Source organism: Gastrolobium bilobum, unplaced genomic scaffold (genome assembly GCF_033153095.1).
Source record: "Gastrolobium bilobum isolate Gb01-03AN ecotype WA unplaced genomic scaffold, APGP_CSIRO_Gbil_v1 utg9312, whole genome shotgun sequence".
Lineage (NCBI taxonomy): Eukaryota > Viridiplantae > Streptophyta > Magnoliopsida > Fabales > Fabaceae > Gastrolobium > Gastrolobium bilobum.
In genome coordinates, this window is record NW_026898497.1 from 229,406 (window position 1) to 298,470 (window position 69,065).

Below are 69,065 nucleotides of genomic sequence, written 5' to 3' on the forward strand. Positions count from 1 at the left end.
CTTATGGGTGTTAGACTTGCAGGATTTGAGTATCGTTCTGGGTATGACATGGTTGGCAGGTTTGGGTAGAGTGACCCATGATTATGTCACTCAATCCATGGAATTTTTCAAGGAGGGTACATGGATTAAGCTGCAAGGTGGCAATGCTCCCAGGGAGTTTTCCATTGATGTTAGTGTGGATCAAGCCTCTTGTTGCCTGCTGTCAACAACCATTCTTGCTTCACAGGAAGAGAAGCTGCAATCTGAATTGGAAGCTATTAGACAAACACTTAATCCAGTATTATGGAGTGTTTTGCTGGAATGCAGGGCTGTTTTCCAATCCCCTCAAATCCTGCCTCCTTTTCGAGGAATGGAGCACTCAATTCACATAATGGATGAAGCTAAACCAGTTAATGTGAAACCTTATAGATTTCCTCACCATCAAAAATCTGAATTGGAGAGCCAAGTTTCTGATCTTCTTTCTGCAGGTTTTATACAGCATAGCAAGAGCCCGTTCTCTTCTCCTGTTTTGTTAGTAAAGAAGCAAGATGGTACCTGGCGCATGTGCATAGATTACAGAGCTTTGAATGCTTTGACAATTCCAGACAGATTTCCTATCCCCACCATTGATGAATTGCTAGATGAGTTATTGGGTGCTGCAGTGTTTAGCAAATTGGATCTTCGGGCTGGTTACCACCAAATACGGATGTCTCCTCAAGATGTTTCCAAAACAGCTTTTCGAACTCACGAAGGGCATTATGAGTTCCTTGTGATGCCTTTTGGGCTCACAAATGCTCCTGCAACTTTTCAATCAGCTATGAACCACATCTTTCGACCTTATTTGAGGAAATTTGTCATAGTATTTTTTGACGACATTCTTATATACAGTCCTTCATTTTCTGATCATGTCCAGCATTTAAGAATTGCTCTTCAATGTCTGCAGCAACATAATTTCTTGGTCAAGTTAGGTAAGTGTGCCTTTGGAGTGGTTGAGATTTCATATTTGGGGCATATTGTTTGTGTTGATGGTGTTAAGGCAGACCCCAAGAAGGTAGCTGCAATGGTTGACTGGCCACAACCCAATTCTATTAAACAACTTCGGGCTTTCCTTGGGTTAACTGGCTATTATAGAAAGTTTGTCAATCACTATGCTGTCATTGCATCTCCACTTACTGATATCTTGAAATCGGATAAAGTGAATTGGACCCCTGCAGCAAATGAGGCTTTTTGCAAATTGAAATTGGCTATGAGCTCCACTCCTGTTTTAGCCTTACCAGATTTTTCTTCTCCATTCATTGTTGAGACCGATGCTTCTTGTGTAGGCATTGGAGCTGTGCTCCTTCAGCATAACAAGCCTATATCTTTTTTTAGCAAGAAGTTAGGCCTCCGATTGTCCAAAGCTTCTACATATGTTCGAGAATTATATGCCATCACTGAGGCAGTCAAAAAATGGCGGCACTATTTGCTTGGAGCTCATTTTCTGGTACGGACAGATCATCAAAGTATTAGGGAGTTGTTGTCCCAAACCATACAAACACCAGAACAACATAGGTATGTGCATAAACTCCTTGGTTATTCCTTTTCTATTGAGTATAAACCTGGTTCGTCCAATATAGTTGCTGATGCATTGTCAAGGCAGTTTGAGCCTACTGATGTTGGTTCTTTGTTGCCTTTGTATTCGGAGCCACAATTTGGAGTTCTCGATAGTATTAAATCTGAGAATCTGACAGATCCAGAGTTAATTAGCTTACACCAACAGTTGGCTAGTGGTGTTTTGGTTGATCCCTCCTTCTCTACAAAAGATGGCATTCTGTATCATAAAGGACGATTTTTTGTTGGATCCAAATCCAAATTGAAGGCTGAATTGATTGAGGAAGCTCATTCCACTCCTTTGGGGGGGCATGCTGGTTCCCTACGAACTTTCCTTCGCTTATCTGCTTCTTTCCATTGGCAGCATATGAGGAAGGATGTTACAAAATTTGTGCAACAATGCATCATTTGTCAACAAATAAAGACAAGTACTGCATCACCCTTGGGATTACTCCATCCATTACCTATACCCGAAGCCATATTTGAAGACCTTTCTTTAGACTTCATCACTGGCTTGCCTCCATCTCATGGTCTTTCTGTTGTTTTAGTTGTTGTGGATAGGTTATCAAAATATGCTCATTTCATTGGCTTGGGCCATTCCTTTACAGCAGCAATTGTAGCTAAGGCATTTTGTGAAAACATTGTCAAGCTTCATGGGTTCCCTCGTTCCTTGGTATCTGATAGGGACCCAATATTCATGAGCTCATTTTGGCAGAAGTTGTTTTCCCTGAGTGGCACCAAACTCAAGCACAGTTCTAGTTATCATCCACAGACGGATGGACAATCGGAGGTGACCAATCGCTACTTGGAACAATACTTACGGGCTTTTTGTGCAGAACAACATCACAGCTGGTCTTCTTTCCTCTGTTGGGCTGAACTTCATTATAACTCTTCAGTTCATTCTTCAATCGGAATGTCCCCATTCCAAGCGGTTTATAGGAGGGTACCTACCTCTATTCCTTTTTACCCTCGAGGACTAGTCAAGGTTGAAGCCTTAGACACACTCTTATGCCAAAGGAATGACATCATATCCCATCTTAAAGACAATCTGTTGCGGGCTCAAAACCGGATGAAAAATCAAGCTGATAGGCACCGTCGTGATTTACTCCTTGCTGAGGGTGATCAAGTCTTAGTCAAACTGCAGCCTTATCGTCAGCTTTCTGTTGTTCGCCGTTCACACCAGAAATTAGCCAAACGATTTTATGGTCCATTCAGTATTAAAAAGGTGATCAGCCCTGTTGCTTATCAACTCGATTTGCCAGCCACATCCAAAATCCACCCTACCTTCCATATCTCTTGTTTGAAGCCATTTCGTGGAACACCAGGTGTGTATTTCACTCCACTTCCACCACATAGTCTTGGCAACAAACCAGTTCAACAACCCCTTGCCATTTTGGCTTCACGATCGGTTGATGTACAGGGAAAATCTCAGTTGCAGCACTTAGTCCAATGGGCTGATACCGTACCTGAAGATGCCACCTGGGAATCAGCTAAAGATTTAAAGGCTGCCTACCCAGACTTAGACCTTGAGGACAAGGTCTCTCTAAGGGAGGGTGTAGTTGTTACAGGCCCAGCGAATAAAGACGCAAGCCCAATCATGGGAAGCCCAATTGCAGACACCAACAAATCCAGTAGACCAGTTAGAAGGAAGGAGACTCCAATCTGGATGAAAGATTACGCTTGTAAATCACAAGGAAACCGGGGAAGCTAGTTAAGCGGTGGATTAGTTATAAGTTGACACGTAGGAGGGACGGTTGATTGTTGTACAGATACGTGTAACAGAATTGTGATTTGTGTAAAACCATTCATATAAATAGACATTGAATGTAAATGAAGAGGCATTGATAATAATACTTGAAGTTTTCCTTTTCCAATTTCCTTCTAGCTCTCTTCTTCTCCTTCTTTCGATACAACTGTATCAACTTAATTAATGTATCAACCAAAATTAATGTATCAATCACCAATCACAATTAGTATACCAATAGGATTAACTTTTGATTGTATCAATCACAATTAATTTACCAATTACTTCGGAGGGCCATAACTTTTGATTCGGAAAATCAGATTTTTTTATTTGATTTCACATAACTTTTCGAGATCTACGCAATGACATTTCATTTGACCTATTTTATCTCTCACAAACATCATTTGAATTTGTAACAATGGTATCACAAATAATTAATGTACCAATCATCAATAGTAATTAATGTATCAATCAAAATTAATTGTGATCAAAATTAATTATGATTGGTGATTGATACATTAATTGTTATTGATGATTGATAGATTAATTGTGATTAGTACATTAAAAAAAATAGTCATTTTCCTTCATTTTCTTTTTTTGATTGTGATTGGTACATTAATTCTGATCGGGCAACGAGATTGGACCACGTAGCGCACTAAGTTCGGTACCCTTCCTATCAACTTTTTCTGGGAAAATATGACAGTGTCACGAAATCATTGGATACTAATTTCATTACTAGTAATAGCGAACTTGGACACGTGACACTCAGCTTTTCCTGCGAAGGTGTGTCACGTGTCAAAAAATCATTGACTATCAAGTTCGTTATCGGTCGTAGCGAACTTCAACGCGTGAAAGTCTGATTAATTTTACTGTTTGCATGACAATTTTGTATATAAATACCAAAAACGTAGTACATTGGTCACTATTTCGTTTTATAATGAGTTTTTTTAAAACCTTTACAGCGTATGTTACATTATATATCATGTACCATAAAATTGTTAAGCGAATTTAAAGAGATTAGCATAGTTTAAGGATTAATTGATATATGATTATATACAATCACGGTATATAAGAATATACTTCAGAGTCGTTGGTTTAATGGATACTTTGCTAGACCAAGATTAAATTTTCCCAAATGGTAGTGCATGGGTTCTATTTTCGAGATTGTGAAGAGGTTCAAACCCAAAATCATATTAATCGGATCCTTAGAAATTTAGACATCTACAAATATCGATTGATAAAATAATAATAATAAATAAGAAAATAAAACAAACAAATGAAAATTTTTCATTCCAACACAAATATATAACTTATTAACGTAAGTGTATAATTACAATTATATAAAAGGAGAAGCATAAATTTTTTGTTTCTGTCAACTTTATATTTGTTTCTCATTTATTTTCCAATAATATAGAGCAAAGAAGTCAGTCTTATCCAATTATTTTATGGTTAATATTTTCAAACTAACATCCGATATACAGTCATAATTTTCTAATTATTTTCATTTGAATATTCATCTCTGTTTTTAGTAATAATCCAAAAGATCATATGCAAAACCGAATTACATAGTACATAATTTCATATAGACACTAGACTTTTATCCTTAAAAAATATTTCCACCCCATCGTTAATAAAAGAAAGTATATAACAATATAAAAAGAAAGTATATATATATATATATATATATATATATATATATATATATATATATATATAGAGAGACAAGCGCAATTTCCAAGCGCCCCTCACCATTCCCAGAATTTTTTATTTTATTTTTTTTTATTTTTCATGTAACTGAAGGGCCGGCCTGGCTCAGCGGTAAACTTGCTTACCGTGGTGTTCCAGGTCAGGGGTTCGACTCGGCCCCTTGCAAAGCAGGGGTGAGGCTTGACTCAAATTTCCCTTCCTCAGACACTCATGGAGTGGATCTTGAACTGGGTCGGCCTTTTTTTTTATTTTTCATGTAACTAACCATCAACATTATACGAAGGTGTCTTATACAAAAAAATAAAAAATAAACATTATACGAAGGTGTTATAGATCATATTATGAAACTAGCATGAATATACCGATGTTTTTGACATTATTATATAAAATATATGGAAATGGATCCTCTCACGTGGAAAAAAAACATGATATAATCATATGAGAAGATCACAACCATACAAAGGTAAATCAACGGTTATGATCTTGTAATTACCTATTTTATGATTTTTTCTCTCTCCTCCTTTAGTACCATTGATCCACTTTTGTATGGTTATGATTTCTCACATGACATGATCATGTGAATTTTCACAGAGGATCCATATCCAAAATATGAGGTAGGATCCTTTGACACCGGTGTCAAATTTAAAGTTTGACACCTTATCTGAGAGCCGTTAGATCAAAAAAGATCAATTGTGTCACATGCTTGCAAATCAGAGTCGTGGATCTTTTTTGATCTAACAGCTCTCAAATGAGGTATCAAACTTCAAATTTGACACCGGTATCAAAGGATCCTGCCTCCCAAAATATATATCCTTTCCCAGGTTGAGTAGTTACCGTTGTCTCATTCCACTATTCACATCCATAGACCAAGTCCTTCGAGAACGTGGACCTGCGTTGGAACGAGATGCACTATTACTCCTTCTAACGGATCCAGAATATTATTATAAATTAGCGTGAAGAGGTGGTTGGAAGCAACTAAACAAACTGCTAAACATTCTGCGCAACCCACCACGACTTCTCCTCCTCCGCGATATCATCACATCGAAACCTCCAATTTGTTCAACAAATGTACCATCCGAATCTATGTAATACACCAGAGTACGCCTTCTTCCTCTTCTTCCTCCGGAAAACCATCCCACCGGAACTGCTGCTGCTGCTGCTGATGATGATGCTGCTGCTGAAACACCACCTGGTATCCTCCAATTTCTCAACCCCACATTCTCTTGCCGTGCTGCTGCTGCTGCTGCTGCTAGTGTTGCTGCTACTGCTGCTGAAATACCACGTCTATTCGGCTGTTGATAAAAAGGTAATTCATGGCGACAAACGGGGCAAGAATTCCGAATTGCAAGCCATGGTAAGATGCATTCAGGGTGGTATATGTGCTTGCAAGGCATTTCCCTTGCTCCGGTTCCAAGTTCAAAAGGTTCCTTGCAAACGGCACAGTGTGCTTCCATGGCCATGTGTCTCTCCTCAATCTCAATCGCCGGCAACGAATTCATGGCTGCTTTTCACGCTGGAGGGTGCTGGTCGTGTCTCCAAAACCGCCGATGGTCTCAATATTTCGAAGCCACAACCTTGCAAGGTTATTAAGAAAATACACAAAACCTTACTTGTTCTGTTGTATCTCCTAAGTTAGATGCAGTTGACTCCACGTACATATAGGTTTTACCTCTTATTTATAGAATGGATTCTGGACCTTCCCTGCTTTCTTAAGGGCCCAAACTCATATATTATGTTGTCGTATTAGGATTGATATCTTGATGTATATCTAATTTATACTTGAATTGTCCCTTATTGAGCTAAGCAATTAATGGGCCTCATAGATGGGTCATAACATTACTATCAAGTGTGGAATGAAGGCAGCGAATAGAATGAAGATTAAGAAAAAATGTGTTTGGCAAGTAAAAAGAAGAAAGATTACGAAAAAAAATTATAAGATATTATTCTTTTAAAAAATAACAAGATATTATTTTATTAAAAAAGGAAAATATTATTTATTAGAAAATAGGAATTGGGCTTGGAGACTTAGAGGTATGCATGCTAAAATAGACTTGTGGCTCATTTACATAAGGAGATATAACTTTCTTTTTGGGGATTTTATTTTTTAATTCGAGGGAATTAATTTTTAAAATAAACAATCTACTAATATTACCAAAATGATATTATATATATATATGTATATTTCAAATTTTAGAGATGAGTGGGGGCCAAACCTAGCCCCCCAAGGTCCACCCATGAGCACAATTGAAAGTTGTGTGGGCTTTTGAGTATTTTGAGAAATTGATAAAAAAATCAGAAATAAAAAAGTTCAGTCTAAAGTAATATAAACTAGTTTGAGTTCATTTATATTTTGAATTAAATTGAGAGTAAATATCATTTTTTCCCCTAACAAAAAATACGGTACCCACATTAGTCGCTTACAAAAAAAAAAATTAGTCTCTAGGTCCCTAAAAAATTCAAAGTGGACCCATTTAGTTGAAATCGTGGTCCTTCACAAATTCAAAAAAGACCCATATTAGTCTCTCAAAAGGACTAAAATAAGTCCACTTTGAATTTCATAGGGACCCACTGACTAATTTTTTTTTTTTGTAAAGGACTAAAGTGGAGACCATATTTTTTGTTAGGGACCCAAAAAGGTATTTACTCTTAAATTGATTAAATATAAGAAAACTAATTGATAACGATCAATTAGTGGGCTTTTGTGTATTAAATTAATTTCAATTTGAAAGAATAAAAAACTTAAAAACTGCAATATGTATTAAAAAAACAGTTTTAGAAATTGCTTTTGTGTCTTTTGAGAAATTGATAAAAAACTAGAAATAAAAAAGTTCAATCTAAAGTAATTTAAAATATTTTGAATTAATTTAAATTTTGAATTAAATTGATTAAATATAAGAAAACTATTTAGCGGGTGTATTGGATTGAGATTTCAAAGAATTTTAATGGATTATGTTTGGACAAAAAAATCCCTTGGTATTCGATTAGGATTTTAATGGATTGAAAAAAAGTCACGTGGTATTCGATTAGGATTTTAAAAGATTATTTTAGAATCCGTCCAAATTCATTGGTATTCAGTCAGGATTTTAAACAATGAAATCACAATTTCGTGGTATTTTAATGGATTTTCTATTTGTGTGGATTTCGTGAGACTTTTTAGTAAAGAATATAAATAGGATGTCTCTCTCACAATCTCACACTTCTTCCTTTGACAGGTTGACGGCTTGAAATTGGGTTCCGTCATGGGAGCTTCGTCAAAACTAAAAAAAAGCAGATTTTTGAGCGATTTTTACCACAAAATAATCCAGAAACAACAAACCAATGAGATTTTAATATAATCTATCTCAAAAATAACATATTTTTGAGCCATTTTTGAGAAATTTTGGAAGTTTAAAAAGTGATTTTTCAAGCTATGGTTGCGACTTTTCTTGGCACAAAAACATGTGATTTTTATATTAAAATCAACATAAAACAGTGAAAAATAACAACCAATTTTCGTTTTACATCAATGAAACAATATCAATTTAAAGTAAGATTGAAACTTTCGTAATATGAACCCTATATTTCGTAACTAATAGCATGTGTTCGAACCTCCCTAGTACCACCCTTGGGAGGGGTTTAAAGCCTTAGTCCTGGACCCGTCCCGAATCGGACTAGTCGCGAATCGATGAACCGATGGAATATTTTCAAAAAAAATATATATCATTTCAATATTTATATATTAAAATAGATTTTTTTAATATATTAATTTTTAAAATATTGGAGGATATTCTCTTATACAATATCATACCAAACACTGGATAGTATTAAAATTTAATCAAGTCTTATACAATCAGGTCTTATACCAACAGGTCTTATACTATCAGGCCTTATCCTATACTATGCACCAAACATGCCCTTAGGCTTTTTAACCAATGTAGCCCTTATTTAATAATTAATTACCAAATTGACCTTACTTATAAACTATTGCAAAAATTTAACCTTTTCAACAAACATAACATCAATCTGTCCATGTTTGACCGTTGACCATTAAGATACCCGAGTATATTTCGCGAAATAAATTTGTTTTTACACATGTTGAATATTTACCCGGGTAAGAAAGGGGATACCCGGGTACGCGCAGTTATTTACCCGAGTAGGGAGGAGGATACTTGGGTATTTGTCGGCCAGAAACCTCAATATCAATGGGTTTCGGCCATTGTTACGAAACTTTCAATATATGAATCCTATATTTTCGTTTTTCAAGCTATTAGTTCTTGAGAATTGTACTTGTAATTAATATTAATACATCAACCCCTTATCAGGCCTAATCCACTACTCCTAGGCCGGATTAAGTTATACATCATTTTGATGTATAAAGGGGTCCTGCTGTATAAGCTTATACTATACGATGGTCACACCAAACAACTGAAAATGTCATAACATATAGTATAAGCTTATACTATCAGGCCTTATACATCACACCAAACAGGCCCTAAAAGGATATATTATAAAATCGGTATCTTAAAATATTATTGTTAGATTAAAATTAAATCAACGGCTATAAAATGATATCAAGTGAGAACTATTGATTTGATTTTAATTCAGCGATAATAACATTAAATGTAAGAGGTGGTAAAAAAAATAAATTGATAAGTATAACTTGTCCTCATTAATTATATAATTGCTGAAACAATAATTGTGTAACTAATACGTGATTATATTTGAGTATGACAATACGTGATTATAATTACAAAAGGATTGGATTGAATTGGATCGTTGTTCTGGGACATATCTACCTTGAGGCTTAACCGCTGTGTGGACCCCTTGGCAAACCTTGGCATTAGAAGCATGTTTGAGTGCCACTTCTAGCAAATAGTAAAAAAGGCTTTAATGTTTTTATAGTAAATGTAAATAAGTTATCTATATTTGCTCTCAAAAGAATATCGTTTTGGATTGAAAAATAAAAAAATTATAATGAACAAGACAATTATAACCCTGAAATAAATTATAATTACAAAAATTCCTTGATTTCTGTCTTAAAACGACGTTGTTTTGGGTTTAATGTAAATAAAATATTTACATTAACGGTAGAAAAAGAAAACTCATAATAAAAATGCATTATGTATTTTGACTTAATTATTTACGTTTTTACTTCTTTTTTTCTTACTGAAATACATAATGCATTTAGTTCTAAAAAATGCATTAACCGATTATTGACTACAAATGATCATAAATAAGATAAGTGATAAAATAAATAATTAAATAATTACAAATGATTTTTGAACTTTTTCTTTAAAATTTAGTTTTAAAAAATAATTATATCTCTTAGTTTATTTTTTTTTGAAACTGAAACATATCATTTTTTTGTTTTAAAAATTATTAAAATTAATTATTTAGTTCTAAAATATTTTTCTGTTTTGATTTATATTTTTCAAAATTTTCCTTTAATTCAAAAAAATTATTGTAACATACTAAATAATAGCTACTAGTTAAGTAATACCATTCCTTTTCATACATGTTCCAGTTAATCATTTCTCAATTATGCATATTTTATGATAAAAAATAAAGAAATAAATACCACAATTTTTTTTGTAATATAAATACCACAATTTTAGCTTGGGATAATAATTGCTTAAAAATATTAATTCGACATTTTTCTTTTTTTTAATGTAAATAATTAAATATAAAGAATAATATTCTTCATATTTTAGGAGATAAATTTTATCTCCTACATATATTATAAAAATGGGATAGATTATTCTACCTACCATTTTGTCTTCCTACCTTTGTCTACCATCCTAAAACACTGTTAGATCAGAATCTCAAGAAGAGAGAGAAAGATAAATGTTAATTAAAATTCTGATCTAACGGTGATTTAAGATAGTAGGCAAAAGTAGGTAGAAAAATGATAGGTAAAATAACTTATCCCTATAAAAATATATGAAGCTCATATTTTTTTTTCTCTTTTCTTCTTGTAGCCTCATACACTTATATATATATAAAATAAAATTATCTCGTACAAATTAATGAACATTTATCCCTTTAATATATGGGCGGTGTTATTAATTTTATGTCAAAAGAAGATAAATTAATGTAACATAATTTTACATCCATTAAAACACAACTGACAAGTTTACATCCATTTAAAACGATATAGAATATTCCCTTCCTTAATATATATAGTTGAACGGTTTCGTTATCACACAATTCTGAACCCTCTGTGATACCTCGTTGTCTCTCGTGTGTTCCCGAACATTCAGAAAATGGAGAACGCGTTCATAGGTCAAAACTTCGTCCACAATGAACAAGAAGAAATCTTTGATTCCTTTGTTTGCTGCATTTGTCTGTAAGTCTCTTTTATCGCGTTTCAATTACATAAGCTTCTTTTTCCTTGAAGAAAAGAGGAAAGAAAATGCTAAGAAAAAACACAGTGTTTCAAATTCCAAAAGGGTATACCTTTACTCTTTTTTCTTAAAAATGAAATTTATTTATGAATTAAGTTGATGTTGATGTGAACAATTCAAAAAAAAATTTCCGGATCTGAAATTGCTAAGCATGCATTGTATATCTGAAATTTCAATTAAATACTCAATTCATTGAACATGACGTAGATGTAATTAGAAGAGAAAAAACTCAGTCTGGGTTTTATCAAGTCAGAGTGGTGATTGATAATTTTTATTTTTTAGTTTTTTTAAATGTAAAGATTTGACTCCAAACCCACGTGACTCTTTCTTGCTGCTTGATACAGATTCATGAGCTTTAAAGTTTTTATTATATTGTTTAAAGTTAAAGGATGAAGCTGGGTTTGGACCTTTTGGTTATTGTGTTATTTTAAGTTGTTCTGTGAGCTGCCTTATTTTCTTTAGCTGATTTTGACTTTACTTTCGTTATGCAGGGATGTATTATACAAGCCTATTGTGCTATGTAAGGCATCATTATTTTCTAGAAAATATATGAATATGTTGTCAGTGTGATAAGTTCTCAGCCTCCCCCCTATTTGCAGCTTTTGGTCACATATGCTGTTACTGGTGTGAATATGTATTGTACAACCCGTTTGTGATGCAAACCAACAGCGTCACTTACCCTAATGCCCAAAATGCTCAGACGGATGACACGAGGGGTGGACCAGTGATGAAGGGTTCGTCGTCGGCCACTAGTAACCGTATGTAGGGAGATAACGTCATCCATGGATGACGACTGTCACAAGCTGAGCTACGTGATCGTCAACAGCATGGCCTCTGTTCTAAGTGCTATGAGTGCTGGAGTCCCAACCACCAGGTCCGTCAACTGCATCCTTTGGTGGTGGACATGGACGACGAGGAAGAGAGAGAAGGGAACGACGAAGGAGAAGGGTCGAATGCGGTTCTAGAAGAGACAGATTCTAAAAGAGCGTTGCAACTCTCCATGAACAGCTTGTTAAGGCTCACCTCAAGCCAAACTCTGAAGGTTTGGGGCAAAATTTTAGGACGAAGGTTAGTTGTGATGGTGGGTTGTGAAGCATCTAACAACTTTGTGCCAACAGCAAAAGTGGAACAACTTGGATTGGCAGTGACCGAGACCCCTGCGTTTCAGATGGAGATGGGGAATGGCGACAAGATAAAATGTCAGGGTGTGTGTAAGGGAGTGGAGATCAACCTTCAAAATACCCAAATCAAAGAGGATTGGTATTTGTTCGAACTAGTTAGCGCAGATAGAGTTCTGGGATTGGAATGGCTCATTCAATTGGGCAAAATCAAAACAAATTTTGTAGAGATGATCCTCAAGCATGGCGAGAAAGGTAGTGAGGCGGTGATTAAAGGAGATCTTTCTTTGTTCAGGTTTGAAACCTCTATCGCGTCTATTACTACATCCTCTATAACAGTTGCAAAATTGAAGTTTGGGCAAGTTATTCGGGATGGATTGATTAGTGGGAAGGTTGAATGCAATTCGTTAATGTGTGGTAGACTTGCTGGAGTTTTTTTTGTTGCGCCTTTCATTTTAGCAAGTTTCCCCTCAATTTCATGTATTGATTTTCGTAAAGCCCAATGGGATATAGGTGGTAGTTACCGTGTTTCATGCATAAGTTGGTCATTGAATTTCAAGCAATGGGATTCTGGAGGACTGATCTTCTTCACCTTGAGGACAAGGTGAAAGTTTTAGGGGGGAGTATTGATAAGATCCTATTATATACCCGTCAAAAAATGAGTCCGCACCGTTTTTGAGATCGGTTGAAAAACTCAATTCGCCCCACCTCGTTTAGCGGATGGGGCAGGTTGAGCCGCTGAGTCGAGTCCGTTTTACCAGCTCTAATCCTCATCCACGTTCTTGGTGTGGTTTGTAATGGGTATGTGTCATTAGGTCTCACTTATCAATGCCTAACGGCTAAAAAGGCCCCACAGTTTTGTGTTTTGGGTTCCTTTATTAAGTAATCATGCACCTGTCACAAAAGATTCATTATTAAGAGTCACTTTCATCTGTGGATCGTCTTAGTCAATAAATGTTAGAAAGAGAATTTTTTTTATTAAATTTCATTGAAATAATCTGTTTTTTTGTGTGTGAATATAATCTATGATTTATTAAAGGGTTAAGTGACTCTCCAGTTATACAAGAGTCATTGTTCTAGCCACATAGATAAAAAAACATGTGGAGCCCCCATGTAAAAAGAAAAAAAATATTAGAGCAAAAATTAAAGGTTTAGCAAGAGAAAAAACTTTTCTCGTGCTACAGAAGAGTCACTTAAGTCTTTATTAAAATCATAAATATACGAAGAAAGTTATATTTACAAATTAAATTATTTACAAATTCTTATAATTAAATTTTAGCTTTTGATTTTCGTCAATCTAATGGTTATAATTTATTGGGTCACATTTATTAATTAAATATTAATTTTTAATAAATTATAACCATTAGATTGACAAAAATTAACGATTAAATTTTAGTTATAAGAGTTTGTAAACAATTTAGTTTAAAAATATAAACCTTCCTTTGCTATATACCCAAATCATATAAAAGTAGAATAGAGGCATCATACTCCTTTTTTTTTTTTTTTTTGATAACAGCATCATACTCCTTTTTACATATGTTGAGCAGTTAAGTTTAAAATATTTTTTAGTGGGTCTGAAGTATGGGAATTCCTTCCCAAAATAAATAAATAAAAAGGATTGAGAGGAAAAAACTAAAAAGAAAAGGATTAAAATAAAAAAAAAATTTATTTATAAAAAAAAGATATCACTAAATAAATAATGAGAAAAAGAATTCTTATGTTGTAGGAGAGCTCTCTTCTCATGTTAGTAAGAACTCGTTTTGCGTGCAATAATTTTTTTTATTTTCTTTATTTTTTATGTGTGAGCCCTACCATAAATTTAAGTGTGTAGAAAATTTCTTCCTCTCCAACAATACGAGAACCCATAAATAATATGGCTGGATCACAATAAATTTTTCGGTTAAGTTGTCAAAGCTTAGATATATGCAACAACATCCGTAATAGCAAGGACAATTGTGACTATAATAATGTCAGTATCGGTCACATATGCAGTGATGTTTTTCTTCTTACGATGAGTAATTTTTCGTGCGACTTTTGACTTTTGGCATTGAATACTTTAGGGACGTTTGAGAAAGGATATATTCTTTTTATCATATAAATACAATTATCTGAAATATGGTTGAAAAATAAGTTTAGTAGAAAAGTTAAAAAAAAAAATAGTTTGGTTAGCTAAAATTTTATCAGGAAAATTGAGTTAAATTTTGTGAGTCTTTATTTGATTGGAGTTAATATATTGATGAAAAAATAAAATGAAATGACAAAAATAACCTTATAATTACACGGATGTTCTCTAATTAGAAGGGTATTATTGTCAAGTTGCATGTTCACTTTTCCTCATTTATCCAGTTTTATTGAAGGGGCTATATTTTCTTCTGCTGCAATGGATATGAATTTTTCCTGCACACCCATGGAGAATAGTGTCAACAGTTTTTTTTATTTTATTTTATTAAATAATGGGACCCACTTTAAAAAAATGTATCTAGTGCATGAGAAATCCATTTGCCTGTGTTGCTGAAGAATATGATTTCTCTTTATTGAAATACCACATTGCAAGTGATAAACTTGAACCAAACTCTTACGGACCTTGAGATCACCATCCTAAAAGCTAACTCAAAGGGTGAGAGTGTTTAAGACCTTATAAACCTCATATTAGTTATATAGGCAACCAATATGAGACTCATAACATTGACATCCTTTTAAGGGCCGACGTCCGCATAAACTTTTACCTTATCACATTGATCCGATAATAGCCCTTTCTCTTTAACACAAACATTATCTTAAAGTTTGTACACACGATAAAAAAACAAAAAAACAAAAGTTGAGCCTACACATTTCTCGGTGATCATGAACCGAAAAACTGAAAAGGTGTTGTCAATATAGGAGAATTTATAATCTGTGGTTAAGATGAACTCAACTGCAAAATGAAAAATAAAAAATACAAAAACTTGGGAATATTTTCAGAAGAATCTTTTCCTTACTATTACAGTAGAATATGTTCCTTATTTTTGCAGTACATTTTGGAGAAAACAGACAGCGCTTGTAAACCGCCCAATGAAGAAGATTCTGTGAATTATGAAACAGTAGGCATCAAGCTATACATACATTGTAGATGAAAATAAACCCTCAACGACGGTTTGGTTGATGAGAAATTTTTTGAATACTAAAAAAATATAATTAATAAAAAAATAGTTGGAAAGTGAGTTTGGTAGGAAAATATAAAAAAAGTTGTTTGGTTAGAAAAAATTTTACCGGACAAATTAGGTAAGATTTATAAAGTCTATGTTTTGTTTGAGGTAAAATATAGATGAGAAAATAACTTCAAAATACAAATATAACCCCATAAAAAAGTGAAACCTTAGCACTTTAGATGAGGATATTTAAGTCTACTAGTGAGTTGCTCTTTTGTCATTTAGCTAGCTAAATGTAAAATACCACCTTCAAGTTGTCTTTCTAAATAGTAACTTTGTCTTGCTTTCTATGAACAAATAAAGAATGCTATGCAAATACAATACCTACGAAAATTTTGTAAAACCTTCTACCAAATATTACTTTTTTACTTTGCCAATTTGATTTGCATAGATAAATTTTAAAAAATCTTGAACCAAACACCACCTAAAACTAAAGCCTGCCATTACTAGAGTGGCACCAGATACCTAACGTTATAGGAGAGATGCTTAAGGTGAAACATCACACATATAGTGCCATTTGATGCTTTCAATATATTCTCCAAGATAAGTACGTACCAAAAGTGTTATAACATACATGGATTGCGATTCGAGTCATCCTAGCACTTTGTATCTATATCAGAAAACCAAACTAGGTTTCTTTTCTATCTAGCAAAAAAGTGGATTTGGCTGTTTATTATATGTAGTGATCAATTAATGACTTAAGAGATGAGTAGACAATGAGCCAATGCGATGCTCTGCTTCTATATGTTCTTGGTGTCATTCTCTATGTTGACCTATGAAACAAGAACTGATCGAAACCACAACTTAAAAGTTTGTACATTTACGCAACCAATCCTACAAAATTGGCTGCATTTTATTTCTCTAGAAAATAATGTGGAAACTTGGTGCGTAGGGGTCATTTTCAAAAAAGGCAAAAAGCCAAATATTGAAAAGGCATATTTGAGTGTTGGGGTGGCTTATAGAAGATTTTCTTCATAAGGATAAGTTGGAATGCCAAAGTGGGAGAAGGGTGGTTCACTTCATGTAAAAGATTTGAAGTCATGGATCAATGCATTAATTCTGTATCTAGAACTTTAAGAATATGTAGGACCGAGATTAGAACGGCGCTCCTCTTAGAATATTTTGCATGCGTGATTACTGGTTTGAAGTTTGAACATTGAAAGCTGACAATTTTACATGAAACTAAATGACATATAAAGACACGCTTGGATGGAGAGAGAAATAGGGGGCGATATAAATCAAACTAAGAAAAGTATGAGAAGCCAAAGGTGAGAAAACTTCGCTTGATTAATGAACTTTAGAAAAGAACAAGAAAATAGGGGAGAAAAGCCACATGGTCCCCTCGGAAGGCTCCTTTTCTTTTTCCATGACGAGAGATGCTTATGAACTATATGATTAGTATATTATACGTACATTTACAGATTTAATGTGAATTTTGTTTTAAATATTTTAAATTTAATATAATTGCATGTATGATATTATATCTAGAGGATTGGTCAATGCTTTCAGGAGAAGTCTTGTGTTTTGAGAATAGTATATTTTTTTCTTGTGTAATGGACCATTAAATATACCAATATTTAATTAAAAGAAACTAAAAAATATCTGAGCCAAGCCGATAACGATTATACCAATAATAATGAAAAGAAACTGAAAAAAATAATATATATTTAAAAAAGAGGATTAAAAGTTTCGCACTCAATTTTTGTAATAAGGCCTTTTTTCTTTTAAAATTTTCAGAAACGGAAGTAATATTTCAAAGGGATAGGATATTGTTAATATCAATGAGTGTTATTACCAATGTTACTACAAATTTATTTAATCTTTAGATTGATTATGTTCATCTAACAGTTATATTTATTTTCACTTTTATATAGTTATGATTTTCCATATTTAATGTGGAAGCATTCGTAACTATAGAAAGATAAAAATAAATATAAAATATCCTTATTTTAAATTAGTTTTTTTTTTTTTTTTTTTGTAATTCTAACATGAACAGGCTATAAAAAGCACACAACCTCGTGGAAGGTCGAACAAAGGAAGAGATCGAGAGAAAGATAAGATAAATTCTCGCTCTGAATAGTCTCTGCTCCAAGCTTTGGTTTTTTGAAGATGTCAGTACTCTCAGATCTAATCAACCTTAACCTCTCCGACACCACCGAGAAGGTGATCGCCGAGTACATATGGTTAGTCTCTATCTGTTTGTATGTGCATGGATTTACGTGTGAACGAACGTCTCCTCGGATCCTGTTAATGGGTTTAATTTATTTTTGTTCATCTCCCATTCCATTTGATCGATCACACTGCGCTCTTCTAGTCCCTGTATCGCTCTGATTCCCCTTGTTTTTTTTTTGTTTTTTTATTTACGTGAATGTGGATGTGTTTGCAGTGATATCTTACATTTCTTCATGTTTGTTTTTTCGGTGAATAGGTTTCAATAATATTGTTTTGGTTTCGTTCTGTTTGTTGGGCCATAAAATCTAACAAAGTTTCCCCTGCCCTTCTATGATCGTGCATGATTTTAGACTTTTGGCTTTAACTTTTTGATCTCCTAGAATAAGGAGGAGAAGGCAATGAAAACACCAATAACAATGTTGTGGTTAATTGAAATGATGAATCGAAAGATAAGAAGGGAGGGTTTAGCGACGAGGGAGGAAATGAGGAGAGGAATTTGGAAAATTTTCAGCTTAGCTCTCCACTCACACTGTATGAGTTTGTTACAACCGAGAGATAACAACAAATTACTGAAAGATAATAACAATTTTTAATAAAATTATAAGATAAAAATGAGAATTGATATCTAAATGCCAATATGATAGTACTTTGCTGATGGGGTTGTCTGCCACGCTAAGTTAACCGGAGTCTTGTAGTCCACTAGGTATTGGGGCTGCGTTCTATTTCTTTTGGGCCTGGTTATCTTATCTTGGCCCACAACATCCTAAGTATCTAACTTGCTTTTTCCAAAAAATAAAAATAAAATTTTCTATACTTTATCAACTTACCCCCTTTTATTTTCGTTATGATAGGATCGGTGGATCTGGCATGGACATGAGGAGCAAAGCAAAGGTAATTTACTTCACCTGTTTTAATCAAAAGTAACAAAAGAAAATTTTACTTTTTTGGTCCGGTAAATGTATATGGGTTAAGTATGTATCTTTTTAAAGTATATATCTTTTTAAAGGATATAAATTGTGTCTTTTAATTTTTAACACTATGTATTACGGGTAATATATATTTATAATATAAAGTCATTTTTTTCTCTCTAAGTGATCTAAAGTGACTGATAAAAGAGAAAAAAATTACTTTTCATATTATAATTATGTACCATCCGTAGTACATAGTGTTCAAAATTAAAAGGACACAAGGTTGTGTCTTTTAAAAAAATAAATTTTTTCCCCAATATATATATATATAGAAAATGATTAACTTACATTACTGTAATTTTAAACTTATTATAAACCGTTAATTACATTTGCATCTAATATCACTAAATTATTAGTCAACATGAACCGTTAGATGAAATACGGGTTAAGATAATAAGATTAATATAAGACGTGCTTTTAATTTATATGTATATATAATAACTTATTTATAGTTTTAAAATTATAAGTAACTTATTCAAAAATCCTAAAAAAAGTGGGGAACAGTAGGAGTGTTCGCAGTTTGGATTGGGTCGATTTTGGAAGTAAAAATCATCTGATCCAATCCCTTTGGTTTAATCATGTAATTATCCATTCGGTTTGAATTTTTTTTCAAATCCGATCCGATCCAATCCAATTTTATTCAGTTTGGATTGGATCGATTTTCGGTTTTTTTGAAAAGCCTAATATTTGTATGATGATTATTGTGCAAATAACATATTTTTTGTATGTATGTATCAGCTTTGTAAAGTTTGTATAATGATCATTGTGCAATCTAGAAGTATTGTACAACAAGAAGTTAAATTATCATCTTTTACTTTCAACAAAAAAAATTATAATATGGTTGTTTGAGATACGAACTAACCCAATTTTTTATCCTAGGAGCTGTTGTACAACAATAACCTATGTAATAAAAATATATCATAGATCAAGCACAATCCACTTTCTCCAACATGATGGGTTAACGGGGGTTGGATTTAGAATTTTGCTATATGATTTTTGGGCTATAATTGGAGAAAGGCCTAAGTAGGTAGATGCTAAGAATGGGGAATTATTGGATCGGTTTGGATTGGATCGATTTTCACCCACTCATCCAAAAATCAATCCAATCCAAATAAATTTTGCGATTCTTTTTTTGGTTTTCGATTTTTCGATTTTCGGTTAATTCAATTTTTAATTTTTTTGGTCGGTCACCATAATTTGGATCGGTCGACGAAGAGTCTAGGGAAGAGTATAGATTAATTTGAACTCTATTTATTTGGCCGGTAACTGACGCATGTACAAAATGATTTTCGATAGACACTATCAGGACCGGTTACAGACCCTTCGAAGCTTCCGAAATGGAACTACGATGGTTCCAGCACTGGTCAAGCTCCTGGACAAGATAGTGAAGTGATCTTATAGTAAGCATCTTTTCTTTTTGTTAAAATTAGACTTTGTACCTGATCATTTCTTCTCATATTATACACTTCAAATATTGTTTCTTATTAATGTTGTCTATCTTTGATCAAATACAACAGTCCACAAGCAATTTTCAAAGATCCATTCAGGAGGGGCAACAATATCCTGGTCTGTTTCTTCTTCTCTACAATGTTATCTGTATTCAATACAACTTTCTTCAGTTAAAAGTTAAACTTGTTTCCATGGTGTAATCATCTCATGTCTTTCAATTGTAATTGACTTTAGGTTATGTGTGATGCTTACACTCCTGCTGGGGAACCCATTCCCACGAACAAGAGACATGCTGCTGAAAAGATATTCAGCAATCCTGATGTTGTTGCTGAAGAACCCTGGTATCTATTGTTGATGCTAATGACCTATTGCCATGATTTCATTCTTTTCCTCGATTTTAACATTGCTGTATGATATCCAAATAGGTATGGTATTGAGCAGGAATACACCTTGTTGCAGAAAGATATCAATTGGCCTCTTGGATGGCCTGTTGGTGGTTTTCCAGGGCCACAGGTGAAAATTCGTTTTCTTCAACCGGGTTTGGAATCTTTAAAATGAAAGAATTGATGTAAATAATTCTGGTCCTAGAATGAAATTTGTTTAGGATGAATTCATTCAATAATTCAGTTTATTTACAAAATTATTTCTAATGATGTGTTAATTTAGTTTATGAAGGGTGATTAACAAATTTAAACTTCTAGTCTTTTATGGCTAACTTGTCAGTCTTGTAACTTCTAGTCTTTTCCCCTTGCTCAACAGGGACCGTACTATTGTGGTGCTGGTGCTGACAAGGCTTTTGGGCGTGACATTGTTGACTCACATTACAAAGCCTGTCTTTATGCCGGCATTAACATCAGTGGAATTAATGGAGAAGTGATGCCCGGTCAGGTAATTTGGAGCATGTTATGTTATAATTTTCATATTCATCATTCTTCACCCTTATATTTCATTTCTTTTTTTCTTTTTTTTAATATGTTGTTGTCTTTCTACTTTAACTGCTTTTAATTTAGTCCGCTCTTCATGTTATGTAGTGGGAATTCCAAGTTGGTCCAGCTGTTGGGATCTCTGCTGGTGACGAGTTGTGGATTGCTCGTTACATTTTGGAGGTTGGAAGCACATGAATACTCTCCCAGTCACCCTCACCATCAATTTTCTCTCTTTTGAGAGAAAGCAAGCATTTTTTTTAACGGTGGACTGTCTTTTGACACCCGTGTCAAATCAAATTGTTGATTTCTGCTAATTTACTGTTATTATTTATTGGGAATCAAAATTATTAAATAATATTACTTTCAAAAAATGATAACTGTTAATTGGCGAAAATCAAAGTTTAAGACTTAGTGTCAATTTTCAAAATTTGGTGTCAAAGGATCCTATCCCTCTTTTTATTTTACTTTTTTGTAAATACAGCAATTAACATCTCTGTTTATGTGTTAACAGAGGATCACTGAGATTGCTGGGGTGGTGCTTTCCTTGGACCCTAAACCAATTCAGGTTTACAATCCTATCCTCATCCAGTTTCAACTTATTTTCTCCTAACTAGACTTTTGTTCCATTCCCATTCAAAAATTGAGGCCATTTGATATATGTAATATTGTTATTGAATTTGGTGTGATGATATTGACTCACTGTCATTTGGATTTGGGTTCTTACAAAACCAGGGTGATTGGAATGGTGCTGGTGCTCACACCAATTACAGGTAATCATGTTAACTTTAAAGAGTGGATTAATTAACTTAATTATCACTTTGCTTTGGTGCGTTGCGTGACAAGTGGATGATAAATGTTCCAGTACCAAGTCCATGAGAAATGATGGTGGCTATGAAGTCATCAAAAAAGCAATTGAGAAGTTGGAGAAGAAACATAAGGAGCACATTGCTGCTTATGGAGACGGCAATGAGCGTCGTTTGACAGGAAAACATGAGACAGCTGATATTAAAACCTTCTTATGGGTAAGCAACAAAATGACCCTACTAAAACTAAAACATGTTCTTTAAAACATTTTGATTTTTTATAGTTGAGACTATTGTTATCAAAAACTAAGTATAAAAATGTAAAATCTTACGTTTTTATGCTATTACTAGAGTGGTGCGTGTTAAAACTCAAGTAAAAATGGTCATCGACAAAAATTGATAGAAATGCTGCGTAAAAATGATAAAAACTTACGTTTTTTACCGTTTTTACTTAAAACTAAAAATTTAATAAATAAAAAAAATACCGTTTTTACTTAAAACTAACAATTTATTAAATAAAAAAATTTACAAAAAAAAACCTAATTTTCGTTTTCCCCAAATCATATTGACAGTATCTTAATATCTTTTGGTTTGGATATATATTTTCTATAATTATGTCTTATAAAGCTGCAATTTTATTATAAGTTATGCTATAAGAATCGTTTTGTGTTTTTGGATCATTGTGTGCATGGAAAGAAGTGAAATTATATCCTAATGAGGAATAATCCAAAATCTGCAGAGTGTGTGAAGCAGTTAGAGCATATTGGTTATCCATTACAATTATCACTGTTTATAATTTTGACACTTGGTTATGAAAAATAATTTTCCTTGTGGCTCAACACACATGTTCATTATGTGATTTTTTTTTATATGCATATATATAATTTTGTATCTTGACCTTAAGTGGTAGAAAGTAGAAACTTTACGTTTCTTGTCGTTTATACTTTTTATGTTTCTACCATCCTTTCCGTTTCTACGTAGAAAGTCCTCTGCTCTACCAGCTAAGCTATCCCGACCATTCTTGATGCATCATACTCATTTTATTAGATTACTTTAATCTATGTCAACTAAAAAACACGAAAAAAAGAAGAAGAAGACTTTGTCAGTTTTAATATAATTATAGTAATTCTTATGTATTGTTAATCATTTATATGAGGATTCCTTGCTCAAAGATAAGATGTTTATTTGTACATTTCTCATATAGAAATATAAAAACGAATTCTATATCTATCATATATCAAGTTTGACAAAATTGGTTGAGACCATATCCTTAGTAGTATTAATAAAATGTGCATGCAGGGTGTTGCAAACCGTGGTGCTTCTGTTAGGGTAGGGAGGGAAACTGAGAAAGCAGGGAAGGGATATTTTGAGGACAGGAGGCCTGCGTCTAACATGGACCCATACGTGGTCACTTCCATGATTGCAGAGACAACCATTCTCTGGAAACCATGAGCACCCACAAGAATCACATGACTTCGAGAGATGATCATTGTTGCTTCTCCGTACTTGTGATTTTTAGTTAAGATTTGTGAGTTTGTTTTTCTACGATTTCCTTGCATTTCTTGTTTTGCATTGTTCTATGTTTATTGCCTTGTTTGTTGGTATACCAAGGCGAGTCTGTTGCTTCATTCCCTTATTGTCCGTTTTAAGTGTTACAATAACGCAATTGACCCTCAAGTATTAATTAATATAAGACTGCTATTTGGTACCAATTATTTTTTAGGAATCTTATCACAAATTGTCTTTGACCAATTCAAGTTCTTTACAAACATTTACACATGGTAGGTAATGGTTCGCCAGCACTTTCGTAATAACTATTTCGTACTCTCAAGCATTATTCTTAATTTTAATGCGAAAATTTCTTACAATTGAGATATCAAAAAAATTTAATTGTAGCACAATTTGTCTTTTGGATATTTTCAATGTAAAAGAAAGATTTATTAAAGTGATACCGCAATCGTAATTAACAACACCCCCAACCCACTTTGGTTCGTAAGACCACAATGGAACAAGACACAGTCAATGTATCATACTCGAGTTTATTCTTAGAAACAAAAAATGATAGTAGAAACCTAAAACGTAGAAATGACACGAAATATAAAGTTTTTACTTTTTACTACTTAAGGTCAAGATACAAAATATATATATATATATATATATATATATATATATATATATATATATGCATGTAAAAAAAAATCACATAATGAACATGTGTGTTGAGCCACTTATCTATCTAAATATGAAAAAAAAAAATTGATAACCAAGTATCAAAATTATAAACAATGATAACTAACAAGTAACAAGTAATGGATAATCAATATGCTCTAACTGCTTTATACACTCTGCAGAGTTTGGATCATCACTCATCAGGATATAATTCCACTTCTTTTCAATACACACAATGATCCAAAAACACAAAACGATTCTCATAGCATAACTTATAATAGAATTGCAGCTTTATAAGACATAATTATAAAAGACATATATCCAAACAAAAAAATATCAAGATATTGTACATATGATTTGATGAAAACAAAAAATGGGTTTTTTTTAATTTCTTTTTTTTGTAAATCTTTTTTTTTAAAAAAAATTGTTTTAAGTAAAAACGATCAAAACGATAAAAACTAAAAACGTAAGTTTTTATGTTTTTACACTACGTTTTCATCAGCTTTTAGCAATGACAATTTTTATTTGCGTTTTAACACGCACCACTTTAATAAAAATGTAAAAAACATAACGTTAATTTTTGACAACAATGGACACGATAATAGTTTGTAACCCTCAAAAGCCCTATCAAAAAGTTGGCATGTTTTTATACTGAAATGATTAAAAACCAATATATATAAGTTAGAGAGGGGACTAGCTAATAACCCAGAAAAGATTCTGTGTCCACTGGGTCCACCCATCATAGAAAACCAGAGTCACACTAAAACCTACACTGCTGCTCAACTAGGCCCAATAACAACAGATGCTGGAAGTCCAATTCAATCTGATCACAATAGACTAGTTACAATAACAATATTAGAATATCCATTAACCCAATTAATTTTAAATACAAAACTAATTAATTAATATTGCCCCATAAAATAAATTTCTAACATTAACAACACCCCCAACCCACTTTGGTTCGTAAGACCACAATGGAACAAGACACGACAGTGGTTTGTAACCCTCAAAAGCCCTATCAAAAAGTTGGCATGTTTTTATACTGAAAATGACTGATTTTGTTAAGAATGATCATCTTCAGGTGCAGACAAGTCAGAACGATAATATACTTTTCCTAGCTAGAACAAACAACTTCTCAGTTCTCATAAGGGCTCCAAATGTGGGGCCCAATACCCATGTCCAAGTTAAATGATCTTATTAAATTCTGACAACACCGGGCCAACCACACCTCAAAAAAGTGACACAACAACACAAGAAGCCTTTCTTGACAACATGAACTTTACAACCACAACAAAGAAAGAAACCTACTTTTCCCCCGTTGTAATGCGTGGAACCTAATTTTCCCACACATTCTCTCACCCCACAGTTAAGCTATCTCATGGCTTCAAAGTTCTCGTTTCTGAGCTCTATCATAGAGAGAAAGAAGCCTAAAGAGAACACAGATGAATTAGCTGTTGTGAAAGCAGCTGCATGGGCATGGTACCAACACGGTTCAGGCTCTGAAGGAAAGGCTACGAGTGAGTTTGATGTTACAAGAACACACCGTGCAAATAGGCCTTCTCGTTACAAGTTAGAAGCAATGAGAATGGCCAAGGAAGGGTCCCAAATTCACACCAAGAAACCTCTTCTTGACCCTTATGAAGTACAAAGCATTTCAAGGCAACTTGATAGCCTCATAGAGTCTAACCACAACAAACTTGAAAATGGCACCGACAACTGTGGAAATGCAAGCTTGGATATTGGTGGTAGGAGGACGAAGAAGAAGATCAGAAAATGGTTTTGGCTAAGGCATGGTGCTGTGTGCGGCAGAGGGGATGATGTGATTGATCCCAGAGCTCTTAGGGATGGTGGAAGGCGCCAACCGACAAAGCGTGTACCTGCAGTTAAGTGTTTGCCACTGGCCAATACCAATGGTGCCTTGTGATCTTCTTCCATTACTGGGTTTTGGTTTGGCATGTTTCAATTGCTTATACTTGTTGTCATTATTGATGATAAACACAAACAAGAATTTGAGGCTAACCATATCTATTTCGGGAAAGTTTAAATTTATAAATTTTGTCCACCAACTCTTATAAATTATATTATAGATATAGTGTAGTTCGTAACTAAGTTTGTACAAAAAAATAAAATTATTAATATAACTCCCTGATCAAGTTTCGTAAAAAAATTACTTATATTTTTTATCTAATATCTCTGAAATGGAAGTGATACAAGTAACAATGAGTTCAACTGTTTTTTATATATGTATCCGATCGAGAATATAATCGACTAAAAGACTAACAACATGAAGAAGAAAAAAATGTTACGAATACAATTTAGTATTTCTAATAATTCAGGGTGTTGTTATTTTGGAAATGAATCCTCCCATATTTAAAAATCAAGAAAAATATTTCTGCATTTATTCTTAAAATGATATTATTTTTAGATTGAAAGATTTAAAAATTATAATTATAAAGACTATAATAAACTTAAAATAATTAAAATTACAAGAACATCACTATTTCCGCCTCAAAACGACTTCGTATTGAGTTTACTGCAAATAATTTATCTGAAATGACAGCAGGTAACCCTTTAAAAATAGATATAACTTCTTTCATGTAGAGAAACAAATAAAATGGGACCCACCAATTTTGTTAAAAGAGAGAGAGAGACACACATTTTTTAATGTGAGTACAACATGAGAGATCAACCTCGTGCAACATGAGAGTACGATTTTTCTTAAAAGAATATGACATGGATAAGATTTATCATTAAACCTCGTGCAACCCAAGTAATTTATAAGGAAAAAATATTTATCCTTTTAAAGATGGTCATTTTAACTAAATTTAGTATTTTTTAAATTAAAATTAAAAAATACCCACTTTCTCCTCCCATTATTGTGTATCTTTTTTTCTCACTTGAAAGGATAAACATCAAACCCAAATTACAATTATACAAAAATAAATCAATGATTATGATTTTATAACTACCTATTTTAATATATTTTTTCTTTTTTATCACTATTAATCAACTTTTATATGGTTATAATTTTTCACATGATCATGTTATATATTTTTTAACATAAAAGGATATACACAATGATATTTTAGTCTTTTTATTATCCTTCGTTAGAAAGTTATTTAATGGACACTAATAGAGATGGCAATATATATGGGTTGAATCGGTCGGATCAATCCGTCAAAATAGGATGGATTGGATTACACGTCTTAACCCACTAACCCGCCTTACTTGGTCGTGGGTCAAAATAGATTAGCGGCAGGTCGGAGCGGGTTGACCCACGGATTAGTTTTTTAAAAAAAATTAGGTAATATTTTATTTGTCACTAAGCTTTTGTGATATAAATTTTTTTTATCTTAATATTTTTCTAGAAATATAAAGAAGAGAAGTTTTATTTACAACAAAAGTTATTTATATATGGAGACAAAAATAAATTTTTAAAAAATGTCTGACTGATTATTAATATACATTTAAGCTTGAGATTGCAAAAAAACTAATGGAGATATGAAATGAAAATAAGTAATATTATAAAATTAATGAAATACAACAAAATAATTATATTTTATTTTTTTGGAATGAGTTGAACATTCTAACCCAGGTTCAAAAGATAACACGGAAAAAACAGATTGGCAGGGTCAGGAAATGCCAACCCATTTTACCAGCTCTAAACACTAACATAGCATGCTGGGGAAATAAATTATGTAGTCCCTCTCTCTCTCTCTCCTCCTTCTTCCTCTCTCCTTCCCTTGTTCTCTATAAGGGACCAATGATCCTGAACCACTACATTTTCTCTCCCATGCTGGTGTGACATGTCATTTGCGTAACCCACGTAAGCATTTCATTTCACAGCCTTCGAACATTTTTTTGATTAGGAGTTAAAGGACTACGATGGAGAGTCGATCAAAAAATAAAATTTGATGTGATATGTTTCGTTTCATTTCATTTAATATATTTGAAAATTTAAGATAGAAATAATTTATTATTCATTAATTTTATTATCATTTAAATTTTTGAATAATATAACAATAAAATAAAATAAAATATTGTAATTTATTGTAAAATACTCCATTAATAATATTATAATTTTGTTTTATCATATTTTATCCTAAACTATTTTTATTCTCTTTCGTTGTTAGACATTGTTCCGACCCAGACAACACCTCATCATTAATGACCGGAAAAAGCTTTTTTCCTTCCAAAATATCAATCAAGACATGTTCCCCCTTCCACAACCCACATAGCGCATCCTCCTATGCATTGACCCTATACTTTTTAACACCCTAACTCTCTAGGCTATTAAGCGGGGGGGGGAGGAGGGGCTTTTGTTCCGTCCAGCCCAAATGAAAGCCCATATCTAAGGGCTAACTGAAAACCTCCTCCCTTTAAAGAGCAAGTAATATACCCATACCAAGTACCTCTCTGGCTCTCTCTTCCATGCATAGGCATATGTCTTGCCCAAGCAAGACAGACTATGGTGGATAGGCTATCTCTTCCTCTCATATTGTCTTATCTCTCACCTATAAATACCCCCTCACTCCCATAAAAACATGTTCTATTATTTCATGAATTGTTACTCTATTCATTTAAAGAGTCACCATAGCCGTTAAACACCTCTCAACTATTGTCTCACAACACTTGAGAAGTTCTTCAAAGACCTTGATTCATATTATTATCATAAAGAGCACCATATATTAAGATATTCCTAATTATCTGGATCACTGGACACCTCTGTATGAATCATAACAATGCGAGAATACTTGCGTCTACGATGAAAATGTAGCTCATTCAAATATTACTGTATTAATATATATATATATATATATATATATATATATATATATATATGCTTTAATGTTTCTACAGTGAATGTAGATAAGTTGTCTACAGTCGCTCCAAAATGACGTCATTTTGGGTTGAAAAATTAAAAAATTATAATAAAAAAACCATTATAAGCCTGAAATAAATTATAATTACAGAAATATCTTGATTTTTGCCTCAAAACGATGTCGTTTTGGGTTCAATATAGATAAGTTACCTACATTGACAGTAAAAAAAGCGAACATATATATATATATACACATATACATTTTACTGAAACATCCTTTATTAATTAACTTAAAATTATAGAAATACCCTTCATTGATCAAAACGACTGAGTTTTTAGGTAGCTGTAGATAACTTAAGTTAATTAATAAAGGATGTTTCAGTAAAATGTATATGATATATATATATATATATATATATATATATATATATATATATATATATATATGGAAGTGGTTATATTTACAACCCAAATAGTTTACAAACTCTTACAACCATATCTTAACCGTTGATTTTCGCTAATCAACGATTTTTATTGTGAATTAATAATTAATTAATAAATTTGATTTGTGAAAATCTTAACCGTTGATTGACGAAAATCAACGGTTAAGATATGATTGTAAGAAGTTGTAAACGAAAATAGGTTCTAAATATAACTTTCCCCTATATATATGTATATATATATATATATATATATATATATATATGGGTTTGATGTTTGTCATTTTAAATGACATAAGTAATGTCATTTTAAGAGAGAGATAGGCACAAGGAATGAAAATCATGGGAGAGAAAGTAGATGTTATTTTTTTAATTTAAATTTTATATATAAAAAATATTTTCTTATTTCAATCTCTCTCTTAAAATGACATAATTTTATGTCATTTAAAATAACAAACACTTCCCCTATATATATATCATAAAAATATTTCTGCAGTTAATGCAGATAAGTTATCTGCATTTACTTTCAAAACGACGTCGTTTTGGGATTGAAAGATTAGAAAATTATAATTATAAAGACTATAATAACCCTAAAATAAATTAAAATTATAAAAACACCATGATTTCTGCCCAAAACGACGTCGTATCGAGCTTACTGCAGATAACTTATCTGCAGTAACTGCAGAAAAAGCGAACCATATATATAGGAAAAAATGTTTTTGCAGTTAATGCAGATAAGTTATCTACATTTATTTTCAAAACGAAGTCGTTTTGGTATTGAAATCTTAAAAAATATAAATATAAAGACTATTATAACCTTGAAATAAATTAAAATTATAAAAACACTGTTATTTCCGCCCCAAAACGACGTCGTATTGAGCTTACTGCAGATAACTTATCTGCAATAACTGCAGAAAATGAACCTATATATATATATGTATGTATGTATATATGGGCAATAATTTCTTATCAACTCGAGAAGAAGATCGCTTGCAGCAGAGAGTTCGTAAATTGTGCCAAATTTTTTGTTTTTGTTTTGTTTTTTAAAAAGCAATGGGACCCAGGATTTTGTTTCTATTGCATGAGAGGATGAATTTCACGACAACTTTTAAACCATATATATATGAGGTAAGATCATTTGACACAAGTGTCAAATTTGAAATTTGACACATCATCTAAGAGCTCTTAGATAAAAAAAGATCAATGGTGTCACATGTTTACAAATCAAAATCGTTAATCTAATGGCTCTTAGATGAGGTGTCAAATTTTAAATTTGACACTGGTGTCAAAGGATCCTACCTCTATATATATATATATATATATATATATATATATATATATATATATATATATATATATATATATATATATAAGGACAGAGTCCTTTGACACCGGTGTAAAATTTTAAAATTTGACATCAAATCCTATCTGTTGATTTCTACAAATCAACGATTATCATTTATTGAGAATTAACGACTTTGATTTGAAATTTGACACCTCATCTGAGAGCCGTTAGATTAAAAAAGATCAACGACTTTGATTTTTAAGCATGTGACACCATTGATCTTTTTTATCTAACAGCTCTCAGATGAGGTGTGAAATTTCAAATTTGACACTGGATCCTACCTCTTTCTATATATATGGAGGTAGGATCATTTGACATCAGTGTCAAATTTGAAGTTTGACACCTCATCTGAGAGCCGTTAGATAAAAAAAGATCAACGACTCTGATTTGTAAGCATGTGACACCATTGATCTTTTTTGATCTAACGACTCTCAGAGGAGGTGTCAAACTTCAAATTTGACACCGGTGTCAAAGGATCCTACCTCATATCATCTTACATCGGTGTAAGAATAATAAGTGTTACACCAAATCTTAACCATTAATTTTCTGCATCTAACGGTTAAGATTTATTAGGTCTCACTCATTAATTAATTTTTAATTTTCAATAAATCTCAACCGTTAGATGTACAAAAATCAACGGTTAAGATTTAATGTAAGATTTATTATTTTTACACTGATATAAGTTGATTTTATTCCTATATATATATAAACTGTATATTACTGTAGTGGTGGGAAATTTCATATGAAGTTGTCGCGTGCAAATTTTGTACCTCTGTTATTGACAAATTTTGATAACATAGCATAAGGTTTGGGGCAAATCGAGTAGGAAGAGTCGAAGAGATGGCGATGACCTTGAAAATGAAACTCTCAAAAACAAAAACCTTTCATTCTTTCCCTTGTCACCTTCTTCTCCGTTGTTGTGCTTACAGTTACAGTTACAGTTATGGTTATCATCATCCCCACAAAGACCATCAGTTTCTCTGTGCAATCTCCGAAGCCATCATCGAAACCAACTCTCTGGATTCCTCTCTCACTCTGAGACGCATTCTCCCTTCAATCAAACCCCATCACGTCGCCAAACTTATTAACCTCAACCCTCTCTCTCTTCCACCTTCCTCTCTACTCTCCTTCTTCAACTGGCTCGCTTCTCGCCCTCCCTTTCGCCACACTCTCCTTTCCTACTGCACCATGGCTCATTTCCTCTGCTCCCACCGAATGCTCCCAGAAGCCCATTCCCTCCTCCGTTTCCTAGTTTCCCGAAAGGGAAATGATTCTGCTTCTTCCTTGTTCGCTTCCATTCTCCAAACCATGCCTGCCCATCACTCCATTCTCGTTTTTGACGCTTTAATCTGTGCGTATACAGATTCTGGGTTTATACCTGATGCTGTTCAGTGTTTACGGTTGGCTAGGAAGAACAATTTCCCGATTCCGCTTTATGCTTGTGGGCATCTGCTTCATAAGATGGTGAAGTTGAAACCCCCTGATTCTTCCTGGGCCTTTTATTTGGAGATTTTGGGTTCTGGGTATCCGCCAAAAGTTTATAATTTTAATGTTTTGATGCATGGCTTTTGTAAAATTGGTGATATTAGGAATGCCCAGTTGGTGTTCGATGAAATTCTCAAGAGGGGTTTGCGTCCTACGGTTGTTAGTTTCAACACTTTGATCAGTGGGTACTGTAAATCGGGGAATTTGAAGGAGGGTTTTAGGTTGAAGAGTGTTATGGAGAGTGAAAGAGTCTGTCCCGATGTTTTCACTTTCAGCGCTTTGATCAATGGATTGTGTAAAGAGAGTAGGTTAGACGAGGCAAACCTTTTGTTCGATGAAATGTGCAAGATAGGCTTGGTCCCCAATGGTGTTGCTTTCACCACTTTAATTGACGGGCAGTGCAAAGATGGGAAAGTTGATTTAGCCTTGAAAAAATTTCAGATAATGCTGGCTGAGGGTATTAATCCTGACTTGGTTACGTACAATGCGTTGATCAATGGCCTTTGCAAGGTTGGACATTTGAAGGAGGCTAGGAAGCTTATGAATGAGATGAGTGCAACTGGTTTGAAGCCGGACAAGATCACCTTCACTACACTAATAGATGGATGTTGCAAGGATGGAGATATGGAATCAGCGTTGGAGATCAAGAAGAGAATGATTGAGGAGGGGATTGAACTTGATGATGTAGCTTTCACTGCACTTATCTCTGGGCTTTGCAGAGATGGAAGAGCTCATGATGCAGAAAGAATGTTGAGAGATATGTTGAGTGCTGGTTTCAAACCTGATGATCCAACATATACCATGGTTGTTGATTGCTTTTGTAAGAAGGGTGATGTTAAGATGGGATTCAAGTTACTCAAGGAGATGCAAAGTGATGGACATGTACCAGGAGTTGTCACGTATAATGTGCTAATGAATGGACTGTGCAAACAAGGTCAGATGAAAAATGCTAAGATGCTGTTAGATGCAATGCTTAATTTGGGGGTGGTTCCAAATGATATTACATTTAACATTTTACTAGATGGTCATTGCAAGCATGGAAGCTCTGAGGATTTTAACATATTTAATTGTGAGAAAGGACTTGTTACAGATTGTGCTTCATATACAGCACTTGTTAATGAATCAACTAAAACCTCAAAAGATAGCCTAAAGAGATGATTGCTACTAAACTTTTTTTAGCTGAACTGCCTTAATTGTTAGACCTGCCTTAGAGTTGATCAAAAGTAACTTCATTATTTTCACTAAATCAGTATTCAGCAGAGGTTGGCAGAACAGACAGAATACGTTTAAAATTTCATTGTCGCAAAATTAATGATTGGTTTGGTGGCTTGTTGCAAATATTGTGCAAGAGGGCATGAGGAGCTTCTATCTGAAAAGTTTTTTTGATGTTCAAACCAATGCCATCCTGCAAATGCCAGAAGGCTTCATTCATTGCAATAACACCAGCGTTATTGAAGATTGGAATTGCATTTCTCTCTCTTTTTGTATAGTGGATATTATTGATGCCAATTGAGGTGGTTCTTTTGTATGCTTGGGGATCCCTCATAAATGAAGCAACTTTGTTGCTATTTTCAATGCCAGAAGCCAAAGTTAGAGTAACTAGCTAAGGGCGAGCTACCCTAGATGATTCAGTTGCATCTTAAATGGCAACCTAACTACCTGATATGGATGCCCAAATTGATTCTTAAAGAAAGTGCTGAGATGGAAAATGCCACATTGCTGATGGATATACAGAAGTGAGAAACATGTTTTCGCTAGATGAATGAAACTTCTTTGGATGAATGCCCCCTTTATCAGGGCATGTGATATTTTTTCAAACTTCACCATTTTCGCAGAAGATTCAGTCATGATGCTGCCAGGTCAGCAGTTCTTACATATTTAGTTAACTCTGGTGTTCTTGGGTTGGTTACATAGGTAACATACATAAGCAAAGCAAGGAATCAAGATTCATAAGCTTCCTATACTCTTATGAAGGTGATCTTGTCCGGCTTCAAACCAGTTGCACTCATCTCATTCATAAGCTTTCGCATAGGGGGCGTTTATTGCATGCCAAAATCCTATACTCTTATGCTTGGACATTATCATTCATAAGCAAACGCCCCCTATAGCCATATGATTTCTTATGAAATTTATTGCATGCAAAGCTGGCTATAACCTATACTCATAAACTGATGATGTAAATCACTTATACTATGCAACTATTTCCCTTTCTTTAAAATTAATTAATGTTCTGGCTAAGCATATGCATTTACTTGAATATTCATGTATGATTGCACATTTGAATATTATTTCTTTCATTTAACTTTTATTATAGTATGTCTCTTTAAGTCTTATTACATGAATGATAATTATTTGGATCATTCATAGAAATGTTAAGTTTGAAAACTTTACAGATTATAATCAATGCATTATATGAAAAGGAGACGAGTCAATTGCAAAGCTACACTTTGTGTTAGTTACTATTTTGGACCAATATTAGAGGCTTAAGATCTGAAAGACCCGATCCTCAAGGGTTCAAGGCTCAAGAACCCTAAATCTATGCAACCCAAACTGTCAAAGAGGTGTCTTAGTCAAACACATAATTTATCTTAACCTCTGAAACTTTTGTATTTATTTTTCTCTTCCCATACATTAAATAAATAAGAACCAATTATTATTAATAAAAGAAGAAATAGACACCAAAATTTTACAAGTCCATATAAAATTTTAGCATGAAAATATCATTCCATAATTTATAGCTTAATGCTGCGCCGTGTTCCGTGAAGATTACCCCACCATAGTCTCTATATGCCTGTGGCCCATAATAGGCTCAGCTATGATCACAGAATCTCGGTCGCCAAAGAAAAAATAAAGAAAGAAGGTTTTGACATCCACAGATCAGAGATAGTAATACAAATTTCAGAGCTGGTCCCACGCATGTTATAAATACAAACGCTTCCAAAAAATATAAAAAATGAATTCCTTGTCCGTTTGTTTCACCTTTTCAAAAAATAATTTTTATCTCTTTTTTATTTTAAAAATATTTTTTATAAAAGTTAAAGTTATTTATATTTTTATAAAAATATTTAATTTTTGAAAAAAATATTTAACTTTTTATTTCTGCTTTTTTTTTTAACTTCTGAAAAAAAAAATAGATTTTTGACATTTTTGTGACTTCTTAATTTTTAAAAAACAGACATCTAAATGAACTAAGAATGAAAAATATTTTTTTCAAGAAAAAAACAGCTTTTAAAGAAGAAAAAAGCTCATCCAAACAAGCCCTTAAACCTAGTATCCACAGTGGTTTTAGCATAGAAGCAGCTTATAAATACACACTTTCAATTGTTTCCCGGAAGATCGTGAAGGAGCACCATTAAAACATTTGCAAAGGAGCATTTTCAATACACAATAGACCAGCCCAAACTCATCCGCAAATTACCTCCAACCATATATGTTTAATCCAGATATTTTGAGTTGATCAGTTACAATATAATGTCGCTATCTCACAATGAAGAAAAAGTTATTAAAACATGATGGCATTAAACAAGACAAAAGTATAGGAGTTCACGTGAAGTGGTTACTCCTAATATTAACTGCTATTAATTGTCCATTAGTATTCATTCCCTGTTTACCTTCCTTAAGGTCCGCACCATGTTTCTGTGGTTATAGCTAGCTTAATCAACCAAGCTATACATGAGAGTCTTAAGATCTGAGAGTAAATACCTTTTTGGTCCTCAATAAATTTTACGATGCTCGTTTTAGGAATTAATAATTAATTAATGAATGAGATCCAATAAATTTCAATCGTTAAATGCACAAAAATCAATGGTTAAAATCTGATGTAAAACTTATTATTCTTACAATGGTGTAAGATGATCCTGTCTATATATATATATATATATATATATATATATATATATATATATATATATATATGGCAAGATCATCTTACACTAAATCTTAACTATTGATTCTCTGCATCTAACGGTTAAGATTTATTAAGTTTCACTCGTTAATTAATTTTTAATTCTCCATAAATTTCAAAGTTTGATGCACGAAAATCAACAGTTAAGATTTGATGTAAGATTTGTTATTCTTACATCGATATAAGTTGATACTATCCCATATATATATATATATATATATATATATATATATATATATATGTATGTATTCTTTTTTGGCTCCTTTAGTAGTTTATATATGCGTAAATAAGAACAAACGATGAAAATTAAAAGTAGTTAATGTCCGAAGTAATAGGATATTAGTTAACTTTAGAACTTATTTTAAGTTGGAATTCAAGTGTCCATCGAAAGTGTCAAGTGAAAGTAGATCAAATATAAAAGAAACCTACCTGCAAGCGCACCTATACTTTGATTGAAGCAAAAGTAATTTACAAACCCAAAATAATTGTCAAATAGTAGAGGCGTAAAGAAAACCACGCACGCACACAGAGGTTAGGAAGAAAAAAATGGAAAAGAAGAAGATTAAAAGCGAGATTTTATCCTTAACTAAACCGACACAAGTTTTTGTTAATCATGTGAATGATGTGATTGTCGGGAATTATGTGGAAGCAGTTCGTGTCTTGGGCGGTCTTAACAAGCTGAGCTGTTCCTCTCCTTTCCACGAGTATCACTTTGTGTGGACCCCACTTCATTTCTTCGTAAAATCTATTGCCACGACCACAACTGCTGTTTACTTTGTTCCTTCTTCACTACACAAGGCAACGTTCTTTTTCCATTCTGGTTAAAACTTTAATTTTCTTTTACGAATTTTAAGTCTTTTTTTAATGACGAAACGAGAGCTTTAGGTTGAAGTGGTGAAGCTTCGTTTCAAAGTCTATTCTGTTAAAGCTAGATGGCTGGCTGCATCAATCAGTTGAGTCTTATTCAATCAAATTGTATTTCATCTCTATCACTCTTCAACTTGGTTGGTAACTGTACCCCAAAATAATAATAATACTTCTTCGTCAACTCTAATTCGGGTGCAGTGTTTCTTCCACTGATAAATAGTACAACCTTATCTTAATACAAACAACCCAACTCGCTCTATTATTCTTTCTTATAATTGAGAGAAATGTTCACTCAACAAAAAAGAAAAGAAAAGAAAGAAAGATAGGGATATTCAAAATGACTGTTAGAAATTAAGCTATAATAAGTCCATTTTAAAAGAGTGGATTTTCAAATAAGAGGACAATATTACAGCTCATTACGTGTCTCATTTCAAGCTTATCTTAAATTATACACTCATGATATTATTGGTTGATATTCTCCTCTATTCCTGATATATATATACATCAGTCTCATTCATAATAATGTACATGATTTAATTATGATGACCTTATAGAAGCATCGTCCTTTTGAAAGATCAAGCGAAGCCCCACATCTTGCATTTGTCTAAAACGATAGACATAGACCACACGAAAGACCTCTTTCTTTTCTTCGTCACTCGCAGTCCATCCAAGATCATTCATTAGTATATTTCCTTTGCACAGTAACAGTGTGACACTTTTATATATGTAGCTAATAAACGACTTCTGCCTACTCATGATAGTTACGTGCACCAGCACCCATAATATCAGCTCCTCCACCACTCTACTACTTAGTTGATCTGCTACAATCGGCCTCACCGAAGCCCACCCTATGATTGGCCAGATCAAATTCAACCCAAACATTCTGCTGATGGAAGTTGCCAATAATGTTACTGGGCGCACCCAATCTTTCTGACCTTCCTATTCCCACGCAGTGGACCCCACCACCCACGTCAGCTAACACTCTCTCTTTCCGAATCACTATCTCCACGCCTTTCTCGAACTCGAACACCATGTCCCCTAACAACCGTCCGATCTCCATTGCATTACCATCAAAGCACATGTCAGCAACCCCACCGTACACGTACCCCTTCTTTATCCTGGGCCCCACCACTCTGATTACCTCTTCCCGCACCCTATCATAAGCCTCGTCCACCAGGAACGTGAATTCGGATCCGGAGTCAATCATGGTCTGACCCGACCCGCCAGCGTTGGGTCGGAAAACAGAGGGTGGGATGTTCAGCTTCTTGCCACCGATACTTATCCCCTGCATTGGGACCGTGTAGGCCAAGGGGTCCAGGTTCGGCATGCGTTGACTCTGAGGGAAGGTCAACATGCTAACGTAACGGAACCGGGCCGAATTCGGGTTGTTTCCGAGGTAGAACGATCCTGTCGGGAGGTATCCGGGTCGGGTTTGTCGGGTGGGGACACAGTACGAGAATTTTGTGATTTTGGCTTGGGAAGGGAAGGACAAGCGACCGAGGTTCATTCCCAAAATGCCCCTGGCGTCGCTGGATTGCGTGGCGCAACCGAGGATGAGGGGAGGGGTAGTTTGGGAAGGAGAGAAGGCGAGTTTTTCTCGGACTAAATTGCCCTCGGCGTAGGTACCGTCGGCGTAGAAGTAGGAGTAGTGGCAGAGGCGGTTCTGGTCGCAGGTTGTGGGAAGGGTAAAATCGGGAACGCGAGGCTTGCAAAGAGGGTGGGTGCAGGGGATGACATAGAAAGAAGAGGAGAGAGAAGGATCAAACGACGCCGCAGGGGGAGGCCTTTTGGGTGTCTTGTTGTGACACTGAATCCATGAGAGTTGGCTTCCCGTGTCCAACACCATTTGCTGAAGCTGCGGAGGAGTCCCAATTGGGAGAGTCACCACCAGAGCCATTGAATACTTGAACGATGATTTTATGTTGTAGGAAGAAGAAGAAGAAGAAGAATAAAGGGTTCTTAGTTGTGGGTGGTTGTTCTTTGAGTTTGATGAAAGAGGTTTTGTTGTGGAAAGTGGAAGCGATGTAAGAGGGAAAGAGAATGAGTCGTTTTTATGGTTAAGAAGTTTTGCAGAGAAGCAAGTGAAGAAAAAGAATGAGAAGAGAAGCATGCAGAGTGAAACAGAGGAAGAAAGAGCCATTGAGAAAACACAGAGAGAAAGATGGTTTTTTTTTTGGGGGGGGGGGGGGGGGGGGGGGGGGTTGAGTTCAATTAGGAAGTGTAAGGGAGAAGTGGTAAGGTGGGGTTAGTGTTTATATATATAGCGCCAAAGTGAGGACGCGTTTTCAATGGTTGAGTTGAGTGGGTGCTTCTTATAATTTTTTAGAAGAGTGGGAGTCTTGCTTCACATATCATGATGATACCCAGTTAAATTTGGTATAATCTATTCAGCTTCTCTTTCTCTGGCCACCCCTTTTTGAATTTGGTATCATGATTGAGTTAATTGACAAATCCGTTATGGGTTTTTTTCATGTATGTGATGGGATTTGTCCTCTCTCTATGTACACAATCGTTACTTTATCTCAATCCTCGAAGATGCTGTATAAGTACGACATTCTTTATTTCAATTTTTTTTTTAATATATATGAATAAAACGCAAATCCTATATCGTTTCCAACTGATAATAAAAAGCAAATTCAGTTGAGATATATAGTCCCATATTGGTCAGATGTGCAACTAATGTGGAGTTTATAAGGTCTTGGGCACTCTCACCCTTTGAGCTAGCTTTTGGGGTGGTGTATCCCAAGGTTCTTAACATGGTATCAGAGCCTCACCGTCCCTCGCTTTAAAAAGTGGAATTAAAATAAAAAAAAAAAAACACAAAAAGGTAAACCAAAAATGGGCCTGTGCAATTCCACGCTTCTAGCCCAAAGGGCTCTTGCGTGAGGGGGCGTGTTGAGATATATAGTCTCACATTGGTCAGATGTGCAACTAATGTGGAGTTTATAAGGTCTTGGGCACTCTCACCCTTTGAGCTAGCTTTTGAGGTGATGTATCCCAAAGTTCTTAACAAATTCTACTTCGGAGAAGACCAGATTTTTTAATATATTTTTGAGAACTTAATTATAAGAGACATAATCTTACAAGTAACGGGTCCCAAAGAATTCCATGTACCTTGAACTTCAAACCCTCTCCATCCCACATATATATATATATATATTCTTGTAGAATGTTGTTAATGTAGTATTTCATAAAAGTAATTATAATAATATCTTAATGAATTAATTATTATTTTCTTAATAAATATTATTATTTATTAAATAAAAACTTAGACCCTTCTCCCTTCACAAAAGTAAAATGTCCCAAGAAGGGTAAGATTACGTTTTATAAAGGCTCTACCATATCCCTCTCGCTCTTATATGAGACTTCCTTACTCACTTTTACCCTTTCATTTCCCAATTTCTCTAACATAACTTCTTATTCATTCACTCATGTAATATCAAATTTCGACACAAAGTGGGAGTGTCATCGATTTGGGGCTGTTGGTATGTTGGAGTCAACTCCAGCTGGTGTCCAGCTCCCAATCAGAAACAGGCAGCCAGCCACCACCAATCAAATGTAGCTTCTTATGTAGGTGATACAGATGTTAAAAACAAGTTAAAAGAAACAGCCCACGGGTATTTTTTAATATTTGAAACTTTTTTTTGACACTTCAACTAAATCTAAATGAGCTTTGCTTGTTTCCTACATATAGATTTGTCGATGATAATATATTATTCAAACTGCGAAAATGGATCTTTTAATTATACCTTATTTCATATAATAATATTTTTCTCTTAACTTTTATCACCATTTATTTGTCTATAAATGATTAGAAGTCTCTCATATAAATATTATCGTATTAAACAATATATGAGATTATTTACTCCACTCTAACTATATAATATATATTGTGTATGTTTATACTTGGTTAGGATTGAATTTGGTTAGTCTTTAACCACATGTAGAATGAATTTTGTAAATCAATTATTATTTCAAAAGTTTAAATTATTAGATGGAGGTAATGAATAATTTTCATTTTATATTATATTTTTAATACATTATCTCACACAAGAATAATTGAACTTGAAATATGAATAATGTACAATCTTTTAACCAGAGAGGGACAATAAGATCCAACTTTGGACCACTTGGACAAAGAGTTTACATAATATCATATTAAACAGTTAATACTACCAAATTATTGAGTTATCAGGGTAAAAAATAATAATAATATTGTATTTTATTATTATATTTTTAACAATATTCAGTTAACGTACTTGACACTGGTGAAAGTGTAAGCCCGCTAAAATAGTCAAATTCCCTATCTCTGTCGTTGTACTTTTTACGTGTAACATTTATCCAGCGTTACAAGAAGGACACTAAATTACATGAGCGCGAGAACTTCTTTATTTATTTCAAGAACAATATATCTTTCCCGCTATCCAAAGCTAATTCGCTTTACCAGTCAACTCAATTTAATCGGAAAAATAGAGATAAATTATTTGTATTTATTTTCAAAATAACATCATTTTGTGATTAAAATATTAAAAAATTATAATTATAAAGATTATAATAACTCTGAAATAAATTAAAATTACAAAAACATTATGATTTTTATTCCAAAACGACGTCATATCAAGTTTATTGCAAATAACTTATCTGTAATAACTGCAGAAAAAATGTAATATATATATATATATGGGTTTTGTTAATCTCCTTCCACATAAGATAGTTATCTAGTTATCTTATGTGGTAGAGAAAAAATGGGTGGGCCCCACCATTATAAGAAAAAAAAGAAAAAAGTGGGGTGCAAAAATCGAAGTGAGAAAAAATGAGATAAGTTACCTCATGTGAAAGGAGAGTAATATTTCTCTATATATATATATATATATAGCGACAGGATCCGTTTACAAATTTTTTTTACAAATACACTAATGTAGGACCGGTCGTACACTGTGTGATTAATGTAGGACCAGTCTTACATAATGTAATTTGTAAGAGTTTGTAAACAAAAAAAATTTGTAAATATAACCTGCTATATATATATATATATATATATATATATATATATATATATATATATGACATTCACTCGTTGCACTTTTATAGAAACTGCAATAAAATAAAAATTATACTTTACAGGACTAAATACACACCCAAAAAAAATGTCGAAATGATTGGAGCATAGAAAAAATAAACATGAAGGAGACAAATCAAGGTAAAGAACGTGATAAAGTTAAATCTGTGTGATAGTTCACGGATTATGATCACGATAAAGTAATAAAGTAATCACGGGGTATGTAAAACAAGGTACAAATGTTAATCAATGACACATAATACCATCTTTCGTACGTTGTCAATGATATAAGGGAAATTTATTTAAATTACTATTTAAATTTTTGAGAGTGAACCATACAGAATACTTACCAAATCCCTTTCGACACCACTCCGATGTAACATTATTTAAGAGCAACACCACTTTCACATCTCATCTTACCTATCAAAGCATCAAGGTAGTACCGAGCATAAAACGTTATGTCCAGAAGACTTGGTCCAGTTTATTTTTGAAAATTAGTTATATTTTTAATGTGCCTAAATTTTTACATAAAATTTAGTATTAAGCTCTACCTAAACTCAATGAATGAGTTGGTTCCGCCATTGCCGAGCGTGCATCTCATCTCATCTAGTTGATGCAAATGGTTTGATGAAGTTATTATCTGTTGGTGAGGTTAATATGGTGTAGGTTGAAATCAAATTAAACCATGACACTTGAGCGGATAAGGATAAATAAAAAGAATAGTATTCTGCACCACTAGGCTATCCCTAGTGGTGTTGGGTGTGTTTAGGGAATGTTAGGTTTGCTGTTCGATTCCATGTACTATCCAAAAAAAAAGAATAGTATTCTAATTAATAGTTATTTATAGCATTTGGCCTAATGACAAATGCTTGATCCAACAATCATTAAATATAAGATATGTTTAGTAGTAATTATTATCTAATGGACTTACCTACATCCCTTATAAATACTAGTCAATTATAAAGATAGAGATATCTTTCACTCCTAATTGAAATTATTACTGATTTAAGAATGTTATTGAAGTTCATTCGATCCTGTGAACTTTTTGACCCTAATCCATACCCGATTAAAGACTAATAGGATGAACTGATCCATTGTGACAGTTCTAGTTTTTCCTACCTCCTCTCCTTTTCAATTTCTTTGATGGAAAAAAAATTGTCTTATTCAATTTCGCTTAGTAAACCAGATACAGTTAAGGATACTAGTTTTATAATCCAGCAACATGTATCTTCTTAAAAAAATTTAATAAAAAATATTTAAGAAAAAGATAGTTATAACATTTTAAGTAAAAGTAGGACACAACTCACAAGTCATATCAAGAGCTTTATAATATCTAACATGCAAGTCTTTCAAATGAAGTACTTTAAATTTTAACTAATTGAACCAAATCCATTGGTAACAGAGATCATGCCAAAACATTGAAACTTTATCTTACGGCTATTCATGTTCCTCACATAAAATTGGACTATCCACTGATGACATAAAATTGAATTTCAGCAGATGGATGCATTTCAGAAGCCCAAATAGAACCAAACACATATAGTCAGTCATATTGCCTCCGTTAGAGATTCTTGGATGGGTCACTTGGATTGAGTCCTCCTCTACTGTTCCAACCCAAAGTCAAGTTCAGCTCGTTTTAACACAGCAATCACTCTATTGTAAAACTCTGGTTCCTTTTTCTTTATATCATCCAATGTTTGGGACTCATGCTCATCCACCTGAGTAGATAAAGAACTACATTATCTTATAAAGTAAAATAATCTGCTTAGGCTTAAATAGTTTATGGTAGTTGAGCACAAAAATGTCAAAACATCGTCTATAAAGAATTATATTCACTGTGATGCTAGTGAATCTGAGAGGAACGGAATTATAATCACTCAATGACCATATCATGGTTAAAATGAAAAATATGACAATATACACCTGCCACCATTTTTTATTTTGTATAACAACCTCTAACAGTTTACACCAATTGCAATTTTATGGCAATATTTTGCCACATATTGCTGAATTTGATAGTCCCAATATGATAGAGTCACAAAATTACCTCTTTGAATTTCAAAAGAATCAAATTTGAAATAGATGCCGGTTTTGTGCGATCCCACCTAAACCAAAAAAAAAATTATAGAACAATTGAGAAAAAATTCCAATGAAAAGAAAAAAGAAAGAACGATATGTTAGACATATATACTAATATAGGTAATATAATATCATTCAAGAAAACATAATTAGAACTATATTACTCAAAAATGCAAATTCAAATTGCAATACAACTGTAGTTTCAACAACTTTTACTACCAATTTAAGTTTATGGCACACAAAACAGTGAAACACAGTCGCAAATAATTTATATTATGAGAAAAGTAATATCTTGAAATATACAATTTTAATGAAAAGAAAAGAAGTGCAAGCTTTGAGAGTGCTTCAATACAAGGAATAAGAGAACAACCACAAAGAACTAGGCATGCACATTTTAGACTGAAGTAATAGATAAAGACGCTTCGGAAGGAACACGTTTACATCTAAAAGAAAGAATGTAACCAAATGAGGTAGCTCGAAAATGACAAATAAACGACAATGTAGGCAAAGACCACCTTATACCTAACAAGCATTAATTCATTAACTGATCGCCACATTCCTCGTCCAACATCTTTCGCAAGCTGCTCTCTAGCACTTCTTCCATGCCATAGTTCTTTAACAATGTACATTACTTCTTCAACATCTACCTAGAAAACAGAAACAGAGATGATAAATAAAAGAAAATTCATTCTCATTATTTATTTATTTTATTAAGAAAATCATATATATGTCGACACACCACAAAGATTTTCGTATAAAATTCAATCTCTCCACTTTACAAAGAGATCAACTTAGGACTTTTTTTGGCCGAGCTTTTGTATGGTATGCTGATCATACTAATCATGCATTATGCAAGAGGTAAGTTTTTAGGTCAATCGAACTTTGCCACACTGATTTATCATTCTTATTGCACTTTAACCGATTTATAAAATCATGCAATTTTCCTGTTGATTGAATATGACTTTTTGCAATGTCCCCTACCCCTCATTATGCATCGATATGGGTATGGATATCAGATACAACATCAGCACAACTCTGGAACATGGCTTTTGTTAACAAATTAGGATGGGGATGCGATGGGATATGACATAATATTTATACAAAACATTATATATAACATCTAATAAAACATATATATATAAACATAATAAGACCTCATAGATAAAACACAAAAGTTGGGCCACTCCATGATCGAGGGAAAAGGAGGAGAAAAAAGTTTTTGATTTTAATTTAGTCATTGAAAATACAATACAAACTAACATTTATCAAGTATCCGAGCTTCTGGTACAGTATCGATATCAAATTCGTATGTAACACCGGTACAGCAGATATTTTAAAATATCTGTGCTTCCTAATTCGCACAATTATGAGAAGCATTTACACAATGAGTAACTTTTCGATATGGAAAAAATACTTAAAAAGACCTTCTAATTATGCTGAAAGAAAGTTGTTTGTGTCTCCTATGATGACTTTTGGTTATGATTGAAAGCGTTGAATTGGTCTCTGTTTATATACATTACCCCTGTATGTGTATCTCAAAATTGTTAGTAAACCATTAAATTTGAAATTTGAAAACAGGGTTAACATTGCAAAGAGTCAGATTAAATTAGAAGGAAAGTGCTTAATTGTATACAGGAAGGGGACAATGTGCAACTGGATGAACAGAATAGGGTGGCAATATGCAACTGATCCTAAATATTTTTCAAAGAATCTCTTGAAAAGGTTAAGATATCACATTTACCAAACCAGGAAGTAGTTATGAAACAAAAAGTTAACGGGGTGGACTTCATACCTGCACTTGCATGGATGTTCCATACAATAACTCCTCATGCTCAATAAGGCGTTGATGAAGAATATGGTAATGATCCATGTCAAAATTTACTATGGGTTCTGTTTGAACATGAAATCCTGCTAAGTCTGTCACAACATAGGAGGCCATGATTTGTCCAAATATTGCAGGGATGGTGCCTAGCACAGGTATTATACGGACCCTAAAACCTGGCACTATCTGGCAAGAGGACCAATAAGTCAGAAACGTAGCCAGTGCCACTAAATGTTCTGATAACAAATAAGCATTGGTTTGACATAAAAGAAAAAAAATTTAAACTTAATGTTTATGATAATTAAACAGTTATATATTTTATAGGTAAATGACAGATTATTGCAAGGTCGCAGTGGGCATCTTACTATAGCGGGTATACAAAAAACAGAGTGAGAAACTGACGGTGATCTATGTCAGTCAACAACAACAAATGGAAAAGATGTTTATTATATTATTAAAATATCACAAAATTGGTAGAGGTACAATCAGTGGGTGACTAAAACAAATGAAATAAATAAACTCACCTGGTAATCTGAAGGGTTTTCCTCTTCTCCACTTGAACCCTTAAATGGAAGCAGCTTAGCTTTGGGTTTTTCTAAAGAAAACACAACAGGAATCCCGCCTTCAATGCCATAATCTTTCCTTAAACGGTGTCTTACCTAAATAGATATTACTTTAGTAAGAAAGTTATATACCTAATACTAGTGATAAGAAATTAAAAACAAAGAAAAGCATAGTTGACAGATGAAGTCAATCAGTTCTGAACTACCTGCCACCTAGTTGGAATTTGTGGACACACAAATGAAGTTAGTCCCTTTTCTCTAAGATTATTGACAAGACATTTTCAAAACAAAAACAGAAAGAAGTATAACAATTTCCCCAGTCTTCCTATTTTTTCTTGATTAGTTGACAGTAAAATTTCTGCATTGAGTACTTAAAAAGAATAAAAAATTCTGCATTTTTTTTTTACTTCTGCCAATTGCCAAATTTGTCATTAATTGAAGTGTTAGATTAATAGATTTCCTCCTTCATTTGTTTACTTCTTGATGTCCAAACAAGAATTACACTTTAAGGTAGTCATCACATGATTTTGCTTTTCCTGACAATCATTACAATCATTTATTAAATATTGATAGTTGTCAAAGATTGAACCATGTAAACTTAAAAAAAAAAAAAAAATACAAAAGAACCCAGCAACACAAGTTCAACATGCGGAAAAATGTTTATCAATCGTAGGCTTGAAATAACATATGAAAGTAATGACTATACAGATAATGCATGCCAGCACTTAACAGTAGAAGATCAACAGGACAGCTAAAGTTTTAACATCATTTTGAAAACAATTGATCTAAAATCAGATAGTAAAAGGAAACAGGTCCTTATAAGTCAAGCTTTATTTACATTACCATTGATTAAAATTAGCATAATGTAAAAATTTTGTAACTCAGAAATCCTTGTACTAGCCATCAACCAGCAATAACAAATTAAAATATTTTTTTAAATGAAACATAATATTAGCTAATTGAAAAGACAGGTGACAAAATGCAAAATGGGATGTCATCAAGTGAAGGAAATGAAACCAAAAGAGAAAGATTACCATAAATGTCAAATATCAACAACTGTTGTTCCAAAAATCACCAAAGAAAGGCCAATAATTCCATATTCTTTAAAGTAACCAAGATGTTAGAAACCAATCATTTAAAAATTATATTTGTCAGTCTTTGCGCACACTAGTGCACCTTTCTATAAGCATTAGCATTTAAATTTTAAATAGTAACTAGCACACAGTGTGGAAAGGCAAGACATTAGTTTACTTTTGGGATAATCAGGAATTTAGGATGTACATCTACAAGAAGGAATGAGAAGTGGTGTTAAACAGCCACAGTAATTAATATATATGGTTTAAATTTCTTGAAAAAACAATAAAAAAAATGCATATAAGGGAATATTACAGCTCGAGATAATGGATCATTAGTTGACTCTCTTAAATCAGCAATGCGTATTCTTGTTGGATCAGCTCTGGCACCAGCCCCAGTGGCAGATAGAACCTTCAAACCCCTACGTACACATGCAGCAAGGAGAGCCACCTATTACATATGACAATTCAAGCAATTGAAAGTTCAAACTCATAAAATCCATATATTTGAAAATGAACTATTGTTAATATAAGGAGCATAGCAGAAAAATTTAGTTTTTTTATTAAGCCTTCCACTCCAGCAAAATCATATTGGCATATGAAGTTATGTACAAATATAAACAATCCAGCATGCGACATTCATATATGCATCCCAAAATTTTGCATTTTTGCAGCTTAGAAGCTAAAGCATTGAAAGGAAATGAAAAGACAACGAACATATGAGAACCATTAGCAACAGAGGAGAAAAGCTCTCACAACAGGAGAGTGTGGTACGTCTTTGCACAGGAAAGATATGATAGAAGGGCAGTATGAACTTATAACAATACAAACAGGAAGTAATCGTTAGAGGATACTGGATAGATAAATCATAAGAGGATACCTTCGTATCAATGTTATCAATACAGTCCAAAACAAAGTCAGGGTGGCCTGAGAGAATTTCTTCTTCGGTAGATGAATCATATAATAGCACTTTTGCATCTATTTGACACTCCGGAAAGATAGATAAGAAATGCTCCTTAAGGCACTGAGCTTTTGAGATGCCAACATCTGCTCTTGTCGCAACAGCGTGTCGATTTAGTGATGAAAGAGAAACCTTCTCATTTAATAAATAAATAAGTAGAGATGTTGTATGGAATTGGAATGTCTATACAAATTCTAAAGCTAGGCAAATTTGACACCAGAAGTTATAACTACTTTCTCTTCTTATTCCTTTGTTTTACAAAATCCTTGTTAAAAAAATTGCTCACGAGTTTTAGGCTTGAGGTTCTTGAGTCTGTAATGCCATGCATTATAGTAAATAACAATAAAGGCTAGTAAAGATTGGCATTTAATGTGATTAGATTAACTCTCAAATAAATGAAATATTATTCACAATAACTAAAAAGCAAAAGAATCAATCAATCAACAACACCTTTATCCCAAACTAATTGGGGTTAGTGGTAGATGAACCCAAATGAAAGGTACAAAGAGATAAAAAAAATAAAAAAAAATAAACAAATAACAATAATAGTATATAAAAATAAAAGGGGTGTAAAACTAAATAAATTAATTAATTCCAACCAGAACTCCAGTTTCTTACTTTCTTACACTATGATTGTTGATAAAATTTGCATCTTTGATCTTTACAGTAGTAAATTTCAAAACTTATATCTATCACAATATGGCCCTGCACTATAAGGCATACAAAATACCAGCCAAAATAAAGAAAGGAAGTTTCAAATAACATTTAAGAGATATGACAATGGTGTTTCACAAAGTAACACAATTAAAATTTTCCTGTTAGTCAGTGACATCAAAATATTCAACCATGACAACTTAGGAGAGCCATAACTTTTTATGTAATAGCCAATGGGGAAGATTTGGGCATCAAAAGGTTGAGATTCCGATAATAGTACAAGTACCAACCAAACCAGGCAAGAAAGGCCCACAAAGAAAACACATAAAAAGCCACACAAGAATAAAGGAAGAAAAATTAAAAATTATCAAGAGGATAATCAGTCAGAGAAAAAACCTGGTCAAAGTCCACAAGAAGCAGCTTGCCAATCCCTGACCTCAAAAGCATAGAAGCAGCATGACTGCCTACCCCTCCAAGACCAATGACCACAACATGTGATGCAGTCACTTTCTGCTGAGACTCAAAGCCAAAAAACTGAATGTTCCTAGTCACAGCATAAACGTTCCACCCCAAAAATAGATTGATTAGAAGTAATTGAAGAAAAAATAGACATATCAAGTAAGTGCCACCCACATACACCCAATGTAGATAATTCATGTCTTGAGTGAAAACATGTAATATAAACAAATCTAAAAAAAGGCATTAGGATATACAAAAAAAAAAAAGCATTAGGTATGGCAGATGATGTGTTGGTAGTCCTAAAATCAAAGACAAGAAAATTTCCCACTAGCCCCACCAACCAAAAAAAAAAAACCTAAACTTTTTATTTCTCTCCACTCAACTCACCCACATCAAGCAGGCCAGAGAAACATGCCACAAATCAATGCAATAACTAAACAACAGTCCTTCCAAGTGAAAAAGTCATGTCTTCTGAAATTGAATCAGTGTAATAGCATTTCATTGGCTGTCCAAGATGGTGGGACAGTATGGAATGTGTAGACATGTACTGATATGCAAGTTGGAATCATGCCATGTCCAGCCTAAATTAAATGCCAAGACACACAGATTATAATAATTAGCTCTAAACATAAAGAGGAAGTACATTAATGATTGATGTATGAGTATGAATGCTAAAACTGTCCTGCACAAATAAAGAGCTCATAGTCTAATAAAACTAAGATTGCAGGTACTTAGAGCTTGTTTTACCAATTAAGTTTACAGTACATTTACATTCGAACTGCAGAGAAAATGTCAAAATAATAGGCAACAACTTGCAATATACCTAGTCAGCTGTTCTGAAACAATTTCATCATTTAGAATATCTTCATTAACCACCTTATCATTCTTCTTTCCAGCAATAGTGCCACCCTCAACACCTGTATGAGACACAAAGTCCAACATTTATGTAAGGATACACAGAATAGCAGTTTTACTAACTTTATGATGTGAAAGTAAGATTAAGAAAGAGAAGAGCATTAGTCACATATCACAAGTTGTTTATAACTGACAACACATTAACAGTCTTCTTTAACGTAAGTACATGATCCTGCAAATGAACAGGATGTGAGACATAACAGGTAGTAAACACTCTGTGCCTTCAAACCTCTGATCACCTCATAAACCAACTATTAATTGGAATACCTGCACTACAAGCACTAAATTCAAGAAATTATCTCATACAGGATAAGGGTTTTATTTTTCATTTGGTAATTACATCAGTGAAAGTAAAAACATCACGCAATTCATGGAAGGGAACAAATCAGAAGGGATCGATCACTATGTCACGTATTCAGATTCAGCCTGCAATACTACATCCCTGGCACCCAAATATTGACATTTACAAAATATCAACATTTAAAATTTAAGCATTGACATATGGTGACTACTTGCAACTTCAACTCGCCTATATTGATGAGCATGTCAATGTAAAAATTTTATAAACAAAGATCTTCATTTTAGGCAAAGACGAAGGGCATAATTCAAAATCAAGGATCATAACAAAAGAAATGGAGATAACTTGGTTACAGCTACTCACTTCACAGTTTAATTCCAGGAAACTTACCATTTAGGTCAGTAGTAGCATTCTCACTACATTGCCGCACAACTCTTCTGCAAATACCACAACATACATTCAGTACCATTCAAAGTACAATAAAAACGCCCAAGGCCAAAGCAAATTTAAATATCCCTTTAATCAAAGACCCAAAAGCTAAAGAAATTGATCCAACCAAACCCATCATGTTAATTAAGACAAAGTTTCAATTTTTAAGTAATACACGTTGTTTTAACCAGCCTTTTTTTTGTGTGGGGGTGGGGGTGTTCCAACAAGGAGTGTATCAGTGTGTAGTGTCATTGTAAAATACTTAGGAACAAACAAAAAACAGTAAAGTTGTTTGGAAGGTGGTTCATAATGAATGGGAAGGAAAGGAAAGTGATATGATCAGAAGACATGAGAAGAAAAGGGTGAAGAAGGAGGAGCAACTTACTTAGGAGTATGAAGAAGCCTAAGAAGAAAGAAGGTAGAGACAGACCCCAAAATAGCACCGCCACCCACCAATGCTAAATATTTCCCTCTCTCCATATTCTCTTCGGCCTTCGCTGTGAGGAGGAAACGCCGGCCTAATTCCAGGTTCTCCGGTTCGGTTGGGTTTATACTTATCGTCGTCTCGGGTAGACCGGCTCAGGCCGAAGCTCTACTCTATTGAACCATAATGTGGGTGAAAAGAAATTCAGGGAAGATTTTAAATTATAAATTTCAAAAAAAAAAATTAAAAATCGCTGTGATTTACTTTAGGGGAATAATATTGTAACAATCAATTAGTGTTACTACCAATCAATTTTACCGTTAAATTGATTATGTTGATCCAACGATTATATTTATTTCCATCTTTGTATGATTATGATTCCTCATATTTAATACTTTATATTTATTTTTACCTTTTTATGGATCAACATAATCGATCTAACGGTAAAATTGATTGGTAGTAACATTAATTGGTTGTTATAATATCTTATTCCTTTAATTTATTTTTATTTAAATTTTCAATACATATGTTAGAAAGTTAAGAAGAGATGCTACCGATTTATTAATTATTCAACTAAATTAATTCAAATCCGAACAAATTATAAGGGTGGAAAAATTATTCTTACTTAATATTTTACACAACTAACTCGAATTTTTTTAATTAAATTAAAGCAACCCATATTAATTGATTCACCTACTAATATATAGCATGCAAACACCATAAATTGTTGACATATTGAACAACTAGTAGTTGGGAAAATTTCATTTTCACTAATTGTGATTTTGTGATTTATTATTTGAACTCATGTGGTTTTAAATATATCACTTGAACTTATTGTACTTGAATAATTTATCATTTAACCTCTCATGGTTTCGAATTTTCACGTGAACACCTTATTGTTAGAAAAAATTTCACTTAGACCACTTGTGATTACAAAAATAAAAATTTTAAAAAATAAATATTTAAAATAAATGTTTCCTCTTTGTTTTTTTTGTTTTTTTTGGTAAACATAACGGGGAAAGCCCCCAAGACCAACTCAAGTTAAAACAACTTTACGAGAATTACATACCAAAGAAAAATCTGCCAAATATAGTGGCAAAATACCAGGGGGAGAGGAGCTAAAAATACACAAATTATCCTCTATTACATGGTCCAGTGGATACTTAGATAGCCAATCTGTACAGCTATTATTTTCTCTATAGGTATGAATAAGTTGAACATCCCAATCTTTCTTCAACCAAGCTCGAATGTGAGCAACCAATCTGGACTCTCGAGCTGCTCCCCCATTTTTGGTGAGCAAAGTGATAACTGAACTAGAATCACTTTCTAAGATGCAACGTCTCCAACCCCCAATCCAAGCAGCTTGAAGACCCTTGAGAACACCCTATAATTCAGCCATAAAAGCTGAACATTGGCCAATATGATACGCCAAACCATGAAGCCAGCGACCAGATTCATCTCTTAAAATAGCCCCACAAGTAGCCCCTCCACCATTACTTCTAGCCGCTCCATCAGTATTTATTTTAATCCAACCAGACTCCGGAGGTTCCCATCAGACAGAAATAATTCTCATTGATTTTGTAAAACTCATACTCAAATGATTCCCCCAAGCTAAGGAGAACTTTTTTACCTTTGCTTCAATGAAATGAGTTTTGTACTCAAAAAAATTCAAGTCTTTTCCATGTACAATTTCATTTCTCCACCACCAAGCATTCCAAATAGTAACAATAAAAATCATAGACCAGGGAGCATTAAATCAAACCTGGGAATCATTCTTCAAGTTCCTTATAAGCCAAAAACATCAAAAAATTCATTTGTTTCATCCTGCCCAAGCAACTCCAACCAAAGTTTTTTGATACTACTACAATCTCTAGCCATATGCAAAATAGTTTCATCTTCCAAGCTACACAGAGGGCAGGTAGCAGGGGTCATATTCATTCTACACAATAAATTCCTTGTTGGGAGTCTATGATGAGCCATCTTCCAAACAAACAAGCTAATGCGATTAGGTACTTTTAACTTCCAAATTAAGAACCATATTGTATTGTCATGTACGTCTACCTCTATATGATTCATCAAAGCATTGTAAATATTTTTTACTGTAACCCTACTAAAACCCGGAAGCATCCAAGCAATTCTATCAGCACCACTTGATTCATGAGGGGGGGACAAGGCTCCTAATAACTTGGATGATTTCTTGAGGAAGAAAATTGGAAAAAAATTCACAATCCCATTCACCCTCACCATTGACATACTCTGCAACCACTTTGTCAAACTCCAGTTAAGGAATAGGAATGAAAGCTTTATCTACTAAGCTACACTCACCATCCACCCATTTGTCTCCCCAAAAAGCTAATGATTTACCATCCCCATCATCCCAAATCAGGTGCGGTTTTAGTTTATTCCAAACAGCACAAATAGACTTCCGCAGATAAGAGTTTCCATTCGTACACCTCATCCCATCATAAACATTCCCATCATGAATATATTTAGCTTTTAAAACTTTAACCCAAAGCTGGTTAGAATCATTCAAAAAAGCCCAAATTAATTTTCCAATAAAGGCTTCATTCATAACAGCACGCTTTTTAAGTCCTAAACCTCCTGTATTCTTTGGCTTTGTAATAACATCCCAACCAATAAGATGCATGTGTTTTGCTCTATTAGAATCATTCCAGATAAAAGACCTCATCAACTGCTCCATCTCATTACAGATACTCTTGGGGATCATAGTGCTCTGCCTATGATAATAAGGTATTGCACCTAAGACAGATTGAGCAAGGATTACTCTTCCTGCTTTAGAGAGAGAATGAGCCTGCCAACTATTCAGCCTGTCCTTCATCCTTTCAATAATTCCAGCAAACAAATTTTTATTTACTCTACCATGGTTTATCATTGCCCCCAAATATCTTCCCACATTAGAAACCCTTTTAAACCCACTCACATCAGTAACTCTTTTTGCAATATCATCAGGAGTATTTTTAGAAAAATAAATACTTGTTTTCTGTTGACTAACCTTTTGCCGAGATATTTCACCAAATAAATTCAGACATCTGAGAAGAACTTAAATCTGCTCCCCACTAGCTTCAAGAAACAGCATCAAATCATCTACAAAGAGCAGATGAGAAATTTTTGGCCCCCTTTTTTCTGCTCTAATCGACTTCCACATGCCACCATTAGCAGTTGTATCAATGATGTGAGAAAGTTTTTCCATAGCTAGGACAAACAAATAAGGGGACAAAGGCTCCCCTTGTCTTATACCTTTACTTGTCTGGAATTCCTGTCAAGTTGCCATTCCAAATTACACTGGTCCTTGGACTACAAATAGCTACCATAATTAATTTAATTAAATGATCTGGTACCTTAATCTCTTCCAAGATTAGCCGAATAAAATTTCAGTTAAGACGGTCATAGGCCTTCTCCAGATCAACCTTAACTGTCATGAAACACCTTTTCCCCTCATTTTCCTCATAGAGTGAACAAGTTCTTGAACAATAATAATATTGTCTTGAATATGTCTCTGAGGAACAAAACTTGTTTGAGCTGGAGACACCACTTTAGTCATAATTGGCTTTAATCTATTTACAATGATCTTGCTAACAATCTTTTAAACCACCGGGCAAAGAGAAATAGGCTGAAACTGAGTAATCAGAGATGGATTCTGGAACTTAGGAATAAGAACCAGAAGGGTGGAATTAATAGAAGCCAACATCTCAGGATAATTCCAAATTTGCTGCACTAGGGAGCAAACTTGAGATTTAATAAGATCCCAATTTTTCTTATAAAAAATGGCAGGAAAACCATCAATCCTTGGAGCTTTAAAATTGCCCAAGTTGAAAACCGTATGCTTTATTTCCAAATCAGCCGGATACTTACCGAGGCAATCCATATCTCTCCTAGAAAGATCTGGCCACAAGTTCTCAGATGTGATCCATCTTCTATACTTAACATCTTCAGTAAATAGAGTTTAAAAAAAATTATAGGCCAAAGACTTAAGCTCCTTTGTTTCAGAAACCCAGGCACCATTGTCATTCCTTAGTCTAAAAATTTTATTTGAGCTCCTCCTTACAATTGTACTTAGGTGATAGAATATTGTGTTTCTATCCTCATCCACTATCCACTTTTGGTACCTGTAAAGTTCCTCCTCTTTAAGGACATCTAACAGTAAACTTTGACAATTTTCCTCCATTCTCTTCAAATTATCCGAATCATTCAGCTCACGCTCACCCTGAATCTGAGCAATTCCATTAACAAGACTACTTTTCCTTCTATCAATGTTGCCAAAAACTTCTCTGTTCCACAATTTAATATTCGGTATTATCCTTTGCAGCATATATGGTAAATCAAAATCATTATCCCACTTTGCTTTCATAAAATCATTAAAGGAATAGTGCTCCTGCCAAATTGCAAAGAAACGAAATGGCCTCATGCTTCTATCTCTGGCATCTTCAAAGAGCTTGATAATAAGAGGATTATGATCAAATAACAAACGAGGAAGAGCATAGACTCTGGCTTCCTCAAACATAACTCTCCAATCCAGATTAGCCACCACCATATCTAGTCTTTTAAAAATTCTATCTAGATTCGCCCATTTTGGACCTTGCCAAGTAAATAGAGAACCATCACAGCCCATATCAGCTACTTTACAATCTTCAAGAACTTGAGGAAACTTACCACACCTTGATGAATCAGCCCTGACACCTCCTTTTTTTCCATGAGTAAATGCAATTTCATTGAAATCTCCTCCTGGGATCCATGGATCAGAAATAAAGGTATTGAGATTACGCAAATCATTCCACATAATTTCTCTCAATGCTTGAGTAGGACTAGCATAAATAGCTGTAAAATAAAAAGGCTGGCCCGAAGGTATTTTTACATTACAGTGAATCAATTGGGAGGTTTTGGATACCAAACCTATTTCAACTTTTTTGCTATGCCACATGATCCAAATTCCACCAGCGAACCCAACAGCCTCTTCCACAATTGAGCTATCAAAACCTAGTTTTTTTAGGATCTTATTACACACTCTACTTTGAGTCCTAGGCTCAAGCAGGACAACAATGTCTACATTATTCTTCCTAACCATTATCTTAAGGGCTCCACCAAATTCTCTTTTGGCAGCCCCTCTAGAGTTCCAAATCAGAAAATTCATTAATAACTAATTTGATTAAATGCAGATTTAAGGGATACCTGCTCCTTTTGACTCTTTTGCATGAAAGTTTCTGTTCCAGCATTATTTTGAAGACTATCACTTGCTTGATTCTCTTGATGCTTATCCACCGTCATCACATCTGAAGGCTTCGGTTCATGTTCCCCTTTACACAGTTTCTGATCTAAACTTTCATTGTCCAAACCTTGGTTCAAAATATTAGATTTTGAACTGCCAATTGAAGGTTGCAACTTTGCTTCAGAATTCATATTCCTAGAGATTTCTCCTTCCTTAGACTCACTCATTTGACTTGGTACTGTTTGGGAGGACAGATTTTTACCTCTGATCCCAACCTTTCCTCCATCAGAAACTTCTTTAGATAAATTCAAATTATCTCCCTCCTTAGTATCCCCCACCAATAAGAACTTTGACTTAGTTTCAACCAAAGAAACAACATTGGATTCTGATTTTCTGCTTTTGGATTGAAGAGAGCTCTGATTAGGATCTTGATAAACAACCATCGTACCTGCTGTTTGACCTTTAACTACCTCGACTTCCTTATTCCTCAACACCTCAAAATTATTAGCCCCCTTTTTGCTATACTGACTTTCTTTCCCCTTAGCAGCTTCATTTTTCCTTATCTGATTGCCTCTATCTTTCCTTCCTCTTATCACCAGCATCCAGGGACCAAATTTAGGATTTTCCTCCCTTGAATTTGAGGGTGAATCCTCTTTATTACTATGATCCTCCAGCCTACCATCATCTGTGTTTGGAACCTGCTCAGCTACTTTTTTGTTTGGGCAATTCTCCCTTCCATGTCCATACATCCCGCACTGATAACAGATTAGGTGCAACCCCTCATACTCAACCTTCTTGATTCTGCCATCCACTTTAAAATCCACTTGCAGAGGCTTGCTAAGATCTAATTCAACACACATTCTTGCAAATCTACCTCTTGCAAGAGAAGTAGTAGCTGCATCCAGTTTAATAAATTTTTCCAGCCAATTCCCTATATCCTTAATCAAATCAGTGTTCACATATTCCATAGAAAATTCAGGGAGCCTAACCCAAACCATAATTCTATTGACTGTTGCCTGGAAAGGCTGGAAATCAGGTTCCCAAGACCTGATCGCTAAATAATGATAAAAAATAATTCATGGTCCCGCCATAAGTGCGAAATCCATGTCTTTTTTTTTTTTTTTTGTCAAAACGGACCAGAAAGAAATCGTTTTCCAAGTCAGTTACTTGAATTCGACCCTCTTTAGCCCACATATTTTCTAATATTTTCTCTTTGTTATTTTATATCTCATCTAATGCATTCATGGTTTAAAAAATAAAAAAGTTCACTTATTTTTATCAAAAAAATAAATTCAAATCAAATTTTATTTTATTTTATCTATTTTTTACCCAATATCGTTATAAAATTATCTAAAGAAAGTAAATATCTTATTTTGATAATACATATTTAATTTATCTTAAATAATATTTTTTAATTTCAAATATATTTTTAAAATTAAAAAAATTACTATAATTTATAAATTAATTTCAGAGTAAATAACTTAAAATATTTTTTAAACCCTAAATGCATTACAAGAGGATATAAAATAAAAAACAGAAAAAAATATTTTAAATATGTAGTTTTTAAACTACAAGGGGTCTAAGTGAAACATTTTGTAACCACAAGGGTCTAACTAAAAATTTGAAACCATAGGTGGTTAAATGATATATTATTTCAGCATAGTAGGTCTAAGTGATAAGTTTAAAATCACAAGGGGTCAAATGACAAATCACAAAATCACAATGGGTGAAAACAAAATTTTCCCTTGGTATTTTAACCCGATTTCATGAACCAAGTTCCTTCATTATAGGAAACAGTATCAAACATTTTTTGTGTCAATACATCACAAAAATTTGTTTTTCTAAAGCCCCGAAACAATTTAAGATTTTAATGTATTCATTGAAAATAATTTGAGAAATTTTCTAATTTTCATGTAATAAAACTTAGAAATTCAGATTTAAAATTTTCTTCGAATACTCAATGAAAACATGCATATGATATATGATTAGAAAACTCTCGTCGTGTAGAACAAAAACCCCAAGATTTTCAAGACCAATAGCAAAAAATTTCAAACGAAATTTTATAATTAACTTTAGGTTCTATATACAAATTTCGAATTATAAATAAAAAAATGTGTGAGTCTTATAATCATATTTGCATAGTTCTGATATTAAATAAAAAAGTTAATTTTCAGCCCAAGAACAGGAACGAGAATAAGCTAATGCATGGATGGCTAATATAAATATGTGGAGAGCTGCTGCTTAGTAGAATATAAGTTACATCAAATTCAAATTACTGATTGAAAAAATCATATTCTGTTTTACTTTTTTTATTAATATCATTTCTTTTATTTACTTTTTTTATTGACTCTTATAATTTTAAATGTTTGTTAAAAATTTATATGATTTTTTAAAATCTTATAAATTCATATTGTCATTTCAAATTTTATAAATTCGCTTAAAATTCTTTAAAATCCAATCTTAGAAAATATTGATTGTAAAAAATATTTAAAATCACTACAATTTTAAATAATTTTTCAAAATCTATAAAATTTTTTATCTCAAAATAATATTTTAACGGACAGGTTATATTTACAAACTTTTTTGTTTACAAACTACACTATATTTTCTCCGGAGAACATAAAACATACTGTAATTTATAAAAAATTTCTTTGTAAATGGATATGTCCCTATATTTTAAATCATAATCCAATACATCCTCTTATGATTCTTTTTAAAATCCTCTGCCGGTGTGATTGTTCGTTTCACCCGATCCATAACAATTGGTTCGGGTTAAATTACCCGGTTGCGGTTTGCGAACCCCTTGTTTTTCCGGGGTAATGGAGACTATAGTTTGATTTGAAAGATGAATCCGTAAGATTATCAATTCAACAATTTTCTGGGTGTTAAGGTTTCAGTACAAAGTTTGCTCCTTTTTCAATCGTTTCCCTCTACGCCTCACTTACCTTCCAAAGAACAGGGAACATGGATGCGCAAGCCAAGAAAAAGGCATATTTTCGTGCTAAATTGAATGCCCAGAAGAAGGAAAAACGCATAGAATCTCCCCTTGTTAGGTTGGTACTTGCTGCACTCCATTCATCTTTCTCTTCTGACTTCAATTCGCTTTTCCCCCTTCATAACATCGATTCACTGAGCCTTTTGCAAATTTGCATATAATAAAATTGTTAATTTGTTACCCAATATACTGCTTTAGCTACAAACTAACTTTTCATGGTTTTATTTATTATTCTTCATATTAGAATGGCACTTTAATCTTTAAACACCTGCAGTTCTGCTTATGAACTGAGCTATGCCCATTCATTGATTTGGTTAATTTTCTGTTGATGTATATTTTGGAAGCTATGTTTGAGTTTGCAACAATGTTAAATACCCCCACTCACTCCTGTTATGATTTGCATCTTATTATAGCTACTCACATACTTGTTTGTGCTTGTTAAGACATTCCTATTTCTTGGCTCGGCATAAGATTATACTATCACAAGATGATTTTTTTTTTTTTTTTTTTTTTGGTATTCTATTATTATTTTGACTGTTTCTGTCTTTATGTGCATGTAAATACAGGTATAATGAATTTGATCAGCCCGTTTGCCGGGTTTGTGATGTTGCTCTGAAGTCTGAGTCTATATGGGATGCACACCAAGTTTCTCGTAAGCATCGTGAGGTGATAATATGTACAATCTAGTTCATGTACAGTCTAGTTCATGTTATGCAGATGTGGTTACATATTTAAACCATCTCTTGGCTTATGTTTAGATTATCTTATTATAATCGTTTTAGGGGGGGTGCCCTATTATGATTTGTTTCACTTTGTGTTTGTTTCACAGCCTCCCCACCCCAAAATGAGCTTACCTTAATGGAATGATTATTTTGGACAGGCAATAAGTAATCTTAAAGCTAATGCAGCTGGATCAACTCAGCAGAACATTGCTAAGCCTGTTACAGATACCATCTTTCTCAAAGCTAAACCAGAACAGCCTTCAGACTCACAATCCAAAATACCTGAATGTTCACGAGAAGTGCCTAAACCTCAGTCATCATCTATGCTTCCACCAGATTTTTTTGACAATAGTGATGCAAGAAAGACAAGATCTGGTAAGGATTTGATTTAGAAAAATGAAGTTATAGGCTCATTGTTGCACTTGCACGCTACAGGCACTGATAATTATGTTTGTTCATATACGCATATTTTGTGTGTAGATATATAATATCCAGCTTGTTCATTTACACACAATTGCAGCTCATATAATAAGAGTAAAATTCCTTTTTTTTCCCCTTGGAATTTCCACTTCTTTTGTAACTTATTTGATAGAGAATTTTCTGAATTGAAGTCTATTTTTTGGGTCTCATTGACAATGTTCATTTGTCTTCTTATTCAGACAAAAGGATTTGGTCTCTTAACCCTTTCAGGGCTGTTTTCTTACATACCTTTTTTCCCATTTCTAACTCATTTGTTATATAGAACTACTTTCCATCTTGAAAACCCTTCAGTAAGTCCAAGCTCTTTCTAAGGTCTAAACTTTTATTTGGACTGAGGTGCTTAATAGAATTAATACTAATGACATGTTATAGGTTCATGGGCCTCAAAAGGCTGATGCTTGTTCAGAAGTGGTCCCTCATTGGTTTTTACATTGTTTGCTTCCGCTTCTTTATGGTATACATTGTTTTATTTTATTTTTTCTGTTGTGGAGGATCCCTTGTCCTTCAATTTCCTTGCAATTTTCTTCTCTTCGTCTTAATGAATTTCTTCATGTATAAGATATAATTCTTAAGAGTAAGACATCCATATGCTTGGACTTTGAGAAGATTGGAGATGTGTTATGTAACATCCCGGGCGCTGACGAGGGCGGGGAGTGATCGCCGGTGCGAAAGGGCATGGTGTGAAAGTGCACAAACAAGGAGCGGCTCCTGTCAAGCTTCTAGGGACGGGGGTACATGAATGAATCGAATCAACACCCGAAAGAGAGGGATTCCAGAGACTGTGCTGGTATGGGACAGTACAGTTGGGAATAGCTTATGAGAATTAATTGGTACTACCTATACAAACAAGATGCATCTGCTTTTCGGTAGCCCGGAACGGAAGAACTCCATAGTTAAGCGTGCTTGACTTGGAGCAATTCTGGAATGGGTGACCTGCTGGGAAGTTTTCCCGAGAAGTGTGCGAGTGAGGAAAAAAGCACACTGAAAAGTCTCGTGTTAGTATGTGGGGCTAGTCGTTGATTCTTGAAGCGGCCGGACGTTACAAGTGGTATCAGAGCAGGGCCTCTCTTCCAGTACGGTGTGGTTCGAGGACGAACCAGGCGAAAACTGGTGGGCATGTAACATCACGGGCGCTGACAAGGGCGGGGAGTGATCGCTGGTGCGAAAGGGCATGGTGCGAAAGGGCACAAACAAGGAGCGACTCCTGTCAGGCTTCTAGGGACGGGGGTACATGAATGAATCGAATCAACACCCGAAAAAGAGGGATTCCAGAGAATATGCTGGTATGGGACAGTACAGTTGGGAATAACTTATAAGAATTAATTGGTACTACCTATACAAACAAGATGCATCTGCTTTTCGGTAGCCCGGAACAGAAGAACTCCATAGTTAAGCGTGCTTGACTTGGAGCAATTCTGGGATGGGTGACCTCCTGGGAAGTTTTCCCAGGAAGTGTGCGAGTGAGGAAAAAAGCACACTGAAAAGTCTCGTGTTAGTATGTGGGGCTAGTCGTTGATTCTTGAAGCGGCCGGGCGTTACATGTTAGTCTTTTTATACAGAATGATTGTACACAACAGTTGGCAGTATACTGCTTGTGAATGAATGCTACTTTTTGGGTATTTTTAATCTGCCAAAATTTGTATTTTGATAAATAACAATAATCATGGCATTTTTAGATTTTATAGGAGTAAATGAACCAGGTTGTTTGTGTCTAGGATGTCATATATATATATATATATATATATATATATGGAATAGGATTATTTTACACTTACATAAGTTACACTTTCAATCTTAATTGTTGATTCCATTTGTATCTAATAGATCACATGACTAATAAATTTGAGCTGTTAAATGCAAGATATGGTTAAAGATCTGAGGTAAAACTTGTAATTTTTATACCGGTGTAAGTTATCCTTTCATATATGTATATATATATATAGCTGCGAGTGGTGCGAGCATGCTTTTGTGAGTATTGAAATCACAATAAACAAATCATTAACTGAAGATATATCATTGGTGCTTTAGCATACCTAGGGACTTCTTGCTACATGTTTCACGATAACACTGATTGCAACACCAAATGTTAACTGACATTTGGTTTCATTAACATTTTTGCTTCCAGAAAAGGACTCTTCCCATTTGGTGGACTCTGATTTAGGTAGAAAAATAGGGGTTTCTGTTCAAAGTCGGGTGTTAAATGTGGAAAAGGAGAAGGATCATTCTCATGGCAATGATGCTGCACAGTCAAAGGTTAGTCAAGCAACAATGGAGATTAGCCAGACAACAGTCAAGACTACTGATCCAGAGATCAAGCAAGTAAAAGGGGCTCTGCCTGAAGGCTTTTTTGATAATAAGGAAGCTGATTTGCGTGCACGTGGCATAAAGCCTGTTAAGCCAGATGTCAAGTAGGTTCCTACTTTATGTTTTTTGTGTATCTGTACCAGCACTACTAAATTTAACAGTCATGAATGCAGGTTGCTTCTATTAGAAGATATTAGGGTTATTAATAATGAGCTTGGGCTTATACCAGTAGTAATACTAGTGCTTGACCTAATTAATAGTAGAAATAAGTGTATTAGGTTATATTATTTGAGTTAGTAACATCTTACTATTTATCTCATAATTCATTGTTAATCGTCATTCTCTCTTTTTCCTTTTCCTTGTTTAAAAAACCTGTAGTTTCAACATGGTATAAGAGTTTTGAGTGTATCAACCAGAGTTTTGAGTTTTGGAGTACTCTGAAAATAATGAAAACATGACTTATTCATAACATTAGATGATTGTATACCAACCTTGTTTGCTCCTCACACTATCACATTTAATCCTGTTGTTATAACCACATCCTTTAATGACCTTCCCTGGTATCTAATTAGTCATTTTATTCAAAGATATAAAGGTATAGTGGGTGAGTCGTTGTTATTGCTTGATATTTAGATTGTTAGTGCAGTATTTATAAACCCCTTTCACATATATTGGTTCTTTGAAAACTTTTGTTCTATTTAATTTTATGGAAGATTTCTATATTAGTTAAATAGATTGAAACATGGAATAATATTGATTTATTTTAAATCCTTTCTTAGGGACGAATACAGGGAATTTGAGAAGTTGATTCAAGAGGACTTGAAAGAGGTCGATGACCGGTTGGAAGAAGAAGAGGTGATGATCATTATTTTCTTTCTGCTATAAATTTAAGTAAAAATTTCAGACCCTTATGGTGTATATGCACTACAAACATGAGATATGATCAAATCTTTGCTGAGCAGATTGATGCTGCTGAAACGATAGAAGAAGCTGAATCTGTGGAGCAGAAGTATGTTTAGCTATCATATCATATACTTCATTTGTTCTGTTCTCCCACCTGTACTAAAATTGCTTCCACACCTATCATTTTATCTTTGTACAGGATCTTCAGGGAGAAAGTGGAAATGTTGAAGAAGAAGAGATTGGAGCGAAAGGCTGCTAACTCTGCAAAGCGCTGTAAATTGTCTGAGGTTGTAGCCAAGGAGTCTAGACGTGAAGAGTCATCCAGTGATGATGAAAGTGGTGAGAATTTTGCTGTGGACTGGAGAGCACAACACTTGTGAATGCTTGCTAAATTTTGCTGTTTCTTGAAATCCACTCCAAACCTGGAATATAATACCTACATTCATACTGCCAAGTTTGTATGTACAACAATTATGCTGATCATCCTCTTATCCAAGTTCAGCCATTTTTATTAGAGCTTTGGACATTCAAGGTGTTTCTTTTCACTTCTTTACAACGTTCAGTTTGAACAGCATTGGTTAGAGGCTCAGACAGACAACCAGGCAATAGGTATTTGGTACTATTTAAAATTTACTTTTTATTTGTCTAAAAATCTGTTGTTATTTAGAAATTAGAATGCATCTAAGTACTGATTTGCCTTTTCCTTTTAGTGGGAAAAGTAATGAAGCCATTATGTTGTTTTGGAACCTTTTATAGTCTTGAACGTTGAAACAATTGGACCGAGCCAATGAGCTGGATCTGCAACAAAGAAAACACTAGTTATATTGCTTTTTTTTTTTTTTTTTTTTTTTTTAGTACAAACTAGTTATATTGCTTTAATATCAATGAGCTGTGTTTTTATACGATTTCAAGTACGTGTAATAGCTCAATCCCCAAGTCTTATTTGATTTCGTATCGAGTTCACTTTGATAAGTGGAATCTAAGGACAGTCTCATCCATTTATATTGCGTATGGAGGTCGGAGTCATGTAGCAAGATACGTTATTTATGTAACTAAATCGTAGCATATCAGCAATCCAAGTCACCATACAGTTGTTTGATAATATTTTGTTAACCAAACCACTCCTCCTTTGAAATCACATTTTTTTTTATTAGATTATGGCAACTAGGGTGGCATCTGGATTATGTATGTAACTGACGTGTAAGAGCCTCTCATGTCAAAATTTGACATGACCTTGTCATGTTTTGTATCAATGTCATCCGTTCATAGATCGATGGTCATTAATTAAAATAATTTCTCGTTCTACGAAATGTGATAAATTGTAGTTGGACAACTGATTTGTGAATAAATAATTATCAACGATCAAATGATGGTAGCTCTGGCTTCAGGAAATTGAGTATGTGAGGGTAAGAATATGTGTTCAATTTTTTTCAATACGTTTTTCGAAAAAGTTTAAAGTCTTAATCTTGGGACACATTCTGAATCGGATTAGTTATGAAGTGATGAACTAATTGAAATTTCTAAAAAAAAAAATGATTATGATCTAAAACATGATAAGATCATGTTAAATTTTGACATGAAATGATGCCGATACGAACTGTAATATACCATTTTGCCAAATAAAATTTAGGTGGATGTTCTGGTGCATCAAGATAAGACCAATTAGCAACAGCCAACAAGAGTAAATATTAATGTCTTCAGTTGAAGTTGCATCTCCACCTGTGCCCAATTTGACATTAACTTTATCAGCATGGTCACTATCCTTCTCATCAAAATCATTCTTTCAGGAGGTGTTTGGTTCAAGTTTTTGGAGAGGATTACTGGTAATTCTTTTTTGGTAAATGTAATTACCACGTTTGGTAGAAGGAATAAATTACGATTCCCGGATATCCAAGGATTACCAGTAATTTGATTTATAAAGAAAAGTCACTATTCAGATTACCAAAAATAATATGGTAATTCGGAATACCAATCAGAATACCAAGTAAAGGGAAAACACAACAATAAATTTTGAGACAAAAATACCCCAATACACATAAAAATCTAGACCCAATCTATCAATTACAAAAGTAAAAATAGTTTGGGGTTATTTTTGTAAAATAACCTCATATTTCAAGTCATATTTCGTTCTAAACCAAATATGGAATCAATAATTTTTACCCAATATTCCCGGTAATATTTTGGCGAACCAAACACATCTTTCGTAAGATTCCAAGTAAACTCAATTTCTACTGAATTCCCATTAATCATGATTCCCGGTCACCAAAAAATTTCTCCTGTACCAAACACACCCTCATATTCTAATTCTCTCTCCTGAATCCTGATATGGAAGCGTACTAGATATAAAATGGTTACAATTATTCTCGTCCTTATCTTTTTTCCCTCCCCACCAACATATCCACGTAGATTTTTCTCATTACTTTTTCACTCAAATCCTCTCTTCTTCATTAATTTAATTGGATCTAAGACAATCCATTAATCTTCGTTTAATCTAGCTTATCGGCTTAATGATCATACCCAAATAGATTAGATCCGGATCCAGATTATACATCTCTGCCTTAACGTGATTTGGTGCCGGTATGTCTGGAACCTTTTACGCGGGAAGAAAAAACGTGTAGACAGTTTTTTAACAATATGTGTGTTGAAGTCAGCAAGGTTGATAAGATTGAGATTCTGTGTATGTCAGATGATAGCGTATGATGTGATTATCTTTATGTTTTTTTTTTTTACCATATAAAAACTCGTATCTCTCGTGCACATAAAAATATATAGGGTTTGTGTGAGTTTCATGTGAGAAAAAGATAAAAAAAAAAATATAAACCTTATATATTTTTATGTGTATGTAAGAAATAAAATTATCTCTTATAATATAAAAATATTAATCTCATAAAAGGAATAATATTCGCCAGGAATGTCTTAATTCTGTTTTGCATTTATGTTTAAAAATTAAATAATCATTCTCTATCATAAAATAATCATACTTTTTTTCTTTGGGGTAAAAATCATACTTTTTGTTACATGACATATCATATCAAACACACAAAATATGATTATATTAAACAGAAGTACTATGACCCGACTCAAAAAAGAAAGAAAGAAAAACAAATATAACCCGTAAAAATAAAAAAAAAAAAAAAAAAAGTGGAAGAGAGGGAAAAAATGATCTTATAAAGAATTTGTTAATTTATAAGGAACCTTTTCAATATAAACAACATACCTGCATTAAATCAAATAAAAAATTTTATCGACAAATTTCAAGAGTACTTGGGTTCAGTCAAACAAGATGTGCGCACTCACAAGTCACAAGATTTATAGAATTTTAAAGGATTTGGATTTCTAATTTTTATTAAAAAGATAAAGATATAAATAATTTGGGTTTCTATACATAATATACGATTAATTTATAATATAACTATTAAATCTTATAAATTGTCATGTTAGGTTTCTAAAAAAAATATTTTGATTTTTATAATCACAGGTAAATATCTAAAATCTAAATTTCAGTATGTGAATATATAACAACCCATTGGATCAGCTTTTCGGAGATTATGGACTTGTTTAATTTTGTTTTGATTTTTTTGTTTTTAAAATTATTTTGTGAAATAGTTAATAAAATAACTGTTTTTTTTGTGTTTTTTAATTTTAAAAGTTAAAGATTAAAATACAAAATCAGAAAATAATTTAGACATGTTCTCTACATTTAATTTAAAAAATAGTTATATTTTTAAAACAACTTTGTCAAATGCAGAATGTAAAGAATCAATTCAACCCAAAATTTAAGTCTATATGTGATGATCTTTTTAATAATTTATATTATATTCTAACATACTTTTTCAAGAGTCATTTGAGCTTGAAGTATGAATATTGTACAGACTAATTTTTTGATTTACTTTGTATGTATTTAATTTCATTAGAGAATGGGATAGGGAAAATCAAACTTATAATTTAGTGATTATTGAAGTTTTGGTATAAAAAACTAATTTAATTCAAAAATTTAAATATTTAAATAATAATTTTTTTAATAATTTATATTATTCTCTTAACCCACGTACCTGACACCACAACAGCATTACAGAGTATGTTCTATCGTTATCTCATTGCTACACTCCACCGATGAATCACTGCATCCCAGACAGACTAAACACGGTTAAATGGTGTAATTGATTGGTTTAGTGCTCATAATGATAAACCAAATACGAAGCAAATTCGAAAATAACACTAAACAAAGAAGGAAGATTATATTGACAATTTTTTTCTTCACAACTTTATAAATTACATTAAGTCTGATAGTCATTGTTACAAGTTTTATATTGGTTGCATAGGAAACTAACGTGGGGTTTAAAAGGCTTTGGGCACTTCCACCTTTTGAGCTAGCTTTTGGGGTGGTGACCTCAAGGTCCGTAACATTGGTGCTTTCATTGAGAGTTGAGACCACGGAAAGGGCTACCTATAGGCTAGATTAAGGTGCCTTTAGGCACTGAATACTGATAGGTGAGTGAAGCCGCCCAGAGGGGGAAAGGGCTACCGTCGGGTCAGTGTCGATAGAGTGAAAGCCTTTAAAGGGGGTGGCAATGTTACAAGTCCCACATTGATTGTATAGGAAACTAATGTGGGGTTTAAAAAATGTCGATAGAGTGAAAGC

General features: G+C 33.5%; 7 protein-coding genes across 11 annotated transcripts; 4 read left to right on the top strand and 3 right to left on the bottom strand.

The window, feature by feature from the left end:
* Positions 1 to 5,961: 5,961 nt before the first annotated feature.
* On the bottom strand, positions 5,962 to 6,519 carry LOC133316893 (probable E3 ubiquitin-protein ligase RHC2A). Its single transcript, XM_061518691.1, has one exon. It carries the CDS (start codon positions 6,517 to 6,519, stop codon positions 5,962 to 5,964), a length of 558 nt encoding a protein of 185 aa, XP_061374675.1.
* An 11,297-nt stretch (positions 6,520 to 17,816) lies between these two features.
* On the top strand, positions 17,817 to 23,483 carry LOC133316868 (glutamine synthetase nodule isozyme-like). Of its 2 annotated transcripts, none has more exons than XM_061518659.1 (12): positions 17,817 to 17,892; positions 18,733 to 18,772; positions 20,146 to 20,249; positions 20,367 to 20,445; positions 20,533 to 20,639; positions 20,724 to 20,811; positions 21,058 to 21,186; positions 21,330 to 21,404; positions 21,736 to 21,789; positions 21,957 to 21,994; positions 22,087 to 22,246; positions 23,327 to 23,483. In XM_061518659.1, exons 1-12 carry the CDS (start codon positions 17,819 to 17,821, stop codon positions 23,477 to 23,479), a joined length of 1,101 nt encoding a protein of 366 aa, XP_061374643.1. In that variant the 5' UTR covers positions 17,817 to 17,818; the 3' UTR covers positions 23,480 to 23,483. The 2 variants fall into 2 exon arrangements, with proteins under 2 accessions (XP_061374643.1, XP_061374644.1); XM_061518660.1 differs by having other exon boundaries at positions 20,367 to 20,415.
* Positions 23,484 to 25,574: 2,091 nt separating this feature from the next.
* LOC133316863 (uncharacterized) lies at positions 25,575 to 26,206 on the top strand. The gene has a single exon (XM_061518654.1). The coding sequence runs from the start codon at positions 25,575 to 25,577 to the stop codon at positions 26,118 to 26,120; it is 546 nt and encodes a 181-aa protein (XP_061374638.1). The 3' UTR covers positions 26,121 to 26,206.
* A 5,437-nt stretch (positions 26,207 to 31,643) lies between these two features.
* On the top strand, positions 31,644 to 34,464 carry LOC133316894 (putative pentatricopeptide repeat-containing protein At1g09680). The gene has a single exon (XM_061518692.1). It carries the CDS (start codon positions 31,644 to 31,646, stop codon positions 33,444 to 33,446), a length of 1,803 nt encoding a protein of 600 aa, XP_061374676.1. The 3' UTR covers positions 33,447 to 34,464.
* A 2,967-nt stretch (positions 34,465 to 37,431) lies between these two features.
* Positions 37,432 to 39,228, bottom strand: LOC133316876 (aspartic proteinase PCS1-like). The gene has a single exon (XM_061518671.1). The coding sequence runs from the start codon at positions 39,197 to 39,199 to the stop codon at positions 37,865 to 37,867; it is 1,335 nt and encodes a 444-aa protein (XP_061374655.1). The 5' UTR covers positions 39,200 to 39,228; the 3' UTR covers positions 37,432 to 37,864.
* A 4,214-nt stretch (positions 39,229 to 43,442) lies between these two features.
* LOC133316900 (tRNA threonylcarbamoyladenosine dehydratase) lies at positions 43,443 to 51,877 on the bottom strand. 2 transcript variants are annotated; one of them, XM_061518699.1, is made up of 11 exons: positions 51,757 to 51,877; positions 51,333 to 51,379; positions 50,553 to 50,646; positions 49,667 to 49,814; positions 48,536 to 48,748; positions 47,972 to 48,106; positions 46,544 to 46,678; positions 45,990 to 46,205; positions 44,720 to 44,844; positions 44,166 to 44,223; positions 43,443 to 43,836 (listed from the first exon to the last, which is right to left on the bottom strand). In XM_061518699.1, the coding sequence occupies exons 1-11, from the start codon at positions 51,849 to 51,851 to the stop codon at positions 43,720 to 43,722; spliced, it is 1,383 nt and encodes a 460-aa protein (XP_061374683.1). In that variant the 5' UTR covers positions 51,852 to 51,877; the 3' UTR covers positions 43,443 to 43,719. The 2 variants fall into 2 exon arrangements, with proteins under 2 accessions (XP_061374683.1, XP_061374684.1); XM_061518700.1 differs by having other exon boundaries at positions 43,770 to 43,852.
* A 7,902-nt stretch (positions 51,878 to 59,779) lies between these two features.
* On the top strand, positions 59,780 to 65,244 carry LOC133316879 (protein ABA AND ROS SENSITIVE 1). Of its 3 annotated transcripts, XM_061518674.1 has the most exons (8): positions 59,800 to 59,872; positions 59,979 to 60,072; positions 60,581 to 60,680; positions 60,895 to 61,111; positions 63,342 to 63,624; positions 64,300 to 64,375; positions 64,483 to 64,529; positions 64,623 to 65,244. In XM_061518674.1, the coding sequence occupies exons 2-8, from the start codon at positions 59,984 to 59,986 to the stop codon at positions 64,801 to 64,803; spliced, it is 993 nt and encodes a 330-aa protein (XP_061374658.1). In that variant the 5' UTR covers positions 59,800 to 59,872; positions 59,979 to 59,983; the 3' UTR covers positions 64,804 to 65,244. The 3 variants fall into 3 exon arrangements, with proteins under 3 accessions (XP_061374657.1, XP_061374658.1, XP_061374660.1); XM_061518673.1 differs by having other exon boundaries at positions 59,780 to 60,072; XM_061518676.1 differs by lacking the exon at positions 59,800 to 59,872 and having other exon boundaries at positions 60,581 to 60,666.
* The last annotated feature ends 3,821 nt before the right edge of the window (positions 65,245 to 69,065 follow it).

Excerpts from the sequence above, each read along its gene's own strand:
- LOC133316868 (XM_061518659.1), top strand. The coding sequence starts at position 17,819 with ATGTCAGTACTCTCAGATCTAATCAACCTTAACCTCTCCGACACCACC. Across the intron at positions 21,405-21,735 it reads TTGCTCGTTACATTTTGGAG|AGGATCACTGAGATTGCTGG; the intron begins GTTGGAAGCACA and ends ATGTGTTAACAG. Across the intron at positions 22,247-23,326 it reads ATATTAAAACCTTCTTATGG|GGTGTTGCAAACCGTGGTGC; the intron begins GTAAGCAACAAA and ends ATGTGCATGCAG.
- LOC133316879 (XM_061518673.1), top strand. The coding sequence starts at position 59,984 with ATGGATGCGCAAGCCAAGAAAAAGGCATATTTTCGTGCTAAATTGAAT. Across the intron at positions 60,681-60,894 it reads TTTCTCGTAAGCATCGTGAG|GCAATAAGTAATCTTAAAGC; the intron begins GTGATAATATGT and ends TATTTTGGACAG. Across the intron at positions 64,376-64,482 it reads ACCGGTTGGAAGAAGAAGAG|ATTGATGCTGCTGAAACGAT; the intron begins GTGATGATCATT and ends TTTGCTGAGCAG.
- LOC133316894 (XM_061518692.1), top strand. The coding sequence starts at position 31,644 with ATGGCGATGACCTTGAAAATGAAACTCTCAAAAACAAAAACCTTTCAT.
- LOC133316863 (XM_061518654.1), top strand. The coding sequence starts at position 25,575 with ATGGCTTCAAAGTTCTCGTTTCTGAGCTCTATCATAGAGAGAAAGAAG.
- LOC133316876 (XM_061518671.1), bottom strand. The coding sequence starts at position 39,199 with ATGGCTCTTTCTTCCTCTGTTTCACTCTGCATGCTTCTCTTCTCATTC.
- LOC133316893 (XM_061518691.1), bottom strand. The coding sequence starts at position 6,519 with ATGAATTCGTTGCCGGCGATTGAGATTGAGGAGAGACACATGGCCATG.
- LOC133316900 (XM_061518699.1), bottom strand. The coding sequence starts at position 51,851 with ATGGAGAGAGGGAAATATTTAGCATTGGTGGGTGGCGGTGCTATTTTG. Across the intron at positions 46,679-47,971 it reads ATGATCCATTATCTCGAGCT|GTAAGACACCGTTTAAGGAA; the intron begins GTAATATTCCCT and ends ATATCTATTTAG. Across the intron at positions 44,845-45,989 it reads GAACATCCATGCAAGTGCAG|GTAGATGTTGAAGAAGTAAT; the intron begins GTATGAAGTCCA and ends TCTGTTTTCTAG.